Source organism: Amblyomma maculatum, chromosome 8 (genome assembly GCF_055883805.1).
Source record: "Amblyomma maculatum isolate TAMU_Amacu chromosome 8, ASM5588380v1, whole genome shotgun sequence".
In the NCBI taxonomy this organism is placed as follows: Eukaryota; Metazoa; Arthropoda; class Arachnida; order Ixodida; family Ixodidae; genus Amblyomma; species Amblyomma maculatum.
The window spans coordinates 11,932,672-11,994,172 of record NC_139351.1 but is presented as its reverse complement, the minus strand read 5'-3'; the positions used below and the strand labels follow the sequence as shown (position 1 = coordinate 11,994,172).

The window sequence follows — 61,501 nt, the reverse complement described above, 5'->3', positions numbered from 1 at the left end:
GAATTATTTTTTGAGAGAAAGTATGGCACTGGTTTATTGCCACACAAAAAGCGGCTGCAGAAACTCACGACTGGCTCGCAAGGATATAGCCTTTATTTTTGCAGGAGTTTTAATGTCACGAAGCCAGACTAACACTGGCTGATCATGATGGCTATGTATTAACATAGCCATGTGCTCTTTATGTTGTGATTGGGGATTCGTTTTGCGAAACATTGTGTGTCAAACCAGGCAACAAAGAAAAAAAAGTCCGGCGTGGAGTAGTGGTTTGCGCGCTCGGCTGGGGATCGGAGGGATAGTGCTTCGATTCCAGGTGGAGAGATGTTTTCTTTTGTAATTTAATGCGGCAGGCACATTCAGCGACGAACACGAACTTCACCACGAGCCTAGAAAGACCTTCGCCTTAAAACTGCCTAGTGACAAGGACCCTTACCGCCCGTGCAATCCTATTAAAAATTGGCTGTGGTTTAGCTCTGGTTGAACCTAATGGAGTAGCGATAGCTACAGACCACTGGCTACGCTTAGGCTTCGTTTGTAGTTAGACATGTTGTTAGGAAATTTTGTAGTTTCCCACTACACTAACAGAAGAAAGACGTTGTAATCAACCAACGGGTGAAACATTATTTTTCACCTGCCTTCAGAGATACAGAAATCGAGCAGTATCATCATCAGAGGTCGGCGCGCTAGATTCATCGTCAGAGGCTAAGCGAGTCTGTCTTGCGGCATCGGTTTAACGACGTTTGGCCAACCGTTCGGCATGCTCCTCTTGAGTCTCTTCAGCGCAATGTCTCTTCATTTCTACGGCGATCCCTGGCCTCCTTCAGACTGGCCGAATTCTCACCATCCATACTGTGGCATCAACTATAGCAGCGGCGACCCGGTGACGTCATAAAAAGGGCGCAGCGAGCGCCCAATGGAAGGAGCAGCGACCGCAACGAGCCGAGTTTCCGGAGAATAGAGGCCTGTGGATTACGTCACATAGACGGTGCGGCGAGCTCGTCAGATGTGGCGATCTCTGGGCAACGACGTACGCGCGCCTGTAGGAGTGGTGGCCACGCGGCGACCGCGACGAGCCGTTGTGTGACGCGTCCGCGGCGTAACATGTAAGTCCCCTACTAACGGGTTTCACATCAGAGCGCATAGCAGCAGCAAAATGAGAATGAGCCTGAAAAGGCGAAGAGAGCAGCGTATACGCTTGAGAGGAGAAGCCGCGCCGTTTGTCGTGCAGGCGGGGAGGTAGGACGGGGGATAGCAGCTGGCGTGCGTAGTGGCGCTCTATAAAAAGCGGCAGGTTCGTCGGCGCCACCGTGTTTTGAGTCATGGAAAGCGAATCGGAAAGGCTTAAACAAGCAAGGCACTGAAAAGAAAACAGGTGAAGGCGACCAGCCGAAGAGACCTAGGCAGGCAACCACTCTAACCTGGACGTGCAATCAAAACTAAGCAAGCCTAACCAAGCTCTGCCTTAGCACTGGCTACGTAATCCAGGCAGAGCCGAGTTAAACCACAGCCAATTTTAAAGCGAAAGCCTTTAATCGCTCATACTGTCGTGGACAAAATGCACCCCGCTTTTGCGGCGGCTCTGATTGGTCGAGACGGAATGACGTCATGGAGGTCTCGACCAATGACAGAGTACCACCCCAGTATGCGCGAATGCGTGCCTTATATGGCCATGCCAATAAGTGATCAATTACTAAATATTGCATAATTTAATTAGGGACTAATAATACCTAATTATCAGTTATCAATGACTAATAATGAATAAATAATTATATCAGTTCAGTTCAGTTCAGTCGTTCAGTCGTGTCCGACTCTTCGTGAACCTATTGACCATGTCACGCCACGCTTTCCGGTCTCTCACTATCTTCCTAACATCACATAACTTCATTTGCAGTGCCTCGATGATGCCATCTAACCATCGTGTTCGCTGCCTACCCCTTCTCCGGCAACCCTCAACCTTTCCCAACATCAAATCTTTCTCCAGCGACTCCTCTCTTCTCATCAGATGACCAAAGTAGCTGAGCTTTATCTTTAGAATTTGACCCTCCAATGAGCAGTCAGGGTTTATGGTCGACAATATTGACTGATTTGATCTTCTGGCAGTCCAAGGAACTCTCAAGAGTCTTCGCCAGCACCACAATTCAAACGCGTCAATTCTTCGGCGGTCAGCCTTTTTCACAGTCCAACTCTCGCATCCATACATCACAACTGGAAAGACCATAGCACGAGTTATACGGATCTTGGTTGGCAGACTAATGTCTCTGCTCTTTACTAGGCGGTCAAGGCTAACCATTGCTCTCTTTCCCAGAAGCAGGCGTCTCCTAATTTCATGGCTGCAGTCTCCTTCCGAGGTAATCTTGGAGCCCAAGAAGAGAAAATCTGTCACAGCTTCCACTTCTTGTCCCTTGATGCTCCAGGACTTGATAGGGCAAGACGCCATGATCTTTGTCTTTTTAATGTTCAATTTAAGCCCAAACTTCTCACTCTCTTCTTGTACGCGCATCAGAAGTCTCTTAAGTTCCGCTTCACTTTCTGCCATTAAAGCGGTATCATCCGCATATCTAAGGTTGTTGATACATTTTCCAGCAATCTTCACTCCAGCTGAAGACTCGTCCAGACCGGCTTTCCTGATGATGCACTCTGCATATAGGTTAAATAGGCAGGGCGACAGTATGCAGCCTTGCCTCACTCCTTTCTCAATCGGAAACCAATCAGTAAGACCATGCCCAGTTCTGACTGTGGCCTCTTGCCCTTCATACAGGTTCCTGAGGAGACAGATGAGGTGAATTGGAACTCCCATCTCTTGGAGAGCTTGCCACAATCTGCTGTGATCTACGCAGTCAAACGCTTTCGCATAATCAATAAAGCAGAAGTAAATGGGTTTCTGGAACTCTCTTGCTTTTTCCATGATCCAGCGAAGGTTGGCAACTTGGTCTCTAGTTCCCCTGCCCTTGCGAAACCCAGCTTGCACGTCCGGAAGCTCCCGATCCACATACTGCTGCAGCCTACCTTGGAGGATTTTCAACATCACCTTGCTAGCATGCGAAATAAGCGCGATCGTGCGTTAGTTGGAACAATCTTTGGCACTGCCTTTCTTTGGAATGGGAATGTAAACTGACCTCCTCCAATCCTGTGGCCACTGCAGGGTTGTCCAAATCTTCTGACATAATGTATGCAGAATGTTAACAGCGTCATGGTTGAGGTTTTGAAGCAACTCAGCTGGAATGCCATCAATTCCGCTAGCTTTGTTCTTAGCAAGGCTGGCTAAGGCCCATTCAACTTCACTCTTCAGGATGCCCGGCTCGAGATCAGTGACCACAACCGTCTTATGTTGTGTTTGCACATTCGGGTCCTTCTTGTACAGTTCTTCAGTGTATTCCTGCCACCTCTTCTTTATCTCTCCGGCTTCAGTGAGGTCCTTGCCTCGTTTGTCCTTTATCACGCCCAGCTTAGCACAGAAGCTTCCTTTGATATCTTTATATACTCATAAATATATACATGACTAAAATGATCTAATTATTATTTAATAACTACTAATGCTCAATTACTAATTAATGACGAATTATTTTATTTAAAGACCTGGCGACTAAATATTTAGGCAATAGTTACCGCCTAATCATCGCTAATTATTAATTACCAACGACTAATGATCAATAACTAATGAGTGATTATTTATTTTATTGATACCTAATTAATGACTTATCAATGACCTAAACTTGGGCATTTCTAGATATGCAGACAATGCTTGGAACATTCTCGAAACTCGTCACCACTTGACAGCTCAATGCACTAGCAGAATGTGAAACAGTAGTCGCTCACTTTACTCGTAGCAGCATTCATCGCTACATGCGTAACAGTTGCGTAGTAGCTAGAATGCGGCACTCAGGCTTAAGCCTTTCACTTTTTTAGGCGCTGAAGTCCCTCATAATTTTTTGCTGTGGACATCTAAAACGCATAGTGACAGGTTGTTCACTTGCTCCTGGAAGGTTAAATGAAGGCCAAAATGAAGCCTGTGCAAAGACCGGCTTCACCTAGCGTAGTGAAGCTTTCGCTTCAAAAACAAAAGCCCATGATTCATTACTTTGGTGCGCGTCAAGGTGCATGAGGCTAACAGCTCCTGCATTAAAAGTGTCGAAAAAGAGCTCAGCACCTTGCACTTGTGCAGTAAAGTTCATTGTTAAATCCATTTTAACATGTAATGCTGCCACTAAGCGGGGGCAACATGATGGGCCGGTTGCTAGAGAGCAGTTCATGAAAATAACCGGTCTCGCCGCGATGGTATGTGGTACTTCGCGAGCACTTAGTCTGCATCGGTCGATGGGTTTTAAATTTGGCTGAAGCCCTGCTGGAAGTGAAATGCCATTTTATGATTGACTGCGTAGAACTTGTGATAAAAGGCAATTATGATATGAATTATGCTGAAGAGGACTACGTCTTGTGGGAAAGCAGCCCAAAGGATTATTATGCACAACAGCACTTTAAAATTTACAGTATTGGCACGAAACTGCGCTACTTTTATGCGCGAAACATAAAAGTTGACACTGTTATGAAAGGGACATTTGAAAGTGACTTTGTATGCCGAGGCGGAAATTTTAATATTAATAATAATAATTCGTTCACAGGAAAGGAAAGGCTCAGTATTTGTCACACTTGTTCTGTGGACACAACCGCACCGTAAGGGAAGGAAGGTAGGAGTGAAAGCGGAAAGAGTGAAAGTGGTGCCTTTTTCTGGACCACCTGCCAAGACTGAAAATATTGTTTTGTGCATAAATGTGGCTCTAGGGAAATCAGCATAGGGTGGCAGTCCTCTTCTGTCAAGCTTAGTGAGCCGACATGGGGCCTGACAGGGTTACTCTGCTGCCTCGCCTGCATACGTGTGGTCACGATGGCATAATAGATGGTCTACCGCTATATACCTTTTTCCTCTTATACAACCTGCTATGAAATCACACAAGTTATAAATTTCTAAGTCAACAAGGCCAAAATCATTATGCACGGTGGCATGTTGCGGAATCTCTAAATAACAGCTTGAGGGGCGAGTTGGCGCAGTATAGTACACAGAAATGTTGCGCGACAAACACATTCACATGAGAAGAAAACATAACACAGGCGCGTGGGTTATTGGTAAAAAGTTAAAGGAGATGTGGCATATGGTGACCAGACAACGTTTGTTTTTTGTGGCTATGTAAGGGTTAATTAGAGGTGCTTTGGATAGACCTGCCCTACTCCACAGGTGACATGCTTTGGATGGACCTTTCTTACTGCACATGTGCGGTGGTTTTTTTGCTAGTGTGTGTCTATGTGGTGGACTGTGGCTGCCATGCTTCGACGATGGTTGTGTTGTACTGGGACGATTGGGCTACTAACTGCTTGGCGAAGAAGAGGTGTGTAGAGATGTGCTTAGGTGTAGAATTTGTGATTGTCATGCTGGCACGATGTCTGTGCTCTACTGGGATGAATGTGCTACTATCTGCTTGGCAAAGAAGAGATTTGTGAAGACGTACTTGAGTGTAGAAGAGGATATAGTAGCTGAGTGGTAAAAAGAAAGTGTCTGTTCACTTCCAGATTACAACTGGCAGTATTTTTAGTGCGCATGTTCTGGAGAATAATTAAACAATGAAGTCATTAAACCCTACGCAGCAGTTCGCTCCTTATCTAAGAGATTGCCGCAGAAATGGGAAACTGCTCTCGGCAAATTTCTTTTACGGAAGAATGTTTCAATCTGTGCAGTGAAGACTCTTACGTTGTGCCAGACATTTCTTCTTGGATGAAGCCATTCATTGTGCAAGTGCCTGTGTAAGCACCAGCGACCACATCGAACACTGATAGAGAAAGTCTAGATGAAAAATTCGGTGGAGACATTTGGATCTCTCTTAAAGAGGTAAGGGGAAATCGTTTCCATTTATTTTTTCCACTTGTTTGCTGCTTTTTTACTACTTTTCTTTTTTCCGTCTCCTCTTTTTTGTTCTTTTTCTTTTTTACTCTTTCTACTTTTTACTGCTTTGATTACTTTCTCTAATCTTGCCTGTTTACTTCTTTCTCTCATCATTTCTTCCCCTTTTACTCTTGCCTAACAGTTTTCGGTTTTGTGAAGCAGTGACGAGGCCTGGTATTAAAGCTTTGCAGCATTTTTGCACGCTTGAGCACAATGTTTACTTTTTTTACACAATTTCCACAACTGTGGTTGGTTTGAAGTCTGGTACTATACCGACGTCCTTAGCTATTTAACGTAGAGTTGACTTTTTGGTTGTCATTAATTACTCCACATATAAATTTTCCACACAAATACATTTTTCACCTCACTATCTGATGCAACTGCTCTTTCTGTTTATCAAAGAATTCATTTTTCGAAAATAACGATCTGACACACCCCACAGGCGCACAAATCCTGTCCACACTCAACAGTCTATAAAGGCCTTTAGGTAAACGAGCTATGTGCTCACTAATACTGTATACTTACTATATACTATAGTTACTATATACTTACTGCGAGAACTTCGTGTTTATCAAATTGTCCTTTAGGGTAGGATGCGCTAGAACTTAGGTGAGTTTTGCACAAGCAAAAGTTTAATATCGCTCAGACGAACAATGCTAAACACAAACGCGTCTAAGCTGGTCAGTGTTTGTTGAATGGATGTGACCAGTTAAACCACTCATTATGTTCTTTTCAGTAACTTACGAAAGCACTATTCGCTCACAGCTGTAGTGAACAAAAATGTTAGTGAACTTGCCAAGTTCTATCCTGTGAAGCACGACCTACATCTGTCTTGACCTGTTGGAGAGGTTGTCCGACAGACAGATCAATTTAGTAGTCGTGCCAGGAACGCATTTTAGCACCCTGGGAATGAAAGCCACAATGCGACGGGCACTGGTGCTGCCGCTGGCTGTTTACTTACCGAGAGAACATATTTCTTCGGGGCACATTGAAAGATGTCATGCACTATAAAGGGAGAGCTTCGAATGATACTTTACAAAGAAAAACCTTGAGGTCTATCTTGTTTACCAAATGGACGATATGAGCAAGGACTGACGCAGATGAGGAGAAGCGGTATAGCTCTCCAGGAAGGGCGTACGTGGATTAGTAGGGAGCTGCGTTGCAGGTGGCGTGAATGCGTGGCTTGTGAACTCGTTCAATATTCTTCTAATGAGAATTGTTGCGCTGTTTCATGCCGGATATGATCGCATTTTGCGAGAGGGGACGTAATACTGTCACTACGGAATGAAAAATGAAAATGGATCTATCCGCTAAAGCGAGAATTGCAACTTATGCCTGGTAGATAGAAGAACTATTCTTGAACACCGCTCATTGGAAATTTCTCATGTGAGCACAGGTATATGGTGTATGTTCCGTGCCTCAGCACCAGCGTGGGTGAGCTTCGTGAGCACCTCTGATCGACTCGCCTCTAAATAACAGGTCATAGATACATTGCCATTTATATAGCGCAATAAATGGAACAATCCAGATAACGGATGTGAATCGCATAAGGATTATAATTCGGAGGTACTTCCGGGGTGTACGAAACTACGTGGAGGTCCCTGGTGTTTCGCGGGCATTTCATCAGCTCATTGAACAGTGGGTCCTCACTTCTGGCGGCTGTTCGCGCCAGAAGTCTTTTCGTTTTCTGTCTCTCTTTTCAAAAAGAAATCAAAAGCTTGGTCGTAAACAGCAAACCTGTCTACTTTATTGTCTATATATGCATTGTTGCGTCTCACGGTGGTGGCTCTTTGTGGTTAGAGTGATTAACTGTTGAGTAGTGCAGCCTCGGTTAGATTCCAGCCGTGGCTGCAGAGTTTCAATGGATACGTAACGTAAGGCGCCAAAGTTCTGTTTCATGTCAGTTCACGTTAACAAACTCCAAGCTGTAAAACTTATACAAAGCCACGGCCTCCCTTGTAGCCGATTCGTAGGTGTGCCGTGTTTCTGGGCTCTGGTATTGCTATCCTCGACTCACTAATCGTGCTGAGGATACTGATTTATGTAGAGCAAACAATTTTGACTCCATTCAGGTCAATTACTATGTTAGCACGATATTCCCGCTACATCTGGGAACACTTCTGCTTAACTCGTCTGCCCTGAGATGCACATTGCAGACCATATGTAGCTGCATATACTGTGGCTGAATCATTGCAAAGTTGGAGCCGTTCTTAAATTCTGCTGACTGTGTGCCAGCCTATATAGTGACGTCTTACGCAAGAAGCCGTAGAAATCCTGGTAACTTTCCTTTATATTATAAATATTTGATCCTGCAGTTTAGAATGTGTGCTGTTGTTGAAAGCGGTTAAAGCGAACTTCGCTTCTGTGGTTCAGCATTTTATTGGACTTCAGTTTCCAAATACATTTTTATTTCTATTTTTCTCTCTTTCTCTCTTCCGAATAATTCAATGAAGCACTTTTTGGTTACATGAAATTCCGTACCGTTACAATATTTATCATTAAATATAATTTCTTTTTATTTCTTGTACATCAGCGTTTTTTCCTGTGTAGCCACCAACAAGCATTTAGATTTAGCGGCGTTGGCTACTCTAGCTTAAAATGCAGGCACGGTAAACACGAAGTGCTGAGGAGGATGAAAGTAAGGCGATAGAAACGAGGAGGGGAGGAGGATGAAATAAAAGTACGAGAGTACCGTGGAAGGATAGAAGTACCATGGAAGTAAGTGGAGAAAAGCGGAAGATCAGGGTATGATGAGATTATCTGAAGATGTGACAAAATGAACAAAGATAGGACGAGAGATGTGGAATTTGCAATGCTTCATCTGCGACGGCAGCTCCTGCAAAACGCTTTTGCCGAACAGAGGCTTGGATCCGCTCTTTCAGGCTCTGGGTCCCGTATGCATACACCGATCGTTCCAATACCACAGCATATGCGCTAACAAAAGAGAATTTTTTTTCCAAAAACACTTTCAGGCTTGCGTTCGGGTACTGTCTTCGCTACTCATCTATTGCTCTTAATACAGTGGAGAACATTATGGATAGGGATTTCAATGGACAAATATCCGTTCCGCATTAAAGCTCGACCTCTATTACACGGAATAAAAGCGGTTTGAACTACGCTGGTAGATTTAAGATGAAAATCACATTACTGTGGACCATGTATCTCGAGGTTGAAAGATAACAGTTCTTCTAAGGAGGTGCGGACGCTAAATATAGCGTCCTGCAGTAATCCAACAGAAAGGTCTCTGTCGTGAAAAGGTTCATCTCGCAGCGCTTGCTTTATTCGCGACCAGAACGGCCAGCGGTCGCCTGCCCCTCCAGTCCGTCCTGCCCTGGCAGTGAGCGATAGTAGAGGCGCATGGCGCGCTTGACGCTCTGCACCAGCGGGAAGTGCCTCTCGGAGCACACGCCCCGGATGTCGTCCTTCTCCACCTGAACCAGCATCACGCACAGGTCCGGGTACTTGCGCAGCGCCAGCCGCACCTACGTCATCATGCAGCAGACAAATGCCAAGATGGTCATGGGGCAAACCAAAAGAAGGGCATTATTTTGGCATAAACGCAACTGCACTCACAAAGAACATGTGAATTTGCCGGACGTCGGGCTCGAGAACAACGTCTATACGCATCTTGAGCCCATGGCCAAAGTTTACAAGGCGTTGAAAATTTTCTTTAGGTCTCAAGAATGCGGAACAGTAATTTGCGCATAAAATCACACTAAACTACTCGCACACCTTTGTGTGATTGCTTCATATGCGAAATATCATGTGCAGCTGAACATTGCCAAGACAGTTTGAAAACGCGTACACAATCTTAAAGATATGTAAAGAATTAAAACAATTCAATAGCCGCTAGATGCCGCTCTTAAAAAGTTCTTATTGCGCAATTAAATAAACAAATTAGACGACCTGCAAAATATTTGCTGGAGTCTCTCATAGCCTGAGTCGCTTTGGGCCGTTAAACACTAAGACCCAAACCGAAATTCTTGTTTCTCCTTATATATGCATTGGGTCTCATCTCAGAGTAAACGTTTGTGGCGCATCATGACGAAACGAATTCATGGCTTAACTTGGGCCAGATATAGTAACTAAAATAGTAATAACATTACGGATACCGGGAATCTAAGTTACACCGAAAAGCGCTTCAGGCATGTCGTCGCTTAGGTGTGTCGACGCGGTGCTGGTGGCACACTACTGAACTGATGAACAGGTTTATGCGGTCTGACACTGCTGCACATATCCATGATACGAAATGCTCCGACAGCTGGTCAGGATTTCTAGAATACCAATTGGACGTTTGCCTAGAGTAGGAGCAGGCATGGTGCTTGTAACATAATTCAACGTTAGCAAGCACTTTAGCCACGATGCTGACGTCAATGGCGATAATTTCGAAGCGTGATGCCGATGATGCGACAGGACAGAGCCTAAACAAGGAAAGTGAGAACGGTATAGAATTCTATTATGCTGCTAAATAAAGCATGTCTTGGTTGCCCATACCACTGAAAGCAGGATGTCATTCTTCACCATTGATAAATGCTCCCTTTATTTCTTGGGAAGTGAATCATTGTTTTAAAGGGGACTTGCCATGGTCATCCAATATATTACACTTATGTAGTCTGGCAGATAATAATGAACCTTTTTATTCTATTTCTGATATTTGAGCGCCCTATACGTAATACTTATTTCGAAATAAGTGGCTGAAGCGTATACTGCGAAGCTCTTCCCACCGATAGCGGCCGCCATGTTGAAATGCTTGGTGACGTCAAAGAGCTACACCGCCCAACGCATCGTCTGCTGCTATGCCGGCGCCGATACTGTGCTATGTTCGTGCTTGCTAACATGAATAAATGCACTCAGCATATTTTTTAAAACGTAAGACAGACTGTAGCGCAGCGTTATTTTGTTCTTGCCAAGCCATCCAGCTTCGGCGCGGCTGCCGCCATCGTCCGATGGCAGCACTGACCTCACCGCTGTAAACAACGCCGCGAGGGCCATGCCTTCCGCGCGAGCCGTCCGGCGGATCCCTTGCGGCAGTGTAATAAAACAATGTTAATTTTTTTTTGGTCTAGAAAAAAGAATTTCGAAACATATGCTTCTTGTGAGTGCCGAAGCACACAGTAGAAGTTTTTGCTCACAGCCGGTGCGTTGCCCGTGTTCTTGAACGCTAGCTCGGCTGAAAGCGTCGCGGGAAATAATTATTTCAATTACTACTAAGCAGTGGGGATTAGAGCAAAGAAGTTTCATGACCGAATAGTCGATTTACTAAAACTTTGCGCTGATCTATTTCGGAGTGCCCTCTGCTATGGCTTGGCTGCGATGTAACTTAGGCCTAGCGATGATTAGGGAGAAGCAGACAGTCAGGGCACTGTCATCCTTCGCAGTCGCGGGAGTGGTTGCTGTAAGCTTGCGATATACGGTGCTGTGAGCCTAATGAGCTTGTGGTGGTGGTAAAACATTTATTGTGTGGAATCAGGGTACATTACAAAGATTGAGGGGGTTCCTGATCCTGGCTGGTGTCTGTCAGGCCGTGCCTGGCAGCGACCGCTTCAGCCCAGACAACCAGCATCTTTTGCGCTGCTGTGTCCGATCTGCAGACCGCGATCTCCCAATCCTCTTGGTCCGGAGGCCCGAATGGGGCGGTGGTTTGAAATTTTCGCATAAAAACATGTGATTGAAGGTGGCTCTGGGTGCGCCACATAAAGAGCATGTGGGGTCATACCGGCCCGGGTATGCCAAGGACAACCAAGCTGGAGAGGGAAAGATTTTGGCTTGTAGCTGTCGCCAGGTTAATTGATGGAGTTTTAAGAGTGAGGTGTGAGGTGGGAGATATAAGAGTCGTTGTTCTCGGTAGTGAAGTGTTATTTCATGATAGGTGAGCAGTCTGTCCCGCGTGCTTCCCCAGTCTTCGGTATGCTCCGCTCGGTTGACGTGCGTTCGAGCAGTTGAGTGGGCTGCCTCGTTACCGGGATTACCTGCATGACCTGCACCCAGACGACGTGAATGGGTTGGGGAGCTGCGGAGCCAGAGGTTAGGGTTTGATGGGTGACTAGGTGTGTTTTCCCTCTTGCGAAATTTTGAATGGCTTGTTTGGAGTCGCTGAAAATGGGTGTGACAGTGGAAGAAGAAATGGCTAGCGCTATGGCTGCATCTTCGGCGTCTGTCGACTTTTTTGATTTGACAAAGGCAGAAACTGTGTGATTGAAGTTATAAGAAAACAAAATGGTGACCTATGCCGTGGGGTAATTGTATTCTGCCGCGTCTACGTAGGCCGCTTCGGTGTCACTCGCGTGTGTTTTGTGTAACGCCTTGGTTCGAGCTTCTCGTCGTGTCTTGTGATGAGCAGGGTGCATATTTTTAGGTCGGGGTTGTACGGTAAGGTTGTCCCGGATGTGTTGAGGGACAAGGTGGCTGTTTTCAGTGGATGAACCAATTGGTTGGAGTTCTAGCGCGGCGACGATAAACCTGCCCGTCTCTGTGGGGGAACGTCTGTTGATCTGGCCAGTACGATGAGCTTCCACCAGTTCTTGAATAGTGTTGTTTTATTTATTTACTTATTTAGAAATACTGCACAGTCGCTTGACTCCAACAGGGGTGGACACAAATAAAAACTACATTACAAGAATAGATCAACAAAGGCAATCACAATCAAATGCAGAAAGTCAAAGCATGAGACATATCAAACAACAGTAACAACAACAAAAAACATGCAGGAATACAGGTACATCTTCACCCCAGCATTTCAAATTTGCGACGATGTTTTCGGCACTGAGACTGTCTACAATATACCTAGGTAATTTTTGTCCAAGCGTGTATGGTTCTGGCAAAAAATGAATACTTGAAGGTATTGTTCAGGGAGGTATAACTCTCAATCTTTTCACGTTATCAAAACCCGAGCTTGTGAGCAGACTGTAAAGGATAATAAAATTGTGATTGTTGATTTGTATTATGTTGTTATATATTAAATACAAGTATTTTAACCTGCATTAGGAACGCCTCGCTCGAAGTTTATCGAGCCCAAGATAATCAAGCATTTCTGTCACGCTATCAGTGCGTTTATATTTGTTGCAAATCAATCTGGCCGCTGTTCTTTGAACTCTTTCTACTTTGTGAATGTTTTTCGCCTTATAAGGGCTCCATAGAAATGAAGCATACTCCAGACATGGCCGGACTAACTCTTTATATGCTGCTAGCTTCACATATGTACGGGTGCTTTTGAAAGCTTGCTTTGAATAAACAAGAGAGATTTAAAGGCTTTGGTGCAAACTGTATTAATATGAAGATCCCAACTCAGACTGTGTGTAACAGTAACTCCGCGGTATTTAAGAGCAGGCGATTCCTTAAGTGCGATGCCATCCACAGAATAAGAATGTTTTAAAACGGCTTTGTTCCGAGATATACGGAGGTCTGAGCACTTGTCAGTATTTAAAAGCATGTTCCAATTTGTGCACAAGCCTGAAACATGAGCGAGGGCTTTGTTAAGTTTAATTTGGTCAGCTACATACTTAATTGAAGTATAAAGAACGCAGTCATCTGTGAAAAGGTTTATCTTAACATCACCGTGTATACGACAGCGGGAAAATGTTCGGTGCTTTGCAGGCGTTCCCCTTCATGGATCACTGCCTTGTCGTGGCGGGGGGGCTTGCGAAACTCGATGAAGTCGTGAGCTCTGCTGTGTAGGGCCACCCAAGATAGACAGGTCACGGCAGAGAGTTCTGACAAAATGTGATTCACTGGAGAAGGTAATGGCAACCCACTCCAGTATTTCCTGCCAAGAAAACCGTATGGCCAGTCACAATACCATTATCGATATGGCGCCGGAAAATGAGCCCCCCAGGTTGGAAGGCGTCCCACATGTTACTGGGGATGAACAAAGGGCGATTCCTAGTAGCTCCAGGACGAATGAAGCGGCTGGGCTAAAGTCAAAAGGACGCTCAGTTGTGGATGTGTCGGGAAGCGACCGGAAAGTCCGATGTTGCAAGGAGATATATCACATAGCAACATGGAATGTAAGATCTATGACGCAAGGTAAACTGGATATCGTCAAGCGAGAAATGGACAGATTGAACATTGATATCTTGGGTATCAGCGAGCTCAAGTGGACCGGAATGGGAGAATTTAACTCCTGCGACCATTATGTCTTTTATTGTGGGCACGAATCCAAGAGAAGGAATGGGGTCGCTCTCATAGTAAACAGAAGAATGGGCATAGCAGTGCTAGGGTACAACCCCAAAAACGACCGAATGATTTCACTTCGGATCCAAGGTCACCCTTTCAACATAACAGTTATCCAGGTCTATGCACCGACCACTGCTGCTGAAGAAGCTGACGTTGAGAGATTTTATGCGGGCCTACAATGCCTTTTAGACCGCACCCCATCATCAGACGTCGTTTTTCTCATAGGAGACTGGAATGCTAAGGTCGGGAGTGAAGAAATATCCGGAATTACAGGCAAGTTCGGTCTTGGTGAGCCAAATGAAGCTGGGCAGAGGCTAGTAGAGTTCTGTCAAGAAAACAACCTGACCATAGCGAATACTCATTTTCAACAGCACAAGAGGCGCCTGTACACATGGATTTCACCGGACGGTCTGTACAGGAATCAGATCAATTATATTATTTGCCGGCAGAGATGGAGAAGCGCTATAAAAGCAGTAAAAACAAGGCCTGGGGCCGATTGTGGCACCAATCATCAGCTTCTTGTTGCCAAAATTAAGCTTCGATTGAGGAAAACGCAGAAAACTAGAAGGCCTTTCTGGTATGATCTGGTATGATCTGGTATGGTATGAAGGTATGATCTGGATCAGATTCCATTAGAATATGCTGTGGAAGTGAGCAATAGTTTCAAGAATTAGATCTAGAAGACAAAGAGCCCGAAGAGATGTGGACTGATGTTCGTGATATAATACAAGAAGTTGCTACTAAGGTAGTTCCAAAGCAAAAGAAATGCAAAAAAGCAAACTGGTTATCTGAAGAGGCTTTGAAAATAGCTGAGGAAAGGAGGATGGCAAAAGGAATGGGGGAAAGAGAAAGATACAAGGTTCTCAGTGCGGATTTTCAGAAAATAGCAAGGAGAGATAAGAATGCCTTCTTGAACATACAGTGTCAAGCAGTTGAGGACAACAGCCAATTAAGGAACACAAGAGCTCTGTATAAGACAATCAAAGATATCAAAGGAAGCTTCTGTGCTAAGCTGGGCGTGATAAAGGACAAACGAGGCAAGGACCTCACTGAAGCCTCAGAGATAAAGAAGAGGTGGCAGGAATACACAGAAGAACTGTACGAGAAGGACCCGGATGTGCAAACCCAACATAGGACGGTTGTGATTACTGATCTCGAGCCGGGTATCCTGAAGAGTGAAGTTGAATGGGCCTTAGCCAGCCTTGCTAAGAACAAAGCTAGCGGAATTGATGGTATTCCAGCTGAGTTGCTTCAAAACCTCAACCACGGCGCTGTTAACACACTGCATACATTATGTCAAAAGATTTGGACAACCCTGCAGTGGCCACAGGATTGGAGGAGGTCAGTTTACATCCCCATTCCAAAGAAAGGCAGTGCCAAAGATTGTTCCAACTACCACACGATCGCGCTTATTTCGCATGCTAGCAAGGTGATGTTAAAAATCCTGCAAGGTAGGCTGCAGCAGTATGTGGATCGGGAGCTTCCGGACGTGCAAGCTGGGTTTCGCAAGGGCAGAGGAACTAGAGACCAAATTGCCAACCTTCGCTGGATCATGGAAAAAGCAAGAGAGTTCCAGAAACCCATTTACTTCTGCTTTATTGATTATGCGAAAGCGTTTGACTGCGTAGATCACAGCAGATTGTGGCAAGCTCTCCAAGAGATGGGAGTTCCAATTCACCTCATCTATCTCCTCAGGAACCTTTATGAAGGGCAAGAGGCCACAGTCAGAACTGGGCATGGTCTTACTGATTGGTTTCCGATTGAGAAAGGGGTGAGGCAAGGCTGCATACTGTCGCCCTGCCTATTTAACCTATATGCAGAGTGCATCATGAGGAAGGCCGGTCTGGACGAGTCTTCAGCTGGAGTGAAGATCGCTGGAAAACGCATCAACAACCTTAGATATGCGGATGATACCACTTTAATGGCAGAAAGTGAATTGGATCTCAAGAGACTTCTGATGCGCGTACAAGAAGAGAGTGAAAAGTTTGGGCTTAAACTGAACATTAAAAAGACGAAGATCATGGCGTCTTGCCCTATCAAGTCCTGGAAAATCAATGGACAAGAAGTGGAAGCTGTGACAGATTTTCTGTTCTTGGTCGCCAAGATTACCTCGGAAGGAGACTGCAGCCATGAAATTAGGAGACGCCTGCTTCTGGGAAAGAGAGCAATGGTTAGCCTTGACCGCCTAGTAAAGAGCAGAGACATTACTCTGCCAACAAAGATCCGTATAACCCGTGCTATGGTCTTTCCAGTTATGATGTATGGATGCGAGAGTTGGACTGTGAAAAAGGCTGACCGCCGAAGAATTGACGCGTTTGAATTGTGGTGCTGGCGAAGACTCTTAAGAGTTCCTTGGACTGCCAGAAGATCAAATCAGTCGATATTGTCGACCATAAACCCTGACTGCTCATTGGAGGGTCAAATTCTAAAGTTAAAGCTCAGCTACTTTGGTCATCTGATGAGAAGAGAGGAGTCGCTGGAGAAAGATTTGATGTTGGGAAAGGTTGAGGGTCGCCGGAGAAGGGGTAGGCAGCGAACGCGATGGTTAGATGGCATTCTCGAGGCATTGCAGATGAAGCTATGTGATGTTAAGAAGTTAGTGAGAGACCGGAAAGCGTGGCGTGACATGGTCCATAGGGTCACGAAGAGTCGGACACGACTGAACGCCTGATCTGAACTTGCAGGCGTTGTCTAGCCAGAGCCAGGGTACACGATGTTGTAATTGAGATACTGACACGCGCTCACTGCTGAATACATGGACAAAAAAATTAGGCAGATTTCACTCACGTGTAAGACTGATGGCACAGCGATCTTGTTTGCGTTTGTCCGACTAAGTTATCCATGGTTATACTTTGATACACGAGATTTAGCCAGAACCAGGGTACACTAATTTGTCATTTCGATACTGACACACGCTCACTGCTGAAGTCGTGGACAAAAAAAATAGGGCAGATTTGACTCACGTGTAACACTGATGACCCAGTGATCTTGTTTGTGTTTGTCTGACTAAGTTATCCATGGTTATACTTCGACACACGTGATTTCAACCTGTCGTCGATAGCCCCCCTCCTCCTGCCAAAATCAATGAACACTCAGTCATCAGTAAGTAAAAGAGTTCATTTCAGTACCATCATTCATTTCTGTTGAAGTTGGCCATGGATATTTACAACCGCTTCTTCGATGTTCCCCCCCCATCAAGTTTAGGTGAGTTGCGACACCGCGCGCAAGACTGCAGTGGCGGTGGGCGGAACCATCAAGCGCGCCGCCATCAAGCTCTGTCGAAACAAGTCGAACAACGGTGAGCTTGAGACGGAGAGCTCAACACCTTCATACTTCAACAAAGTAAAGTGAGTCATCGTGGACGAAATCAGTATAACGTCACGCAGACCAGAACGACGCGATCGACCTTTTATTATACCACTCGATTACATGTCCCCAAGGGCGTCTGTGGTTGTATTAGTGTTCGTCTGCTCGGAAGGGAGCGTCAGGCATCCGTGGGTGACGTCACTACTGCGACCACATGCGGCTGTGCATCATCCCCGGAAAACTCACCTGCTTAAATAGCATCGCTTTAAAAAAATGGTAATAGCTTAACTTTGTGACAGTTAGCGAAAAGCGCGGAAGCTCTAGTTAAACAAAGTTACCCACTGTGTTTCCTAGTTCTGTGCCGAGCCGTTCTCTCACTAGGCCCGGCCTCTATGGTCACAGGGAGCGACTACTTAAGTAGCTGCGGCGCTTATGTAGCGCATGGGCGGAGGGCCGACAACTGCGAAAGAGCAACTTCGGCGGTGCATCACGGGGTTAGACACGTGCTTAGTGACGTGATCAGGGGAGTGGTGGAGCCCGGCGCGGCTGTGGAGAGGCTCATGGTTAAACATCAGGTCTTCCTTCTGGATTAGAGTTTAAAATACATATTTCTTGACGTTCAAAGTTCCAGTTCGAAGAATAAGTGCTTCGCTCTTTAAAAATTACTAGGCTGCACTTAAGTCTGCTTAAGAGTGGAAATGGCGAAAGCTAATTTGCAGGACTTTTTACTAACTGCATCGCTATTGTAATTTTCATCATCACTATCGGTACAATCATTGTTGTAACTAAATGCATTCTTATTTTTATCACTACTACCATCAGTATCTTTATAACTATGCAGCATCATTATAAGTAACCGCATCGTCATTGAGAGCACTATCATCTCCACGTAAGACAAGGAGAATTGCGATCGGTTTCTCTCGGCTGATGATAGGAAAGATAGTGTCTCGATTCCTGGTGGAGACATTTTTAAAGACTGTCGTCTTCAAATAACCTTAATAGTGCCTCTGCTACGTTACGGAGATTCTAGGCCCGAGAGCATAGTGCAGCTCTAACCGAGTGCAAACCACATCACCAAAAATAAAAGACAGGTATTCACATGCCTTAATTTCCTTATAAAATGAACGGTGGTGCAACAACGACACTAACAAGGAAGAAACATAACTGTTAGTGTCTTTGTTGCACTACTGTTCATTTTATCATAAACTAACCCTCCTCTCAGGCCGTTATTCTTGATTTCCTGCAATCCGCGTTTTTTATTCTGACCCACTGGCCAATTTTCTGTACTTGGAAAATTTTGAGCACTCAATCACTCAATTATTCTAGACGGAAGGTTTTTTCTATAGCATAGAACCTGCCACAATCTTGGAAACTAACCTTAAACTAATCTGAACAAAAGCTGCTCTGCCGAGAGCCATACTGTCTGATCAGCAAGAGCTGATCCCGAAGGCCCGCAGGATGGCAGAAGTTATCGGAATCTTCGACTGTGAGTGCCCCCCCCCCCCCCCCCGCCTTCTGGACCGCCAGTAACGTTTACCTATATAAAATGCTTTCACTAGAATGATATAACTAGGCCGTGTTGAGGCGAAGACCAATAAGTAAAAATTTTACATATGATCGGCTTTACTCCAGTATTAGTATTCCCCGAGGTGGTGCATATTTGTAAATGGGGAGTCCTTACTCATTAGCATTCACCGAGACGTAGCCGTAAGGCTACAAAGAACAGTACACAACCCTGAAATAGATGTCGTAAATGACGGAGAGTTAGTCCCAGCAGGAGATTCGAACCTGGCACGAGTGCCTGCGAGGAGCAGTTGCTGTATCATTATTTTTCCCTGCAAGTGCCAAGCTTCCGTCATTATGGCTATGGCCGGATGCACACTTCACTTTCGGCGCTTTTAAGCCATTTCATTAACTCATTGGCGACTCGAATAGTTGGTGCTAAATGCTCAATAGGGCTACCATGAGCGAACCGTCGCAGTTAGACCGCTTTTCAGAGCGATGAAACGTTCAGGCTGCTGCGCCAGGTTCAAGGCATTGAATGGAAAAATTATTCAATTCCAAAGTTTCTGCTGCATATAGAGATCCTATTTCGCATTCATATGAATGTTCTTGTGTGGCTCCTTATCAATTGTTAGTCACCTAATTTAAATTCATTAAATGATGGTGGTAGATAGGACTAGTCTGCTCAGTTGGCTTATACGTATGCTTCTAAGGTAAGCAGATCTTGCGTGAGAAACAGTTATATGATATGCAGCAGCCACATGGTCTGAGCCAACTTTAAACTACAATACTGACACAAGGTCAGGATTGCATATGATAGGTATTAGCACATCTGGTGTAATAATAATTGTTGTATAAGACTTTTATTCTGGCAACAACTTACAGGCCGAACATGTCAATGTTTTGCGCGACTAGTCGGCGCTGTTATTTTCATTCAATGCCAAGGAAGTTTAGGTGACAATGTAAGGAAAGGCATTGGAACCCGGCTGCTGAGCTGCCGGCTAGTGAAATAAGCATGCAGTGGGTTAGGTTCACATAGGAGGAGGGACAGAGGGATAGGAGTGGTCGGAACTATATTGATAGAGGAAGGGGCAGGAGGAGGCAATCAGCGTACACATTTGGGTGTACCGAAGCAAGCCTCCGTTACTCTGAGTGACGGATGAGGGGGTAAGTAAAGGCGTTTTATCAAGCCGAAGTTGGATGGTAGCCTCCTAAACCGTGCGCTGAAGGAAACTGAGAGGGCTTGAGCCAGTAGATAAACAGTGTGCGGTTAAGAGTCTCGCGGCGAGTGGATACGGACCAACACAGTGCATGCCGTCGCTCCTTGAATGCCCAAGAACGCCCAAAGAGCCGCGAGAGGTGCTCCGTGGCCGCATCACGACGAGCGACATTGAGTTGTAGGGGTATACGGAACCCAATGGGCGAGGACAACATTGTTGTGATCCGGTATGGGTGGAAAGAGGTACTAGCGGAGGCTAGAATGAAATGAATGCCCGGCTGAGCTAGTAGCCGCTAACCTTAGCTAGGAAATCAAAGGCGGGTAAGCTTAGAGTCACGAGAAAGTTTCAGTTAACAGAAGAAATCCAGAAAGGAAGAGGCCCATGCAAATTAGCATAACGGCCGGTATGGCCGAGAAAAAGGAGTTTCAGAACAGCCTTGTAAATGAACACGATATCGGTCTGAATGTGTTCAGCTGAGTGTGCGTGAATTTCATGTGTGTCACAAGGCAAGGCAACATGCATTGATTGAGAGGGCAACTGATTAAACATAAGCCTTGTGGGAAGAGCGCCTTCTGCCCAAATGACGAAAGAAGAGGGTTACCCATTTACAGGTGGCAAGAGCTTAATGGAGGGCTTGTTTTATGCGAACATCCTTATTAAAGTAATAGTGTCCTCCTCCATATTCTTCCCTGAATCAACGCTTCGACGCTCGAGGTTGGCTACCAACGTCGTATGCCATCTTGATGAAAACCCTCAAAGAACCACGGAGATCCGCAGTCTCTGAAATATGTCTTTTTGTCACAGAGCTCTACTTTTCTCATGACGTCTCCACTTTCAATGGAAGCAACGGCGTTGAGTGCTGCTTCATTGTAATTGATCAATACTGATAAGATGATGACACGGATCAGAGTGATTGAAAGGGTCGCTAACCTTTGCCGCGATGGTCTTCTCGGTGTCGTAGCCTACCCATGTCCTGCCACTACGCGCGTAGTACCGATGGCGGGCTCGTTGTACTTCACCTCGTTCCAGTGCCTCTTGCAAATCTGAAAGCAAGAGATCGAAGAGGCGATGTAACAGAATCAACGCGGCTAGTTTATAGACCTGCCTACAATAGCCACCTATATCTTTTAAAGAAATAGTCAAGCAATCGTAGGCGCCCGTGTACTGTGCGATGTTAGTGCACGGTAAAGACCCCAGGTGTTCGACATTACCGGAGTCCTCCACTACGGCATCTCTCATAGCCTGAGTCGCTTTGAGACGTTGAAACCCCATAAACCAAGCAATCATTGGCGAAATAAAACAACAAAAATTTGCGCCACTAGGAACAGGGAAGGGTATGCAAATTTAATGACTCCCGTCTGCGGCAGCACTCGTTCGTCCTCTTTCAAGCAGCACATGCACTCTCCTATTCGCTCTATTGGTGACTCTAATGCTTTAAACATACGTATTACCACAGAGCCATAAGCTACCACACTCTGAAAAAAAAAAACCGACACAGATATAAAGAACGTCACTTCGTGGCCTAAGGGCAGTGTGTCTGGCCGGGATCTAATGGTACTTGAGAACTCGATCTCGCTGTCTCCTTTCCTGCTCAAAGAGGCGTCTCGAGTGGTTGCTCCTGTTAACTCGGTCATCGCGGACTCGTGACGTAACGCTATTCGCGGATCAGTAAGTGCTTGGCCCTGCATCCTGTCGACTATAACCTACCCAGAGGCATTTTCGTGATTTTTCGCTCAGAACTCTGACAACCCCAAAGACAGGTATTACGAAGAATGTAAAGCTGTTAACTGTATGTTCCTAAAATGGAATTCTCATCAGGGTGAAGGAGACACTTTGGGGGAAATATAGCAATAGCGATAAACGCCCCATCGCCAAGAAAATGCAGCGTAGGCGTTGGCAGGAGCTACCAACGTTGTGGTCTCCTTATACATGGCAACAGAATCTTTCTGAAACCTTGCATTCCGAGGTAGAAATGCTATACTGCTATATAAGCATGCGCGTTCATGTAAATTGGGTTCAAGCGGGGCTGTATATCTGTGTCGGTTGGTCTTGCTCCTATTGTGGAAAATTACGACCGCATGCTAACTAGGACGTGTGAGATATATATTTGCGCGATTATCTAAGTGTATGTGCACGAACGAAGATCAGTAAGGTGAGCAGGCAGAGGAAGCCAAAGCTACTAATGCTCTCGCGTCACACCCTCAAAAAGGGAGTTAAGTGAACAGGCGTCTTTACCTATGGTTGGTGCTTTCTGTCGCTCATAGCTACAACAATCATTGCTGCTACTTCCATTAATAGCTTGTGCAGGGGCGCTTTGGCGCCTGAATGCACTTCTGATACAAAGAAGGCCATGTGTGCACTTGCCTCCCCGTACGAGGTGTCCCTGATATGCTTCGCTGCCGCCCCGAGTCCATGCTGTGCGACATCCCGCAGTTCGAACTGGTTTCCACCCAGAGTGAGCGTGAAGCACAGGTGGGACTTGGGGGACCGGGCTGCCAGCTGGGCTAGCTTGTCGATCTCATGACTCTGCGTGTGTCCAGGAAGAAGCAAGCGATGAAAGAATTAAGACGATGACCGACACAGAAATATTAGGTGTCGAAAAGACGCCGTCACAAACATCCCTCTTTGCGCAATTTCCCCTCGTGGACGGGGTTTTTCTGCTGGGTTTTCTGTTACCATACGTCAAGCGTCCGAAATACTGCGTTTCGTCAGTACAATGGTTGAAAGGAGAAAGTAGCATCACTAAACTTAGTTCTCGGTGTACATGTGTGTTCTGAACATTGTATTCTCGGTCCTATATAATCTATTATTACTGTTGAAAAATAATTCACGTGCACTTGGTGGACCAAAATTTTGTAGCGGCTATGAGAAACATCGTAGCAAAAGGCTAGAAGTAAACTGGCATCTAATGGCTGGCTTCCTGCGGCCTGATACGTAGAGATAGCAAAATGATCGAACAACTGAGGTGGGATGGATGTTGTATCACAAGTGACGTCAAGCCTAAGTAAAAAAGGAAGCCCTGCAAATGGCTTCGAGCCCGATGCATTCGACAGATATTATGCCTCTCAGAAGAGTTTATGCGCTAAAATGACAAGAAGGCACTACCGAAATGGGGTAGCATCAGCGAGGAACTTCGGCATGTGTTATGACACAATGCTTTAGAGAAGTGTAAAGCCGTTCCCGATTGCTCGAGAGCCTACGAAAATGGTGTACATGCAGCAAGTTAGCCGGCATATATCCGAGCACATTTGCGCTTGCGCTGTTTGCATCTATGGCGACGGTATAGTAGCGTAAAGCTAGGAAATGCAATGTTGAGATATCCCATTTGCTTTTTAGTGCGAATGAATCTGGTCACGTTCCCAAATAACCTCCACAAGATATTCCTCGTATATCATGTGGAGCAACTGTTACCATGATAACTGCTCACGAAAGCGGGCGTCTGAAGGTAGCGCCAAGCTCCTACGCTCCGGTGTCAAGTGGCGATGAGAGGTGACAGGTATTCGGCGAACACTGTTACAACCGAGCGCCTCGTTGGCTGACATCGGTCTTCGAAATTTTGCGTCACTTTGAAAGACGGGTCACGTAGAAGAGGATAACGGAGCCATCCTGATCTTTAAAGATAAGATGCAAGCAATCGCAGCAATCATGAATTTCGTAGGGTATAGAAGCAGGAATTAAGCCTTGCGAATAAATATCAGTTACATTCGTGCTTTGCAGTGAAAACAAAACCGCACATATCGGCTCGTAAAGGATTGGCTAAAAACTTGCTGTTAAGTTAGCTTTGTAGACATGCAAAGAATTTTAAAAACGAAAGCTTTTACTTCTCGCTATGTAAATTCTTCGCCGGGCGCGTGTTTGACCTTCAACCGAGGGGTAACCACGTGGATACTATGACTAGACTCAATCAACGCCGCCGAAACAGACATCGCACTTGTTTCTGCCTAGTCATACAACAAACAAGACGTCACTCAAACGTAGCTGCGCTGGAGTCATGGAGCTCGCTGCTGAAAAAAAGGGAACCCAAGGGTCGCAGCATGACGCTGCCGGCGCCAGTGAACAGCAACATCTCCGACCGGCTCCGTGTAACCTATCTGGCAGGCCGATGTGCACTCCTACTGACTTGCGTGCGTCTGCCCAGTCTGCACGTGACAGCAACTGGTTCCGCGCGCGCGTGCGCTTTCTAGCTTGCTTGGGCGGTACGTGAGGCCGCTGTGAAAAATTTTCTTGGTGTGCGCTCATGTGGGTTAGAGAATTGGTATTTTGCGCCTATCTCGTCAGTCATTTTATTTTTTCGTGAGGCAATAATCAAGTCGTATACGATGTGAAAACTAAATGGCTACCCTAAACGAATCTTCCGCACGAATGCCTTTCGCTTTTTTGTGCCTTCATACTGCGCATGCTTAGTTCGCCGTTGCTTGCCTTCTTCGTGTTCGTGTACTGCTTTAATTTGTTTGTTACTGTTTGCTTTTTCCTTTCAGTAGTGATTTACTCGCTTTGGCTCCAGGCCCTGACCTAACGTCCCTGATTAGCTCTTCCCATTTTCTGATGTGAAATAAATGCGAAAACGCATTTTCTGATGTCGTTGCACGTGAATGAACACAGGTGGCTGAAATTTGAAAGTGACGTTTCTAGCGTTTGTCCAATTTGAGAAAGTGTTGGTAAGTTGCACGTCCGCTTTTTTTGAGAAAACTCGACGTACGCGATCGCCCGAGTTCGTGCTGTATGAACAACTAAGGACGCGGCGTCATTGTTCAATAGCGTCCGCAAAAAAATTAGAGCACCGCAGAATCTACATTGGAGTAATGCGAAAGCACGGATGCTGCTGTTGGTTGCTTCTAGTAGCTCAACTCACTTCTTGTTTGCCCATTTAAATGGGCCTTATACGCATCATCCGACATACTGTAAGGCTGCGCCCCGACTACTGCGAGGAGCCGAGCCACAGCCCCATTTATCCTCCTAGCGTGATGTCACAAACAGCGAGTGCCCTCTCTCGGCTGCGACATAGCGCCGTGTATGAACTCGCCGCCACCGTCCTGGTTCCCCGTCTCTCGGTCTGGCGTGACGTCACACAGTCACGTGAAAATGGCGTGACGTCACCGCTGCGGCTCCTGTAAGGACTCAGTGCCGCCATCCGATGGTGCGAGCTGGGGCGCCGGCTCTCGGTCTGGCGTGATGTCACACGGTCACGTGAAAGGTCATGTATGGAGGCGCCACGACACGCCAAAGGCTCGAAGTGCTAGCAGTATTGCTTTCGCAAAAAAAAAAAGAAAAAAACGTCCTAGTTGTTCTCGTGGGAGGCTTGAACACTCAGACTTAGACTGTCTGAGTGTTCGCGCCGCATGAACAATCCAAGACACGGCGGCATGGTGCCGCGTGTCGATGAGTATCAGTATAACAGTGTGCGCATTTTCGTTTTCGTGGAGTTGGCTGCGCTAGCTAACTAACCGACAACTGGGCACAGCTGTGTCTCTCGAACCATATGCAAATGCACCCGCTTGTTCGCTCCTTTAGAAGGGCGCCACGTCTCCTCCCCGGCATTCCTGCGCAACGATTAAGTAGCGTGAGGGATGCGATGTGACCAATCTTGAACAATAACCGTACTTATTTACGAGCCCGTCATCACAGTTCCCGGGATCGCATCTTGCCGGAAGAGGAGCAATGCGCCGAGCACGCCTCTGTTGGGCTATTTATTAAGGCTGCGCATAGCACTAAACTGAAGAGATTACAGTGATTGGGTATTATATATTAAGAGTAAATTCTTCACAGGGAACAACTTTAAAAACGCTGAAAGGTCTCCGTGTCTGTGCACATCATAAACCTGTTAACTTCTTTCTGAATTACGGTCCTTTTCTACTTGCGCGACCGCCACCCTATGCCCGAGTGCCCGAAGCCGACGTTTTACTCAACACCTGGCTGCCGTGTAATCTTAGCCTGTACATGCTGCCTTAAGGTATAGTTGTGGTTAGCATATTTAACATATGGGATATTCTAACAAATTCGAAGGCCTCCAAAACCGTTTTTCCCGCCAACTACAGTCGTTTTTGGATAGTTAATCTCAAGAACTACTACCAGGACATCGCTTCCGTATGCTTAATGCGGCACCGCTATTGCGCGGTCACATCGAAAGGTTGTAAACTCCAGAGCTGCGCTCCTTGCTACCCCATGTGTACGGCAGAACTTTGCATCAAATGCCCTTGCCAGTTTCGCCTTTGAAATTATATTCGCTGCCGGTTTACAGGTGCCGCCGTTGCGCTCTTCCTTATTGATGCAAGCAATGTATCATTCCAGGTGCTTCCCAGTTACAGCCCTACTACATTGATATTTTACTTGCATATACAATTCGTGGTACCTGCCTCGAGTTTCACTGCACAAACAGTACAAGAATGCGTTATCTGAGGAAAGCAACACGCAAGGGAAGCAAGCGCGATGCATCCCCGCTTTTAGGCAGCTGCAACGCCGTTTCAAGTATCACAGAACTGCCCACCGGAGAATATAATCGACACGCGCTACCGTTGTCAGATGGGAGGAGGTTTGCTCGAGAAGGCGCCGCACCTCAAGGTCTCACATAACCTATCTGCCCGTCATCATTCATACATCATCCCCGGCACGTCCCCCTCCTCCCGGATGCCGGGGGGGAGGAGGATTTTGTTTCGGGATGACGGCCGTACCCTGGCAAGGGGGCACTCGTGTGGTGACACAGCAGTCACCGAACACTATGGCAACTGTGTTTAAGGTCCCCGCTGTGACAGCAGTCCGAACACAGGGAGACCGGGCCTTCTTTGGACCTCGGATGTCCTGAAGGACAACTGTAACCCTAAAGTGCTTCATATCGACCCTGTTATGGTACGCCCAGAAACCGCGCAAATAATCGGTGGCCTGCTCCACATGTCCATGAACTCTTGCTCGGTGAGGTGACGCTGCTCGCGGCTTAGGCGGAACCAGACCTCCCTGCGGACTCGTGCGAGTACTTCATGAAGGCCTGGGACGCTGCGTCCATACGCAGCGGCTCACCTGACAGACCAGACTTGGTACATGCACTCAACGAGCAAGAGCACAAACTGTTTCACAGCATGCCTGGGTAACGGGTTGAGGCACCTGACAGTTTGATACGGCGCTGCCGCCGGGTGTCAGCATCACGCGCCGCGGTCGAGAGCAGAGGAGAGGAACGAGCGCGCGCAGCCTCTGATGCACGATCCCGAGCGCTGCTGAATTTCGCCGCCAGGGGTGCAGCGCATGGTGTAGTCGCGCAGGAGTGCAGCCCTGGCCAACACCACCTAGATTACAAGGCCTGTGCAAGCTTATGTGACGTCATCGTAGTGAGATCATACTGAAGGTCGGCTTCACCCTACGCGGTTGCGTTTATTTTTATTCAACGCTGCTATTGAGCTACCTCTTGAAATTTTTAGTGCTAGAGATAAAAAGGGTTATATTTGTGTTACCTTTGTTATCTAATATGGCTAGTCTTTTAAAGTACGTGAGAAGTTCGACACAATCCACCTGGCATTTATTTCAATGGCAGAAATGAAGTTTGGAGGAAATTTTCACCTTCATTGAGAGTTACATGAATAAACATTAAGACAGGCACAAAATTCATCTGAGAGCACATTTACTGTTAAATGGATAAAGATAAGAATGGTAGGCAGAGATATTACTAGGAACGGTGACCTTCACGACACTCAGTGTAGCTTGTCGTGAATACGAGGTCACTTTCACGGAAGTGCTGGTCACAAAGCTATAACGTAAATATAAGAAAAGCTGCTTAAGCTGGGATCAGCGATTGCCATGAGTATAATAACGCAGCGAGCAGCTAACTCGGCTTTAAACCAGTCATTTACAACGGCAACTATACGATCACGTGGCCACTAGCGAAATAAAATTGTTTCCTTAAGAAAATAATTTAGGTCGCAAAACAATTTTGCCCTGTACTCAAAACAGGGCGAATGCTACTCAATTATTAGTAGCTGTGTAGTCCAAATTGCGTGCTGGATATAGGCACGCCTACGCTTTAATACACTATGCTAAATGAAATAGTCATGAAAAGCAGCACGAGTATTAGGAAGAAAATAAGGACGCTTTTTTACCACAGCGCACTTCATCGGTAATAAGTTTTAATACGGCAAAGCCTTTGTCCACGCTGCATTTTGAGCCGCGTCCGACGGAAACTTGTACACTTGCGCTTTGGATCAATAGTTAGAGTAACAGTTTAGTGCACAACAACACCCATGCATTGTAGATACCTTGCTCGCAAGTGCCTATGCACTCGGATTAGGAACACAGCAAACACAGGCTGAAAACACGCACACTCAGGCCGAGTCGTTCCAGATCGCCTTGCTTGCGTATACGCTTGCGCTTCGCGCGCCGATCTCTCCCCAGATCTCACTGTCGTGACGTAGGACTAGTGAAAAGGGGGTCTTGCGCTGGCCTTCTCTTAGTATAGGTGGTGTTGTCCTGGCCAAAGCTAGCGTGCTCGCGCATGGGTTCGGCGAGACGCTTTCATCAGTGACGTAGGCCTGATTGCTGATTGCGTTCTTCGTTGATTCTGCCGTATCTTTTCGTGAGGAAACCCGGGAACCAGGGCTGGGCAAGGTACTTCAAAAAAATATCTTCGATACCGATACTCAATACCCTGAAAAATTGTATGTTTGATGCCTATACAAGATAAAGAACTGAAATTGGGTTTCGATACAGATACTCGGTACTGTATCGTAGATACTTCGATACCTCACTGAAATTCCAGCATAATAAAGGTGATATTACCAATGGCGACATCAGGAAACTGTACCGTGCTTTCTGGAATCTTTAGAGCATTCCTATAGCGTAGTTTTTCAGAAAGGGCTTAAACGAATACGCCAGCACGTAGGTATTGAAGCTCTGATGTTTGAGTAGCTGTCCTTGCCAGAACTTCACATTGAATTGAAGCCATGGTTGCAATTGAGCGATTGCTTCCACAAGCAACCTAGCGGAATATTTGTTTAAAGTAACTCTGGTTCATGCGAACCGACATGTTGCCATTAGTGCGAAAACAAACTTTTGAAGCTCTGCATATTGTTAAAGCTAGAGGGAAAACAAAACGAGAAGAGCCAGGGAAGAGCGCAATGCGGGCGTGCTAAAAGTGACGAAGATGAAAAAAGCCTCTCTACATACGCACGTGAGCACACCACAGTGTTGTATTAGGTGAAGATGCCTTTTATCAGCTTGTAAGAGTGAACCATAGCTGCGCTGACACAAGCATCCTGGAGGTCGTTAGGAAACTCGATGTTCACTACCGTCGCTGGAGAACTACGGCTGGTTGTGGATAAAAAAATTGAAATCCTTTTTAACAGAAAATGAACTATGGGGTCAATCAATTCGCATATTTGAAAAAGTACAGTTTTTTTTTTCAAGATAGAAATATCTTTACAAGATTTATTCAAGGTTTGCTTAAATGTTGTTCTCAAAACAAAATGTTTGACAACGTATAATTTGTTATTCGAACTGTGCTGGAAGATTGCATTCATAGCTTTCATGTCATGCATATCAAAAAATCTTAGACGTAATATTTTTTCCAGAAAAGAAGTCCAGTGGAAGCCTCTTCCCTGTGCAGTTACAAAGAATGCATTTGTTTGCAGTCAAACGCAGTGAACTGGAAGAACGGCGGTTCACCGACTGCATCGTGGCGGACTGAGGCCTTAGAAGCTTGTGTTCGTGCCGCCAAGCAGAGCTGGCACGCGGAGCCCAGGGGCTTGGGGAAGGGTCGTGCATATGTTACTGCGTTCGACAGCACACTCAGGACGCTGCTTGACGATAATCAGTGCCGCAAGGACGAACGACGGAGGGACCAACGGAAGGGGGGGGGGGGGGGGGGGGGGGGGGGGGCGGGATGATGGCGGAGGGTGGGAAGAGCGGCTACAGCAGTGTGCATGACCCCTACTGCATGTTCGCCTTGTGTTTCCGCTTTGTTCGCATCTTTCTGTGTGTCTGTTAACGGCTTAGCATATTCGTGTAACGCACTCGGTGCTCAAATGTAAAGCACCTCGTGAGCACCCACTCACCATTGCTACCTTAAGTTTTAAAGAAAGGGAATCTGGAAATATGGTTAACATTGAGAGCCGGGCAATTTGTAGGGAACTCACGTGGTACTACAAGCCGAGCTGTCTCAGGGCCTGTGCAGCCGTCTGCAGCGAGTGCCGTCAACCAAAAGTCTCACAGCGGTTTCAATATTTGAAGATTTTTTTTTTGCATCGATTATCTTCAAAATACGCAATACTTTAAAAATGTATTTTCGATACCGATACTCCGATACTCTTATTTTCAAAATGCGATACCTAATACCAATACACAAAATTTGTGCCTAAAGATAGATTTAGTAGCAGCAGTTTAAACGACTGAGCTTAAGGGCACTGATTTATATACTGCAGAAAAGTAGTGGTGCACCTACCAGAAACTGTGCGGAGGTGCTATTGTCGTACTCTTTGTACGGGTTGGTGAGCGTGGTGCGCTCATCCGTGTGTCTCACGTAGCTCGTCTTGAAGCTCGCAAAGTCCACCAACCTGCACGCAAGCAATACGCGATATTGCTAGCAACATCCTATTTATGCGTTTTTTGCACGAACCCGCTGGGCATCAAAACTTCCAGATCGAAACATTGCTTTTATATTGAAAACAGTAGTTGCCACAATAGATCCAGCAAAAATGAGCAGAAAATGACGATCGAACAAAAATAACGGCAGAAAATAAAGACAAATCAGTGGGAAATCCTAAAAGGAAAGATTAAAAGCGCAACAAAAAGACGCTTACAAATAGGCACAAATAGACGCACAGGACAGGCGCTGACACTCCAACTTCTCTGTCGAAACACCACCACATACAAACTTCGTCTTGAACAACCAAATGCTTCTACATGGTCAGCAGCATATTCATAGCAGTTTAGGCCTACCCTACCTTACCAAAATTCAAAAGTCGACTGAATATGTTGCTGACTCTGTGGGAGCATTTGGTTGTTCAAGAAAAAGTTTGTATGTGGTGGTGTTTCGAGAAAGAAGTTGAAGTGTCAGCGCCTGTCCTGTGCGTCTATTTGTGCCTATTTGTGAGTGTCTTTTTGTTGCGCTGTTACTCTTTCCTTTTATGCACAATGCACCAACTAGCCCGCACAATAGACAGCTTCTGATTACGTGTCAGAAAATAGGTTCCCTCTCACTCCTTGCCTATTCTGTACTTCCAGCCACAGTGTGTCCCAAGTTGTATAGGATGCAGTATAGAAGCGGAAAGGTTCAATTCTTAGTTTTTCGCCATAAGACATGACAAGCTGAGTAATAGTGCATCAAAAAAAAAAGTTAAGTAATGCTTTCTTTTCGCATTAGCGTATATTTATTGCGTACTGCATATGAGATACCAAGAAATACAGAATTCATTGTAGTGACGTAAACATTGCCCGCAAGGTGTTTGGGAGTGAGCGTCCGCAGCCTCGTCGCCCTTTCACAGCTTGTGAAAATACTATGAACATATGTTCATAGTATTTCACAGCCTTCTTCGAAAAATTGATCTGAGGAGTCGTTTGCTTCTGTATCAGTTCAGTGCAGCTTAGATTCCGATGTTTATTTACACTGACTTAGCAGAGGAGCTGCATCCGCTGAAAATAAGTTGAAAAAAATCAACACCGTAAATATAGTTTTGCTTGTGTTTCTCTTATTTTCTCTGACAGTTGTTCCTGCTTTGACCAATGCCGTAACGGCGGTATCCGTAGAGAATAACTAGAGCGGCTTTACCCATGCGAAAGGCATTCGTGTTGTTATTTCGTACTTGAGAATCTTTAGCAGATCGCTCTCCACGGCCTTCTGCGTGCGGTCGATGCCGATGGTGAGCATATACTGCCGTTTGAATGAGTCACGGAGAGCCTGCAGAACGAAATGCGAAACGAAACCAATAGAAACTAAGACTCAAACGTTTAGCCCTTCTCGCCAAATGACAGAACGTGCTTTTATTTATGGCACTAGCACAGTCTAAATGAAACCGCATGAAAACTGTCAATGCCTCAAATAAGGCAGACTAAAGTAATTAACTTTTTGAGGTGGTGTTAAAGCAAGAAATCAGTTCCGTAATGATTATACATAACAGATAGCATTACACAAAAGAAAGTGGGAATTCCGGCGACGTGTTTGTAGCAAATAAATCAAGTAAATCATCTCAGATAATTCAAATAAGCTGTATTTCATTATTTTTACTACCATTGATCTAACACCATCCTAACCAACTTGCATTGAGAAACTCGTTTGCTTCTTTTCGTGCCAAATTATATTATAATGCACCCTATACACTCATGATGTGTTTCAACTATAAAGATTTATTAGGCAGTGGTAGGTACTGTTCCCAAAAAATATCCAAACCAACAGTTCAACCGCGGTCTGCCGACCTTTAGAAGATTCGAGTCAATCGACTCCTCCTATATAGGCTCCGCTATCTCGTCGAACCCCTGAGATGCCTTTCCATCGTGTGCCCACTGGCGTTTACTGCTGACGAGGTGAAATTGGCGACATTGCCGATGGCTTTTTCAATCAATGCTGCTGGTGAAGATTTCGCTTTGAAAGCTTTGAAAACTATTATAGTACTCAGTAGGGCAATGTTCGAGAGCAGCAGTTTAGGTATTCGAATCATATTCCTACACGTTACGCCATTACCCGCGCGATCCCGACTAGCTGGGCTACAGACGTCGCTGCTTTCCTCCTCCACGACGTGATACTACAACACGGGGCCCCTCGTGAACTACTCACGGAATGTGGTCGCTGCTTCCTCTCCAGAGTGGTTGACGAGCTACTTCGTGTGTGCACCGTCCGCCACAAATTTACCACCGCCTATTATCCTCAGACCAACGGCCTTACAGAACGCCTCAACCGTACGCTCACAGATAAGTTATCAATGCATGTCTCCGGCGACCATCGGGATTGGGACATTATACTACCTTCTGTAACATTCGCCTACAACTCTTCTCGGCATGATGCCACTGGCTACTCTCCCTTTAATCTGCTTTTTGGACGACACCCATTCCTCCCCTTTGATACATAGCTACCCGCTACTAACGCAGTCACTAGTACTTACGCTCGTGATGCCATCTCCCGCGCTAATGATGCTCGCCGCATTGCTCGAGACAGACTATTGGCCTCCCGAGCCTCCCAGCAATCCCGTTATAACAGTCGCCACCGCGATGTGCACTACGCTCGAGGCTCTCTCGTTCTGCTTTGGCTCCCATCCCGCCAGGTGGGCTTATGCGAAAAACTTCTACCACGCTACACAGGTCCCTACCGCATCTTGCGCCGAGTCACCGATGTCACATATGAAATCGAACCTCTGAACACGAAGTCGTCTGCACCACGAGCTTCCGACATTGTGCATGTGACACGACTCAAGCCATATTATTCACGTCCGGCTTCGTTTACTTAGAACACACTGGTACTGTGCTTCTGCTGTCCCATGCTGGCATTCAGAAAGTGAAGAACGAAGTATCTGGTTGGGTGAACGAAGACGACGTTGAGGGTTGAGTTGAGCCGTTAAGCAGTGCCCATCGATTCCGGAGTTGTGTTGCCCACTGGTGCGTGATATCCACTCGTAACGATATGCGACAGCGTAGAGAACACGCAGTGAGGATTCGCGGATGTGTTTCTGGAGTGCTCGCCTCGCCAGAGTGCTTTCTGCACTAGTGGCGTGTTATTCGATAGATGCCTTTCTTCCTATTTGGCTGCGATGGGCTCACAGTTATCTACTACTAACCTCACCGGCAGAGAGAGCGCGGATGGTGTACACTGTGCAAGTATATAAACATGTAGCGTTTTTTTTTTATTTACGCAGGCAAGCTTGGTCAGACTTATCGAAGCAAACACTTCTGCTGGAGAGTTTTGTATGCTAATGGCCACAGTTAAGACTTAAAGGGACAGAACACTGGAATTTAGGTTTCCAATTTGTTTTGGCGCAATGGAAGGGTTGATGTCTAAAACGTTCGATTTCGTAGCAGTTTTGGTAGAAACACTCTAGAAAAGTTTTAGCGAGAATTTTTAGATCAGTGCATGCGCCCGTTTTTATGTAGTTCGATGCTGAAAACCATGAGCAGCGACCGCAATGACGACTGGTGGTCGAACAAAAAGACATACCTAAAACAAATATAAATTTCACTCACTTGAAAGCAATTCGACAATTTTTTGCTTAGAGTACCGTCCTTTTCACATTCAAAGCTGTTACGGCACAATAACGCACGCCTTGTCGAAGAAAGTTTTTGCGGCCACTATCAACGTTTCATTCACAGAATTCCAAACACTGTGGTGCCATCTAGTGACAAATCCTGAAAACATTAATATCGCGGTGCGAAAGGAGGGCTGGTTTTTATTTAAGGACGCAGTGTAGAGAGCGCAAAAGATTATAAATAATGACAAGCACTTCTAGAAAAAAAGTTAACGGTGTGGACTTACTGAAATCAGCAATATTTTGCTGATATGTAGTCACGTGGGGTACTACACCGAAAGTAATAGGGTTTCTCTGCTATAGATAGCGTTTCAGTTGTTTTTATGCTATTTTCAATGGCAAATTAAAATGGTAAAGCCTCTTTTCTATGATATTGTAGTACTCGATCTGTACTAAATGAGACAAGGTCTTTTCATCTCCACCATAATCTCATGACACATTTTGGCCAGTGTTCTGTCCCTAATGCTAATGGCTGCTGTTAAGATTTAAGCATAGTGACGCGTAAAAAGAATTGGAATAGATGACTGATGAATGGAGCGGACATAGAGAAATACTAATTTTTTGTCCACCGCTGGCTGTAATCTGCTGAATCATAATCTAGGTCCCGGTTGAGGATTACGACTGGCCTGATCCTGTTGTTCTCGACGCCTTCATGACCCGCAACGCAATGAATTCCAATCCCTTTCTCCGGTGGATGGTCACATCTGCATTTTTTTTGCTCACCACTGTATCGTCCGTTGCCAGAACCAAAGCATACAAGACGAGACAGATACTGTATTTCTGTTGTTTTCAATTTGGAGCCGCCCTCAAGATTTCAATTAGATCCTCTTAGTCGAAACTTGTCAGTGCAACATTAGGCAGGTGCTGAGGAAGTGAGAGGAAATCTCGGTGATAGAACCCTACCGTCTGTCTAATATTTATTGTTCCTTGCTTTTGTCTCGTATTAGGGTAGAAACGTCGAGAACAGTAAACATTTATAAAATACAGGAATGATAGACGCTTCACTTGCTAATTTGGTAAACGATCGGTCAAACATTTGTTCGAATAACCAATATTTTCAACCAAGAACCGATAAATATGAGCCAATACTACCTACAGAGCAAGTTGTATCGTTTTAATCGGATGCAGCCTTGCATAACCGAACATTGCTAAACGGAGCTGAAAATTTGCGCTCGAAAATAAAGCGCCTTGAGGTGTGCGTACCGTGATGATGTTGGTGATGTTCTGGACGTTCCTGGGCAGCAGATCGAGCCCGGCCAAGTGCAGCCCGTCGACGCCACTGCGTTCGAGCCATACGCGGGCGTCGGAGGCGAGCTTCTGCGCAGGCCAGCCGGTGCGTAGCATCGCCTTCATCTCCACCGAAAGCAGGAGGCGCACGTCGCCCGCCGTCTCACGCACATGCAGGAACTTCTTGAACGCGCCTGCGCCGGGAATGCAGCGTAGCCATGGTTACAAACCTCGTCTCTCGATTTTTTTGGCAATGAATTTAAAGCTACACACGGAATAACTGAGACAGGAGCCCCGACTGGGACGCGCTGCAATCCACTGCAAAGGCCCATAATGCCGCATCGGCATTTATCGCTACTATCTCCCTGTATTCCCTTCTCACGACGACACGCTATCGCACGGGATATTCGTATTTTACTTCAAAACGAAATGCGTTGGCAAGACTAAAAATAGATTTGCAGCATTTGACACAGGAAGACATATTAATCGATTTGTGCACATACCAGCCTGAGAAGTCTTTGTTAGGCTGTGTGAGGCCGCTTGAGACAACTAGTAGGGCAAGCGAAATTGAAGGAATGAAGTCATTAAGCCAGTCTATATTGGGAGCGCTCCAGTCCACAAGCCCAGGCAACTGCATGTTTTCTTAACCTGACGCAGGGAATGGGTGAAAAAAAAATGTACGGAAAATTCTTCGGTCACCGTAACAGTGGTTCGGGCAGGAAGTTAATTGCTGCCTCCTCGCCAGTTATGCGCTGCCAAAGGTGTTGTGTCGCACGCTGTCCCCTTTCACTACCCTCCCGCCTGCGTGGGTTGCTTGCGTTAGCATGGCCCGGAAGAAAGCTGGGGTGTAGTTTTTTCTATATGAGCAAAAATGCTTGGCTTGGCTGAAGTATACTACTAATTCATAAAGCGGTTCGAAAGTTAAAATTGAAAAAAAAAATAGAGCTACATTTGGTGCCTGGAGAATTTAGACAGTTTTGCTTGCCCATATCCGACATTTTTTTAAATATTTTCTGTCTTAACTTCGACATCTTGATAAGCTGGTAGATGTGCAAGCTGTTTGTATGTCACCGCCATAAACTGAGTAGTTATTCGACGTTTTATAATGAAACTCGTGCTTAAAATACATCTTTGAAGTGCACCCTTCTCCTGAATGAAGTTTCATGAGAGGATAGAACGCAAGCTAAGTTGAAATGAAAGTCTTCCATGAAGTTAAATATCTTTCCACGAACATCTAGTTGTGCCCAATCTTGCATACAAATGCAGAGTTTCCACGCATGAAAGAGAACTGAACAAGAGTTAAGGGAAAACCTTAATTCCAAGCAAAGCCAATGTCTCGACAAGGCGACTTTGTTTCTTCCGCGCAGAGCGATTTTTACTGACAGGGTTTTCATACAGTATATAGCTTCAGTTGCATATAAATTTAAATGAAACTAATTATTTAATCTCCAGTCAGGAAATAAATCCCTAAAGGTTGGAAAATACAAGAAGGGATTTCTAATACTTAAAATTAGAACATTGCTAAAAGGCATAAAAACGTCGACTGAAAATTACAGTACCCTAAATATATTTCCTCTGCACCAAAAAGTCTGGAATGAGATGACATATTGCAAGGGTAGTACAATTCATTGCAATTGTGCGCCCCTTTCCTAAAACATAAGCCTCGTGGTGTTTTTAAAACCCGTTTCCTTCTTACGCTTCTCAGTTTGGTTCCCCTGTAGTGAGGAAAACGATGCAGTGGTAGATTTTGTGTTGGGCAGTGAAGGACGAAGAGGCATAGGTGGATAGGAAGCGCTCCGTTGGACACACTGCGCTTAGCGCTCAGACCATCGGCCACTGTAAACAACCCTTTTACAAACCGTTCAATTCATTTCTTCTCATATAATGTCCTGCTTAGAAGGTATTGCTTACTCTTATCCGTTATTACCTTTTTTTTTTAATGCGAAAGCCTTTTTAGGTGCATTGTGAATATCTCGCGTCTGCGAGATTTGTCCGCACGATTCCCCGAGATGTGCTTGCAAGTGGCTACAGCGAAATTCTGCGAGATACCGCGAGATGTGTCAGTGAGACGCCATAATAGGTCTTGACGTCGACATAATTCCCCGTTTCTTGAAGCTAGGCCTTCATTCACGTATGTCGATGAGAAGAGTTTCGAGACACCGATATCGCTGACGACGAATCCAAAGAAAAAATTAAAGCAAAAGGGCAATCCTGCTATTTATTATTTGTCCATCCTTCATTTTGTCTAACATTCTTAGCCTTAATTGGCTGGCACTTCCCCACTTCCGGGAAGCTGTTTTCAAGTATTCAAACAATTTCCGGAAAGCTCTTGACAAGTATTCAGCTGCAGCTCTGTTCGTATTAGGTCTCTTTGGAATGCCTTTTCCCTTCCAGGAGACAACTGCAAGCATCGAACCTGGATCAGATACCGATTCATCATTTACCACGGATTGTAGTTTCAGTTCTCCTGCTTCCTCTTTGATTTTTCAGGTGACCGAAGCACACCGGTTCCAGTTTCATAGAAGTTCTTAGCGAAGGAGACGTTCTTTCATTACTTAAACTGCTCATCTACCTCCAAATCCCTCCCTTCCTCGATTTCTTTATACAACAAAAAGAGCAAATAAATCAAGCCAGTGATGACCGCTCTGTCCAGAAGAAAACAAGTCCCCTCTTAAATAAACGGTGGCTTGGGTTGCGAACTGAGGCTGTCTAGGTATATTTTCTAGCCATCGTTTCCCTCTCCTTCTATCCCGAGTCTTCAGATATAAGGTAGAAAGCTTTTTTGCATTTCCGAAAAGACGAGCTGAGAAACTGTCGACCACGTAATGTTTTTGTTAGCCAGAAAAATCTCACGGGATTCCTGTGTAAATATTAGTCGAATATTCCGGAGCCTTTCGAAGGATTTGGCGAGGCAGACTGTGCGCGTTGTTTGTGTATAACTATACGGATAGTTGCCAGTTTTCCATCTTTGAGAACAGGTACAATTATAGATTTTCACTAGCCTCCGATATTTTTTCTGTCATCTGTATTTTAATAAAGACTTTAAGAAGAGGTGTTCACCATGTTTACAACGATGTGCTACCAGCCAGTAATAGATCTCATGAGGGCCACGCGTACTCTGTTTACCGCGGACAGTACTCTATTGGCCGACTTTGTAAATAAAGCAATCGGCCGTTAGGTGCAGGCAGCTTCCAATGACGTTGTCCTTTTCAGAATAACTTTTGTTCGATGCGTTGAAGTGATTAGTTCGAGTAAATGGTCGCTATCAAAGGGATTATATAAAATATATCATATCAAACTGCTGTCGCTTGAGGGTGAATTTAAATCGGTCATTTTCCATGAGCTCGGTGAGATGTTCGTAGGTTACCAGTGTTAAGCAAACCAAGATTTTTTACTTAATATAAAATTCTCGATTCTTTTGCCTCGACTGCCCCTTTTCTAACTTGCGCAGAATTAGAATTGGCATTAAACTCTCCCACTATAAAGAACTGCTCCAGCAGCAGGAGTAGAAGATCTAAATAATGTGCTGTAACTATAATGCGCAGTCGAGATGTATTCAACAAACTTTATTGATATGAATATACAATGTATGGCGGCTGCCACCTGACCTAATTTAAGATTTGAATTGATGTTCCAAGTTTCGGATACAGTTTTAAAATATGATCATACCCCCCTGGAGAGTGTGCTCGTGCTCTGGGTCACGGCGAAAGATTTGCTGTTCTTACTATGTTCGTTAGATTGTGACGGTGTTCATCTTGTACAAACATAAATCAACAAGTGAGTGCATTGCTAATATGTCTTTCTTTAACATTACTTAGCTTACTGGGGTGTCCCCAAAATTCCATTGTCTTTCTCTTTTCCAAACAGGGCAGGTGCCAGAATATACAGAGTGGCTGCCCTCAGAGTTTATCCAAAGGTGAGGTTAGACATCAGTTATCTCGGTAGAAGTACATTTGGATCAAGTTATTCGGCTTCGAAAGCACCGTGCGCCATAGCCATTCTTCTGACAGTTGAAACAATGTAGTGGGTCCGCGGGTAAGTGGTATGCGGTCGGAAGCTCATTCTTGTGTGCCCTAATTCCACAGGGCTATAGGGAGCATGCTCGATACGAAGGTAAGGACCAGGCGCTTAGTTTCTTTTTCTTTGCTGTCCCTGCATATCTTGATTAGGTAAACATTGGTCACATTTTGCTATTTTAGCCCGTTAAAAAGATATTCGGTTAGTACTTTAGGCCATTATCAGAAATGACATCAAGAACAGTGTTTAGTAATCTGAGGTGTCTAATGATAACGACAATGACTCCAAATGCCCCGATTCCAGATAGTTATTTTTTTTTTTTTGCATTCGCTGCTGTAAAGCAATATAAAAATAGTTCTCTATTACTAGCTGGCTTCTTCATAATTTACCATTGCCCTATAGTGTCAGCTACCACCTAAGATCTTTGAGCCAATGAACGGCGAGATTTGTCCCGAGTTTTTCAGCATGTTGACCAGTGATCATGTGGATGCTCGGAAACATGTTTTTATCTTTGAAAAGGTACAGCGCTGCGAATCAGGAGCGCACCCATATCAAATAAGGACGAGTTGTTGAAAGTTCAGAGCAAGCCAGCAGAAAGATCTTGGGCCAGGGTGGCAGACAACCACCACTAGGCCCAACATGGGGAGCAACATGAACTTGCAAGAAAGTCCTGCTATCAGCCATATCCTGACTGTAACCGAAATGGTGTAAAGCAAGGTGGTTATCCATAGGTCACCCCTCGCCGCAAGGAAAAACGTGAACAATTAAGAAAGAAATAGGAGAGGAAAGTGAAAGGCCGAGGGGAGGGCAGGAAAATGTGACTGTATTGAGATGCGCGGTATTGAGGCAATAGCGCAGTTACCAAACTTTTGTTCAAACGTCAAAAACTCTCTATTCGCTCCGTGTATTGCGACATAATTTTAAGGTTATTTACCTTGGAATCCTCGTTACCTTTAGCTTTACTGTCTGAGCCCGTAAATATAGTATATGAGCGGACCGAATCTTCAGTCCGAACAACTGTTGAAGCAGACAGAGTGATGCGTAGTGAACAACCACTCCACATAACTGAGTGAACGGGAAGGCACCTGACTGAAGGCTGCATTAAATTTAACGTTGCTTTACACACGTATACGATTTCCTCTGCTAATGACAAATGCACAGTTGGATCTCTCATCACGAAGATTGTCGTCTCAGCGTGGGCAGTGAGAAAAGTATGTCATTCAAGGTAAAAAGTTCTGGAGCCAAACATTTTTCTCGTCAGCAGTAAAATGGAGCCTTCAAGCCATTATTAAAGGTCAAATGGCACTTAAAATGCTAGGCAATGATTTATTATCACAGCAAGAAACAGTCGCATAGCATTTCATGTCCCCATATTCTTTACTGACGCCAAGATGGCTTCGCTTTGCTGATGAAATAGAAAACCCGTTGGCTTCTGTACTTTGGACCAAGAACTAACGTACTTTACTCAGTGCCCTGTGTGCCACATCGTAGCAGGGATTTCCGTTTCGTCTGAAGAGAGTACGAGTGTTGTGACCTCACATTGATGTTGCCAAACGCGGCCGTCAATTGTTCAGTAAGATGGAGAATCTTTTCTGCGCTTTCGCCCTAGAAAGCCTAACTCGTACACTCATTTTCAGCACTTCAAGTGTTTATCGAAACTGCAGCTGTATAATTTTGCTGCTGAAGTTCGTTCTGCACCTCAAGACAAGCTCTGAGCCTTGAGCTAACAAAAGGCCACAATGTCCCCGTAGACTCTGTTGACAAATATAATGGCGCAGAAATTAATGGTTGTCATATAGACAGCTACATGATGAAGTTATAGCTGCAACCTTAACTGACCTCGGAACACACATGGTCCAGGTACTGATTAGGAGTAGGTGTTCTTATTGAAAAAAAGAATTGGATGATGCTTCATATATAACCACAACGTTTTCCCCCTATACAGGAGGACGTTGCAGTGTTTCAGAGCAAATGCAGGCCGAAGGTAATGTTGCATGGAATGATCGTGCGCACCTGGGTCGTAGTTGTAGAGCACGTCATTGCCGCGTGGCGAGTGCGGCCCCGGCCGGCTGGGCACGCTGGCGTAGATGAAGTGAGAGCACACGCCATACGGGTAGATACCCGCCCGGTACCGCGGAGAGAACCGGCACAGCAGGTTGGCGTTGGACGACGCTGCTGGAACGTTATCGCGCGGATATTGAAAGGATACGTGATGAATTTTAAAACAACTCTGAGGCAACATTTGCAGGGTGTACACTCAATAAGTATACATTGTACTCCCTAGTCAAACGAGTAATCATTGGTGTCAAACCTATTTTTAAATTATACCCAATTGTGAAGCACCATTAGGTGTACACTTGCCTGAGTACTTGGTGCGTTCTCTGTACACGAAAAAAAGGAAGAAAGCTATAGTTTTATTCGCACTTTAATGAAACATGCGCTTACAGGTAGTAACAGACTATATCTGTGAGCATTCCCGAAATGCGGCAACATCACTGACAGTTCAGCGAGCTCTAGGGAGGGTACAAATGCAACTCTGTAGAAGCCGACGTGCAATAATGAGCAATCACGTGACTGCAACGCCCTCGCTCAAGCCAATTTGGTGTCCATTCGTACGACTAAAGGACGCAGTGTTAGTTATCTCGCGCTGAAAACGGAGTGAAAAATCCTAAAATCTTGACTACTCGTCTGATTTGATGCTCGACCTGTGTATAGAGTGACCTTATATCAAAGCTCTCTGTTCCCCGTGCAGCCAGCGCTCTCTTCAGACGTCTGTTTTGACGTTTACTTACGTTTGTCGCTGGCACTGTCCTCGAAGGCCTTCCTTATCGCCGCCATGCTCTCTTCCTGGGCGTCTGCGAGGTTAAGGAGGAAAAAAATGGAAAACCAGTCCAGAGCCGCTTTAATTTTAATTAATTTCAGACAAGGCGGCCCCACTAGCGAACTCACTTTTAGATCAAGAGCGGACTGGGAAGCTCAGACCGTTAGGGAAAAATGAACACAGTTACTTTTATTTTGTATTTATTTATTTACCCTCAAGACCTTTTCGCGTTAGGTGTCTTGTGCATGAGATGAACAAACCGAATCAACAACAAATCACTTCTGGGACACAAAATAAATTCTTGGAATGAAATGCCTTTTAAAAATGAGGGAAAAAAACTGCGTACTTGCGTGCTCAATCGTAGCGAAAAATGTCCTTTCAGGCTGCCGACTTAAACGTGCGAAGGTTAACCCTACACACCTAAGTCATTCTAAAACATAACGAGGAGCTCCCTTCACCAATACCGTAGAAGTAAAGAATGAACGTGTGCCAAGAACCTATCTTAATTTTGGAAGCCAGCTCACAATAGTAGTAGCCATTCATGAAATCGAAGTCGAGTTATGTTAAAACTGTACGCAATACAGGAAGCACTATATTCCTCGGCTCCGTACTGGCTAAACATCTTGCATGTGATTACAACATCCTTGAAAATCCATCAGGATGGCCATTCAATTCGGCTTCTTCAATTCGCACGATTCACTTATAAAAACTTAAAGGGGTTGGGGGGGGGGGGGGGTGGCAGCGCGTTTACAGGATCATAATTTACTGCAATTCTACTGGCGCTCCGCCCAAAGCGGCCCCCTGTCACGTATCAGCCATGGTGGCGGTTGGTATCATTACTGTAGCCCATTAATCTGAAGTCACCATTCCATGAAAATGTCTTTCCACTGGCTTGATTTTATTCAAAGTACCAAGTTTTCAGTGCCACCTATAGGGCTTCCATTCCACTGACAAGTCATTGCCAGCGACGTCATTTCTCCATCTACTTTTCATATCATAAAACAAATATGGCCTCGAATAGGTTCACGTCCACAACACTACAGAGCTATATTTTCGCCGCAATCGATTATATCTCGTAGTCAGTTGCCACTTTATGATGATGTACGCTGCATGTCGAAGTCTTCATTGAACTCGATCCGTGCGCAGTGAATCTAGAAGACATCACTATCGCAATTCCTTCTTTCCTTAAGTGTACCAAGCGGTCCCAAAATAATTTTGGTGCGCAAGGTCCCCAATCGCTCATTTATCTGTTATTTTCCGAAGCCTTACCAATAAGTCATGGCCTCGCAGCGAAAGGCAAAATAACTAAATCAGATGCAATTCTTTAGTAACCTGATATATTTGACGCCTATGTACGACTTCTATACGTCGATAGCATTTTATCTGGCTTCTGAACCAAACCTGTCCGTCTCTTATCTGAGCTTTTACCGGTAGCAGTGTCAATGAAAGCCTAAACGTGTGCAGTTAGATTAACACATAATACACGACGTTATAGTACGAAAATGTTTATAAAAACTCAATATATAAACTGTTCCGTGCTATATGTTTCATAAGCTGCAAAGAACACTTACAATCCTCTGGGAATGGGATGCTGGCCTTAGCAGAAATGAAAATCAAACTAACGCTCTCTTCTTACCTTCGATGTTCCCGCCTTCCTCGCTGTTGAAGTTCTTGAGCCGAACTGAAAAGACAAAATAGACAAAACTCGGCTCAGGTGCTCTGATTAGTTAGCTAATCTTCGAGGGTACGATGCAACGTAAAAATCTACGCAAAAAAAACCGCACAGAACTCACACCGACGCTTGGTAAGTAGGGCAAGGTTCAGTTGCTCAAATACAAAATCTGTCCCTGAAGTAGCTCACATGTACCAGTGCTGCACGAAAGTTATTACATTTTGAACTTTATTTGCTATTAAACATTATGCTGTAAGCTTCTTTCTCCAATCGTGTTCTGGCAGTAAACGCTCCTGCATTGGGAATTGGAGCACATTAAAACCACACCCGGTCGAGAAGGATCCGAGACACTCGATTTAGCTACAACGCTGTTTCGACACGGAAAAAAAGACGTTGCTCATGAATCACTCTACAAAGCCACCTTCCAGTCGATGACACATTCGAGAGTATTATTTGCGCAAATTGGTATGCAGGCACATGCTGTGAGCAGCACACAGTGTAAGGTTGAAAACAACTCGCCAAAGCGGTGGAGCCGTCTAAGTCATAGCTAACTCAGCGATTGCAGTAAGTTTATTGGGGATATCAATGTTTTCCCTTCGTCAATTGTGCAACAGGTAAAAAAAGAGAATTATGTATTAGAAGGTCACACACAGTGATTAAAGGCGTCCGAATTACTTCCGACGCAACTAATGAGTCCAAAAAAGGGTTCCTGGGAGCGAGGCTGGTATCGTGGCAGTTTACGGACTCTGCTTGAAAATCTGGTTGTATACGTACAAGGTGGCCCTACCATAGCCATCAAGTTTAGGTAATGAGAACCGTTTCTCTTTTGGGAGATGCCATTTTCCATAGATGTCTGGCACGGTCATTACCTTAATAAACACCTACCTTAAATTAAGCCTCTTCATGTAGCCATAGAATATATAACACAATCTCCCGCTCCAGATCGCTGTAGATGTATTGCAATACACCGAGCGAAGCTGTTCATCGGTGCATTCGCCTTCCTGTTGGGTCATGCCGGCAAAAGAGAACAGCATGGCCGCAGCCAGCGCCGTGACGCAGACTACAGTGAGGAACATCCCGTACTTCCGCTTGGCCATCGCAAACCACCAGGACACCTGGTAGTCCAACTGTCCACTGCACACGCGAAACACACTACTTGTCTGAGCTCTCTTTTAGCTTAGCCTGTGCCACCTTCATATATCCCCGTGATTTGGCCGCCACTTCGGCATAAACTGCATTCAGCCATCAAGCATGGTAATGTGTCTGTTACTGTTGCTTCCCTTGGCGCTTACCTCATATGTACAGATTTAGAGAACAATTCATTATTAGCGACATACTATGCAATACGGTGTTAGTGCTATTGCTTGTTTCCTTTGTCAAGTGGCGCTCTGTAAACGACACTTTAGTAATCATTACAGCTTTTGTGCTATGACACTAGTCACGCCTGCACGCGAGTGAGATTCATCGCGACAATGGAAAGAACTTAGGTGCGAAAACCAGTTTCATTGCAAACTGAGATTGAATTAGAGGCAGTGACTAGAGTTATAGGGAAACCTCTTCCCTGCCAATGCTTTTAATCTCGGGTTTCTGAATTTTCCTATCATGATGATCATCATCAGCCTGATTATACCCACTGCAGGGCGAAGGCCTCTCCCATATTTCTCCACTTAACCCGGTTCTGTGCTAGCTGCATCCACTTGACCCCTGCGAACTTCTTAATCTCATCCGCCCACCTAACTTTCTGCCGCCCCCTGCTACGCTTTCCTTCCCTTGGAATCCAGTTTGTTACCCTCAGCGACCATCGGTTATCCTCTCTTCGCACTACATGTCCTGCCCATGTCCATTTCTGCTTCTTCATTTCTACTAGAATGTCGGTAACTTGAGTTATTTCTCTGACCCACTCTGCACGCTTTCTATCTCTTAATGTTACCCCTACCATTTTTCGTTCCATAGCTCTCTGGGTTGTCCTCAACTTAAGTAGAACTCTCTTGGTTAGCCTCCACGTTTCAGCCCCATAGGTGAGTACAGGCAAGATGCAACTGTTGTATACTTTCCTCTTGAGCGATACCGGTAAGCTGCTAGTCATAATCTGCGAGTGCTTGCCAAATGCGCTCCATCCCAATCTTATTCTTCTTGTTATTTCCTTTTCATGGTCCGGATCTGCGGTTACTACCTGTCCTAAGTAGACATATTCGCCTACTACTTCCAGTATTTCGCTACCTAATGTAAACTGCTGATCCTTCCCGTGGCTATTGAACATTACCTTAGTCTTCTGCATATTGATTTTCAAGCCTACCTTTCTACTTTGCCTGTCTAGGTCATCAATCATTATTTGCAGTTCATCCCCCGTGTTGTTTAGCACTGCAATGTCATCAGCAAATCGCAGATTACTGAAGTATTCTCCATCTACCCTTATCCCTGAATTTTCCTAGACAGGGTGATAAATGTCTATCTACTAGGGAAGCTGCGACGTTGCAACATATTTGTGAAAGATATCGAATGCATGCATAATGCATAATTAATGTAGTCAAATTATGTATAAACGTAACTAGTGCATTGTTCGTCAATGCTGCTGGTGACTGGAGCTCAGTCAAGCTGCAATAAAAGCAGCTTTTTCTCCTGTCACCCTTTTTCGCTGTACATTGTATGCGAAAATAAACTCATTGATTGATTGATTGATTGATGGCTAGCCGAGAAAACCGAACCTTGCAGGCGGTACCACCGCCTCAATGACCACCCGAGGTGTGATGCTTTTACACTTATGGATCAAACTCGACCAAGCGTCTGTTAAGCATGTACAGGCTCAAGACCAGAAACAGTTCGTTTCAGATTTTAACCAGTTGCATTGTTGAACGACCATGCACCAGTATAAGTAATGAAGTGGGCTGATACGGCGGCGGCCAGATGTCAAGATTCGGAAGAGTGGCCGCAGTACATGTCCATCAACAAATTGCGAAAATCAATAGTGAAAATGTCACGTCAGCTGTTGCCAGTTTCCCACATTTCGCTCTTTGGACCACATGGAAATATTGCTGGCCAACATCCTATGCACGCTCCTCCACGCACTATCATCATCATTCAAGCTGTAAGAATGGGTGACAACTGTCGGCTGTGGAGAGCACTGAGACGTCGTGCCGCATATAGGTCCCCTAACAATGTTTTACCTTTGCTCTTTTCTGCCCCTCGTAAAACGTCTTTTGTTTCTCTCGTCGAGCAAATAGTGCATGCAGATTCCTCACTGCTAGAGTGGTTGAGTGGTAGATGCAAATATGTATTTTCTGCGCGATATAGCGAGGAAAACACATGGGAAAGTCAATCTAATTGTCATGTATGCGATTACGTTTCCTGACCTTTCTTATATCGAACATCACCGATGATGCATACTTTGGGTTCGCTGTGAATGCTACCTAAGTATAGGGTCTTGAATATTTGGGGGCTGGGATTTAAAAAATTCCTATGCAAAATCTACTGCCTCATTCGAGCTGAAATAGCGTTCACAAAGTAGCAAAATATCGTCTACGTTATCTGATAAGTGATTCAACATCGGTACTTGCCTAGATTTTCCGAAATCAAGAAAAAACTGCTCTCGGCGGCGTGCACAATTTTCGCAGAAGAGAGTCGAAAAGCTATTTTGACATGATGCGTCATCTGTCGGGCAGCAAGGCAAGCGCGCCAACGGCCGGGATGGAGCTTGTCTCACTGGTCGACAGATGACGTCTCATGTCAAAATAGCTTTTCGACTCTCTTCTGCGAAAATTGTGCACGCCGCCGAGAGCAGTTTTTTCTCGATTTCGGAAAATCTAGGCAAGTACCGATGTTGAATCACTTATCAGATAACGTAGACGATATTTTGCTACTTTGTGAACGTTATTTCAGCTCGAATGGGGCAGTAGATTTTGCATAGGAATGTTTTAAATCCCAGCCCCCAAATATTCAAAACCCTGTAGAATATCTCTCCATTCGTTTATTCACTTGAGCCGCCTAATGGAGGTTCCCTTTGTATTACTTACTCTTTAAGCGCTTTAGCAGCACTTGCACGGGTATTCTGGTCGCCTGAAAAGAAAATTTTTGCGCCGGCAAAAATTTACTTTTTCTGAGTGGACATTTAACTCAGCGCTTTCTGATATTTGTGCCACGATGACAGATATTACAGCACGACTAATGACCCAGCGCTTCTCAGCGAGGACAAAAACTTTGTCATGCGATGTATGCGTGAATGCATACTATAAAAAGGATTAAGAATATAGTTATGCCAGAATGCTGGCCATTATGAATTTGAAGGATTGACAAAAATCTAGTCTGATCGGGTAAAATAATGTTAGAAGAATCGCTGACCAAGGAGATTGCGCTTTAAATTTAAACATTTCGTCCTCAACATGGAACAGTTGTACATATAACTACAACCGCTTTGGCGGTGTTCTTTTTCGTGTGGCGTGTTTTCCTTTATGTGCTTCGCCGAAACGCTCCGGACTATGTAGGAGTATGTCGACCTGCGTGTCTTGGTCAAAATTTTTACAATCAGGACACTGGTGCTTAGGATCAAGCACTGCGAAACAGTTTTACGCTTTTTTTCTCACAGCAGTGGCTTAGGTAGTCAGGGCAGCCAAACGTCCTACTTGAAATGACAGCACACCCGTTTTTATGCTCAGAATTGAACAATCCAGAAAACGGTTTAAGAACTATAAACCACAAAAACCTTCTCTCAAGGCGTTTCCAGCATTACGTTCAAGCTTTTGTGGCCTTCTCGCAGCACCACCGCACAAGCACGCTACCGCGGGGTCACAGGGAAGAAATTGCAAACTGCTTATATTCTAAAGTCGTGAAATGGAAACAAGTAAAGAAAACGTTGACAAATAATTTGCAGTAACTGCTATAAGGCATCGGCGTTACCATACACTTGATCGAGCAACAGCTTTTCGGTGTGCTCTGCATCGGATCGTTTCTAGGCGCCGCACAATAGGAGCGGACGCTGGTTGCGAAAAGGATTCACACCTACAAGAGCAGATTACCGATGCTAACAATACACGCAAAGGAAAAATAGATCAGGCACGATAGGCCTGACTTCCTTACCGGACATGCCGATCATGCTCTTCTTCTTCTAATAGTGATATATGTTATGTTCACGCGCGTTGCTGGCCGTCGTCTTCTCTTCGCCTCATCAAGTGCCTGGGTAGCTGTATTTTCTTCTACGTCACAGTAACTCGCCTTTATATAATGACGAAACGTGCAGGCTAATCAAATACGTCCGCACTGCTCCTTCTGTGATTGAAACAGTAAAAACAATTCAGATCACACACATGCGCTGCCACATGCCCCATAAACAAGTACCCAATTTTAAATGCACGGCGCTGGTGGAAGCCTGCAGGCCATTGAATCGTATTTTTGAAAGAGCGAGTTCATCCGTCCTTCGTCTTGCTTCTATTGGAGTGCAAGCCCTATTTGGTCTAAAAGTGGATCTGCTGGATGCGCATATATTTCACTTTCATTTGCCCTAGCGAAGCCGCAGAGCAACACACTTGAATGGACTATATATAAGGTAAACCAATGTTGTATCATCTCCGCCAATAGGGAGAACCACATGAGATGGTTTGAGTTCATTATGATGTTGGTGGTATGTCCTCTCATGACCTTTATCCTCTGATCTTGACCATTTACATTGACCCCCGGGTTCTAAGACTACGTGTAAGGGCGCTTCGTTTGCATCGCATGATACGCCATCATGGATAGCTATTATATAGGCGTCCCTTAGCCGTGTTTCTAAAATAGCCAAAGAAGAATAAAAGCCATCTGGAGATATCCGTGCAAGCATAAATGCGTACCAATAGAAGTTATGTCTTGAACAGGCTGAATCTAAGCTCTGCTCTTGTAGCAACGCTTCCAGAACTGTTCAGTAGAAAGTGGGAAAAGTCCAAGGAAGAATGGTCCAAGGAAGAATAAAAACAATAATGGAAGAGTACACAATACACTGACATATGTGCCCGAGTTTACATACAAGGTGCTGGTCTGCTTTACTGCTGCATGAAGCTGGCATGATATGCTTCGCGGATGCAAATACATTCGTAGCAACATCCGCGGCTCCACAAAAAAATCAGCAGTAGCCCACAATAGGTGCGGCGTCTATTGTAAATCAACCGCGTCGACGAAGCCGGCCATATCAGCATAAATCGACAAGCGGTGGCTGTCACGACTCGCGAGTCCCCGAGGGAGCGCTACCTATGTCCCTTCAATGCTCGGGATGGGCAGGATGCAACATTTAAGGCTAGAATATGAATGAGGGGGTGGGGACAACATTGTGCCGCCCCTTCGCGGTCGGAAATAACCATATCAGTTTTATTTTATTTTTATTTATTGAACCTTACAGGCCCCGGAGGGCATTGTGTAAAGGGGGTTACAATATCAAGGTTAATGGCTGTAAACAAGGAGCAGACACTAGGTATTACATAATTTCAAACATAAAAGAATTCCCAACGTAATTATACATGGTCGCAACAGAATAGAGTACATGCAGATGCATATAAAAATATGAGAGAAAACATTTAGAAAGAAAGGCAACATGATAATAGTATAACATAGGTCCATTGAACTAGCAATACAAACTTAACACTTTCTCACGGAATGAAGCAGGACTATTTATCGATGCAATTGAATCAGGAAGATCATTCCAGAGTGAAATGGCGCGAGGAAGTGCAGATGAGTTGAAAGCTTTCGTACGGCCAAAGATGCGAGAAAAACTAAGATGATTGTGCAAGCGTCTAGGTGGATTGCTTAGTGGCAGCGGCGAAGGCCTATCCGTATACACATACTTGTGTAACAAGCACAGAAGCGAAACTTGGCGGCGATTTTCTAGAGGCGGGAGAACATGTTCTTTTTTCATTTCAGACACACTAGATTGGCGGATATAGTTGTTGGAAATAAATCTGGCAGCTCTGTTTTGTATCGATTCTAATTTTATGTTCAGATAGTTCTGTTGTGGTGACCATATCGAAGACGCAAATTCAAGCTGGGAGCGTACATAGGTTATGTAAGCTAATTTTCGGACATGAGCGGGCGCTTTTTTAAGGTTACGGCGGAGATAACCAAGAGAGCGAGATGCTTTAGCACAGATGGAAGTGATATGTTCGTTCCAGGATAGGTTCGGTGTTAAAAGAATGCCCAGGTACTTGTACGACGGTGTCTCAGACAGAGGCACATTATTTAAGAAGTAACAGAACTTGGATTGAGAACGTTTACGGCTGAAAGTCATTATTTTACATTTGGAGGGGTTAAGCGTCCTGAGCCAGTTTTCACACCACCTAGCAATATTATTAAGATCCTGCTGAAGAAGGTGATGGTCATTAGTCGATTTTATTTCTCGGTAAATTATACAATCATCAGCAAACATACGGACAAAGGACGATGTATTAGTTGGGAGATCATTAATATAAATAAGGAAGAACAAAGGACTGAGAACGCTGCCTTGAGGAACACCCGAAGTAACAGAAGAAGATGACGAGGAGTAATTATTAACGAAGGTAAACTGTTCGCGAAGAAAAAGAAAGTTTCGAAGACATTATAAAGTGAGGGAATCAAGACGAAGTGCTGACAATTTGGAGATTAGACGACAATGGGCTACTCGGTCAAATGCCTTCGAAAAATCAAGAAATATGCAGTCTGTTTGTTCATTTTTATCCATATTAAAATTAAGATCAGTTGTTAGCTCGAGCAGCTGAGTGTCACACGAATAACCTTTTCTAAAGCCGTGCTGATTAGGAAAGAAAAAGTTATTAGACTCAAGATGACGGCGGACGTTAGAAGAAACAATGTGCTCGAGTAGTTTACAGCATATGCATGTGAGCGAGATGGGCCTGTAACTGTCAGGAGAACTTCTATCACCGCTTTTAAAAACTGGAATTATTTTTGCCATTTTCCACTCAGCAGGGAGTTGACCTGTCTGTAATGATTGCTGGAATATACGGCACAATATTTCGCTGCAAATGGGCTTTAAATTCTTCAGTACCTTCGAGTTGATATTGTCAACGCCAGACGAAGTAGAAAGGTTCAGATTGTCGATTAGAAGAGATATGCCTTCAACTGTTATAGTAATGGGTTCCATATACGGCCAGTCGAATTCGGGGACAAATGGTACGCTGGAATGATGTTCCTTCGTGAAGACAGATGAAAAGAATTTGTTGAACTCAGACGGGCATTCTTCATCAGAAACAGGCACGTGAGCGTCCCTACGTAAAGAAATGCGACTGCCATCCCTCTGTGGCGCAATCACCTGCCAAAACTTTTTAGGCGTGGATTTTAGCAAAGCGGGGAGATCGTAAGAAAAGTATTTAACTTTCGAGTCACGTATGGCAGCACAGTATGATTTGACACACTGCTTGTAATTCTTCCAATCGGACTGATTACAAGTAAACGAAGCTTTCATGTATAATCGTTCCTTTTAATTTCTAAACCTTCTGAGGGATTTGTTAAACCAAGGATTAGACTTATCGCTGTTCACGCGCACTAACGGGACGTATAAGTCGACCAACTCGGAGATCTTTTCCCTGAAAAGAACCCAGTTTTCGTGTACCGTTCTAGAAGGAAAGTGTGGCTGGAATGTGTGGCGAAAAAAGATGTCAAAATCCGCGTTCATTAGCGAAAAATTGGCTTTATTGTAGTCTCCTATAATTTTACTTTCGCGACCAGAGTACCTATGATTGATTCTGATTGGTAACTGCATTAACTTGTGATCACTAAAGTCATCAAAAAATGCAATATCGCCTATGGTATCAGGAACGCTGCTTAGAATTAGGTCAAGAGTATTCGGGCCACGTGTTAGATGGCTAACAATTTGGGATAGGTTAAAGTCCAAAGTCAAATTTAGAAAGTCTCGAGATGTGGCGTTAGCGGTAGTTAAATTAGGCCAATCAATATCTGGAAAGTTAAAGTCACCAAAAAGGTATATGTGGTCGCATGGATATTGCAAGGTAGCTGCATCAATACTTTGGCGTAGATTGTCAACAAAGCAGTGACTTTGGTCCGGTGGTCGGTAACAGGCACCAATAAGTACCTTTGTCGAAGACGAGACGAAGGCTGTCCAGACAATTTCGAGTGGTGAAACTGTGTCGACTACAAATGATCTGAGTGTTTTTTTAATGGCTATCAAAACGCCTCCGCCTTTCCTTTCTGAGCGGTCATGACGATAAATACAGCATGCATTTATGTCTGGTAGAACTTCACTGCTGTTTATATCGGGGTGCAGCCAGGTTTCTGTTAATATAAGAATATCAGTATTGTTATCATCAATGAAAGAACATATCTGATCGCGCTTCGGAAGCAAGCTGCGAATATTAGCGAAAGTTACTGATAAACACGGTACCGACAGACTTTTTGCGGCGAATGTAAGTGTATAAGGACCTTACTTCCGAGCTAGCTAGCTGCAAGAGATGACGGAATCTGTTTCACTGTCGTAAATGTAGGTCTTGTCGCCCATGCGCATTTTGTCTACAGACAACCTGAACTTCTTATCCTTTGCTTTGGCATGCTGTATCAATTTTTTTCGTGCCACCCGGGTGGCAGCAGAAAAATCCTCGCCGATAGAAAATCCTGAGTTCTTTAATTTGCGAGCAGCAGCTAAGATTGTTTGCCTGTCCTTAACAAAAGCGAATTTCGCGATTATTGGTCGTTGCTTGTCGGAAGCAAACTTGCCTATACGGTGGGTGCGCTCAAATTGCGATCCAGTAATTGTGATATCCAGGTGCTCTGAGCAAAAGTCTATTAATTTTTGTTCGGAGGCTGGCCAGTCTTCTTTAGCATTGTCACTGATGCCGAAGAACAGCAAGTTCGAACGCCTAGATCGATCCTCGGCGTTATCGCATCTAGAATGAATGGAATGCAGCTCTTTCGTGATATCAGACATCACATTATTAGAAGAAACACTGGTTGAAACACTGCTGAGAGAAGCAATAGCGGTTTCAAGGGCAGATACCCTATCCATTAGAAGTTTGATTTCATTGTCAGTGGCTATTTGTTTTTCTTTAACGCCCCTCAGTTCTCCTAGTATCTCCGCCTGCCCTGCTTCAAGTCTTTTCACTGCATCACGAACAGATGTAAGAGTGTTGTCGTCAGGGCCCGGGTTCTCTTCAATATCGCCACACAGAAGCAGTAAGAATTCAAGCAAACAAGCGCGAAATTGTGTCAGCAACAATAAGTATCTTCTAGTCATATCATACAGTTCTATTGGGTACGACACCGCTACGAAACAGTAGTTACTGCTTTTAGTACAGGTGCAATGATTCAAGTAACTAACCTGGAAAAGTAGGAAGGGTGAGTGCCCCATTCTGGCAGCGGTGTCGTACCCCTTAGGGGTACGACACCGCTGCCAGAATGGGGCACTCACCCTTCCTACTTTTCCAGGTCCCGCTACTGTGTAGCGCGTTCGCCTGGCTTGCTGAAGAGCGACTTACCAGACCAACTTTCCTCGAGGAGCACACCTTGTGCTCGTCCAAGCCATGCATCACATGGTCAAGCCTGGCCTACAACGAAACCTTCATCTGGCAACGCCGGCATTAAACGTCAGCAGCCACTATCGGATTACTCGGCATATAAACGCCCACCTGCACCGGCCTCGTTTGGGTACGACACCGCTGCCAGAATGGGGCACTCACCCTTCCTACTTTTCCAGGTTAGTTACTTGAAACATTGCACCTGTACTAAAAGCAGTAACTACTGTTTCGTAGCGGTGTCGTACCCAATAGAACTGTATGATATGACTAGAAGATACTTATTGTTGCTGACACAATTTCGCGCTTGTTTGCTTGAATTCTTACTGCTTCTGTGTGGCGATATTGAAGAGAACCCGGGCCCTGACGACAACACTCTTACATCTGTTCTTGATGCAGTGAAAAGACTTGAAGCAGGGCAGGCGGAGATACTAGGAGAACTGAGGGGCGTTAAAGAAAAACAAATAGCCACTGACAATGAAATCAAACTTCTAATGGATAGGGTATCTGCCCTTGAAACCGCTATTGCTTCTCTCAGCAGTGTTTCAACCAGTGTTTCTTCTAATAATGTGATGTCTGATATCACGAAAGAGCTGCATTCCATTCATTCTAGATGCGATAACGCCGAGGATCGATCTAGGCGTTCGAACTTGCTGTTCTTCGGCATCAGTGACAATGCTAAAGAAGACTGGCCAGCCTCCGAACAAAAATTAATAGACTTTTGCTCAGAGCACCTGGATATCACAATTACTGGATCGCAATTTGAGCGCACCCACCGTATAGGCAAGTTTGCTTCCGACAAGCAACGACCAATAATCGCGAAATTCGCTTTTGTTAAGGACAGGCAAACAATCTTAGCTGCTGCTCGCAAATTAAAGAACTCAGGATTTTCTATCGGCGAGGATTTTTCTGCTGCCACCCGGGTGGCACGAAAAAAATTGATACAGCATGCCAAAGCAAAGGATAAGAAGTTCAGGTTGTCTGTAGACAAAATGCGCATGGGCGACAAGACCTACATTTACGACAGTGAAACAGATTCCGTCATCTCTTGCAGCTAGCTAGCTCGGAAGTCAGGTCCTTATACACTTACATTCGCCGCAAAAAGTCTGTCGGTACCGTGTTTATCAGTAACTTTCGCTAATATTCGCAGCTTGCTTCCGAAGCGCGATCAGATATGTTCTTTCATTGATGATAACAATACTGATATTCTTATATTAACAGAAACCTGGCTGCACCCCGATATAAACAGCAGTGAAGTTCTACCAGACATAAATGCATGCTGTATTTATCGTCATGACCGCTCAGAAAGGAAAGGCGGAGGCGTTTTGATAGCCATTAAAAAAACACTCAGATCATTTGTAGTCGACACAGTATCACCACTCGAAATTGTCTGGACAGCCTTCGTCTCGTCTTCGACAAAGGTACTTATTGGTGCCTGTTACCGACCACCGGACCAAAGTCACTGCTTTGTTGACAATCTACGCCAAAGTATTGATGCAGCTACCTTGCAATATCCATGCGACCACATATACCTTTTTGGTGACTTTAACTTTCCAGATATTGATTGGCCTAATTTAACTACCGCTAACGCCACATCTCGAGACTTTCTAAATTTGACTTTGGACTTTAACCTATCCCAAATTGTTAGCCATCCAACACGCGGCCCGAATACTCTTGACCTAATTCTAAGCAGCGTTCCTTATACCATAGGCGATATTGCATTTTTTGATGACTTTAGTGATCACAAGTTAAGGCAGTTACCAGTCAGAATCAATCATAGGTACTCTGGTCGCGAAAGTAAAATTATACGAGACTACAATAAAGCCAATTTTTCGCTAATGAACGCGGATTTTGACATCTTTTTTCGCCACACATTCCTGCCACACTTTCCTTCTAGAACGGTACACGAAAACTGGGTTCTTTTCAGGGAAAAGATCTGCGAGTTGGTCGACTTATACGTCCCGTTAGTGCGTGTGAACAACGATAAGTCTAATCCTTGGTTTAACAAATCCCTCAGAAGGCTTAGAAATAAAAAGAAACGATTATACATGAAAGCTTCGTTTACTTGTAATCAGTCCGATTGGAAGAATTACAAGCAGTGTGTCAAATCATACTGTGCTGCCATACGTGACTCGAAAGTTAAATACTTTTCTTACGATCTCCCCGCTTTGCTAAAATCCACGCCTAAAAAGTTTTGGCAGGTGATTGCGCCACAGAGGGATGGCAGTCGCATTTCTTTACGTAGGGACGCTCACGTGCCTGTTTCTGATGAAGAATGCCCGTCTGAGTTCAACAAATTCTTTTCATCTGTCTTCACGAAGTAAGATCATTCCAGCGTACCATTTGTCCCCGAATTCGACTGGCCGTATATGGAACCCATTGCTATAACAGTTGAAGGCATATCTCTTCTAATCGACAATCTGAACCTTTCTACTTCGTCTGGCGTTGACAATATCAACTCGAAGGTACTGAAGAATTTAAAGCCCATTTGCAGCGAAATATTGTGCCGTATATTCCAGCAATCATTACAGACAGGTCAACTTCCTGCTGAGTGGAAAATGGAAAAAATAATTCCAGTTTTTAAAAGCGGTGATAGAAGTTCTCCTGACAGTTACAGGCCCATCTCGCTCACATGCATATGCTGTAAACTACTCGAGCACATTGTTTCTTCTAACGTCCGCCGTCATCTTGAGTCTAATAACTTTTTCTTTCCTAATCAGCACGGCTTTAGAAAAGGTTATTCGTGTGACACTCAGCTGCTCGAGCTAACAACTGATCTTAATTTTAATATGGATAAAAATGAACAAACAGACTGCATATTTCTTGATTTTTCGAAGGCATTTGACCGAGTAGCCCATTGTCGTCTAATCTCCAAATTGTCAGCACTTCGTCTTGATTCCCTCACTTTATCATGTCTTCGAAACTTCCTTTTTCTTCGCGAACAGTTTACCTTCGTTAATAATTACTCCTCGTCATCTTCTTCTGTTACTTCGGGTGTTCCTCAAGGCAGCGTTCTCGGTCCTTTGTTCTTCCTTATTTATATTAATGATCTCCCAACTAATACATCGTCCTTTGTCCGTATGTTTGCTGATGATTGTATAATTTACCGAGAAATAAAATCGACTAATGACCATCACCTTCTTCAGCAGGATCTTAATAATATTGCTAGGTGGTGTGAAAACTGGCTCATGACGCTTAACCCCTCCAAATGTAAAATAATGACTTTCAGCCGTAAACGTTCTCAATCCAAGTTCTGTTACTTCTTAAATAATGTGCCTCTGTCTGAGACACCGTCGTACAAGTACCTGGGCATTCTTTTAACACCGAACCTATCCTGGAACGAACATACCACTTCCATCTGTGCTAAAGCATCTCGCTCTCTTGGTTATCTCCGCCGTAACCTTAAAAAAGCGCCCGCTCATGTCCGAAAATTAGCTTACATAACCTATGTACGCTCCCAGCTTGAATTTGCGTCTTCGATATGGTCACCACACCAGAACTATCTGAACATAAAATTAAATCGATACAAAACAGAGCTGCCAGATTTATTTCCAACAACTATATCCGCCAATCTAGTGTGTCTGAAATGAAAAAAGAACATGTTCTCCCGCCTCTAGAAAATTGCCGCCAAGTTTCGCTTCTGTGCTTGTTACACAAGTATGTGTATACGGATAGGCCTTCGCCGCTGCCACTAAGCAATCCACTGCGCACGTCTAGACGCTTGCACAATCATCTTAGTTTTTCTCGCATCTTTGGCCGTACGAAAGCTTTCAACTCATCTGCACTTCCTCGCGCCATTTCACTCTGGAATGATCTTCCTGATTCAATTGCATCGATAAATAGTCCTGCTTCATTCCGTGAGAAAGTGTTAAGTTTGTATTGCTAGTTCAATGGACCTATGTTATACTATTATCATGTTGCCTTTCTTTCTAAATGTTTTCTCTCATATTTTTATATGCATCTGCATGTACTCTATTCTGTAGCGACCATGTATAATTACGTTGGGAATTCTTTTATGTTTGAAATTATGTAATACCTAGTGTCTGCTCCTTGTTTACAGCCATTAACCTTGATATTGTAACCCCCCTTACACAATGCCCTTCGGGGCCTGTAAGGTTCAATAAATAAATAAATAAAATAAAAGAAGTTTCCCATAAGTAAAGACGAAAGGAAATCGCTATAAGTTGGATAGCACGTAGCAGTACTTCAACACCAGTATAAAGATGCACGAAAAGTAGTAAAATGTGTGAGAAGTTTCCCATCAGTAAAGACGAAAGGAAATCGCTATAAGTTGGATAGCACGTAGCAGTACTTCAAGACCAGTATAAGGATGCACGAAAAGTAGTAAAATGTGTGAGAAGTTTCCCATCAGTAAAGACGAAAGGAAATCGCTACAAGTTGGATAGCACGTAGCAGTACTTCAACACCAGTATAAAGATGCACGAAAAGTAGTTTGTTTATGACGAAGCGGTCTGAGCGCAATGAACAATTAAGAACACTCCAATACCAGTCGCGGTGTACCGCAAACGCGCTAGCACTTAATGTCATAATAGAAAACTGTTTCGCAATGAACAATTAGGAACACTCCATTACCAGTCGCGGTACACCGCAAACGCGCTAGCACTTAATGTCATAATAGAAAACTGTTTTAAAAGTACAGATGCCTTGGAGACTCTGTTCACAAAAGTGATGTGTGTTGATACTGATTTTCATTGCTACTTCTTTTCTTTCTTTGTTGCCCTCAAAGCACATAGTTATTATTATAAAATTTGTCCTCATGATGCTCGAAATATTGCGAAAGTAAGAATACTGCCTTTGACTCCAATGAAACTATGACAATATTTTTGCTGTGGATGTAGGAAGAGGGAAAAGAAAATGCACGGGACTGCTACTGGCTCTGAGCCACCTCCGCTACCTCGTGCAGACAGAAGAGAAAATAGAGAAGAAAAGGAATAGGTAAAGAAAGGCGCGTGCCTAAACAGCCGTCGTCCACCACCTAAGCGGTGGCGGGTGCAATAATAATAATAATAAAAAATTATTTATTTATTTCAAAAAAATTACATACAAATACGAGTCTGCCTAAGCCAACAATGGGCTTGTGGCGCAGCGCTCGGCAGAATGGAGCAAGCCCAGGGGCGGCACAGTAAGTCAATTGCACAAGACTCAAACTAAAAACTAAAGAAAGGCAGTAAGAAATGACGGCCCACAACAGATAGAAATTTGGTGGCAGCCCTATTGCAAAAACCAGCATCTCCCAGCGTCTTCCAGTGCGAAACCAGTAAGATTTTCGCGCTGGTGTTTGCAATAGATCTGCTGGGCACGCTGGAGGTCTGCGATATTCTCTGGAGCGGTAGCGGGAAGGCACTGGCTGCACTGGCACGATGGGAGAAAAACGCAAGGATTAGCTTTTTTACGCTGGGTGTGTCGCTGGAATCCGCGATGCACTGGGAGAAGTTGGTTTGTTGGTTGGTTCATAGGAAGGGAAAGGCGCAGTATCTGTCACACTTGCTCTGTGGACACCTGAACCGCGCCGTAAGGGAAGGGGTGAAGGTGGGAATGAAAGTGGATAGAGAGAAAGGGGGGCCGTAGTGGAGGGCTACGGAGTAATTTCGACCACTTGGGGATCTTTAACGTGCGCTGAAATCGCACAGCACACGGACGCCACTTCGTTTCGCCTCCATCGAAACGCAGCCGCCGAGGCCGGGATTCGATCGCGGGAACTCCGGCACAGTAGTCGGGCGTCCTACCACTGCACCACCCCGGCGGGGCCTCTGGGAGAAGGGCTGTATGTGCACTGGTCCCAGTGCCCCAGTATAGCCGGTGCGACCTGCGGCGTCAGCTGGAGTAGCATCTCTCAGGGGCCAACATGGCAATAGCATACTCGCAGTCGACCATCGGGACGCATAGGAAAAATGTGGATGAAGTAAGCGCTTTTTGCTGCGAACTCGTTGCGCACCTGTAAGAAAACAAAGGCGTTATCTTTTTTCTAGAGTTTCCATGTTTCGATAGGTCGTTTCGAGCATTTCGAGCGTTTCGAGAGAGACCACGACCGCCGTGCCTCTAACATATCATGACACACTGACGATTAACGCACAACTAAAACTGGAATTGAATAATGTGGGCTACCATGCATAACCAACTTCACAGCTGATCTTAAGGGCACTCTAACACAATGATTACTGCCAAAATGTTCAATGCGGGCTCAATGGCAGGCGCGCATAGCCTGCACCACGGCCCAGTATAAACAGCAGAAAGAAAAAATAAAACGAGGAAGAGTGTATTTTACCGAGCGATGGGCCCATGAGAGAAAAAACAACATACAGCGCTCGTAATGCATAATATTTTGCGTGTTTCTCAAGCTTTTGCGCTCCATCTTACTCTGCGTATAAAGCGGCCGACCCCTCGGTCATCGCCACGCTTCCCGAAATGTTTACATACAAATAAGGTTTAGTTACACGCAATATAGTATCGTGGCTGCTGCGCTTGCCGATATTGAAGCTTGGGCGCACATTTTTCCTTGAAGGTTTGTACTAAAGCTCCGTGTTCAGCGAAAATTACGCCCACGGTAGCAGAGCACCACTGAAGAGCCGGCGTTGGTAAATTTGCCAGCAATGTCAAACTCCACATGTTAAAATGATTCCAGTGCACTAAATAGCGCGCATAGGCACCCAGAATATTAGTTGCAAGTCATGAGAGCAGCCAATAAGCTCCAATGATCAAGAAGTTGTAATTGTTAGAGCAGCATCACTAGCTTATAGACTGCGAAACATGAAGTCGCAACCTTATAAATGCGGGTCGTGACATAAAATGGTGAAATATTTCACAGCATTCCAGTTCTCAGCTTGATGTTTTGGTGTCGCTGAGAGAATTTTAATCCGTGTTTGCCGAAGCCTGGCTTACGCGTTTTATGCACTGTATTACTGATTTCACTTTCAAATGTCAATGTAGGCAATAAAGA

At 44.8% G+C, this 61,501-nt stretch overlaps 1 pseudogene; it reads right to left on the bottom strand.

Annotated features, from left to right (window-relative positions):
• Positions 1–9,207: 9,207 nt before the first annotated feature.
• Positions 9,208–42,416, bottom strand: LOC146180546 (chitinase-3-like protein 1; annotated as a pseudogene).
• Positions 42,417–61,501: the final 19,085 nt, after the last annotated feature.